Source organism: Phragmites australis, chromosome 23 (assembly GCF_958298935.1).
Source record: "Phragmites australis chromosome 23, lpPhrAust1.1, whole genome shotgun sequence".
Lineage (NCBI taxonomy): Eukaryota > Viridiplantae > Streptophyta > Magnoliopsida > Poales > Poaceae > Phragmites > Phragmites australis.
Window position 1 is genome coordinate 853,261 of NC_084943.1, and position 69,801 is coordinate 923,061.

General features: G+C 42.5%; 6 protein-coding genes across 10 annotated transcripts; 4 read left to right on the forward strand and 2 right to left on the reverse strand.

Moving 5' to 3' along the window:
- The first annotated feature begins 1,245 nt into the window (after positions 1–1,245).
- LOC133906508 (DDT domain-containing protein PTM-like) lies at positions 1,246–10,072 on the forward strand. Its single transcript, XM_062348430.1, has 10 exons — positions 1,246–2,981; positions 3,090–3,761; positions 3,882–5,172; positions 6,551–6,839; positions 6,920–7,044; positions 7,117–7,577; positions 7,680–7,708; positions 7,833–8,492; positions 8,584–9,623; positions 9,713–10,072. Exons 1-9 carry the CDS (start codon positions 1,621–1,623, stop codon positions 9,555–9,557), a joined length of 5,862 nt encoding a protein of 1,953 aa, XP_062204414.1. The 5' UTR covers positions 1,246–1,620; the 3' UTR covers positions 9,558–9,623; positions 9,713–10,072.
- Positions 10,073–11,373: 1,301 nt separating this feature from the next.
- LOC133906784 (uncharacterized) lies at positions 11,374–17,508 on the forward strand. The gene is made up of 3 exons (XM_062348794.1): positions 11,374–11,788; positions 14,850–15,036; positions 16,753–17,508. Exons 1-2 carry the CDS (start codon positions 11,414–11,416, stop codon positions 15,018–15,020), a joined length of 546 nt encoding a protein of 181 aa, XP_062204778.1. The 5' UTR covers positions 11,374–11,413; the 3' UTR covers positions 15,021–15,036; positions 16,753–17,508.
- A 337-nt stretch (positions 17,509–17,845) lies between these two features.
- LOC133906783 (leucine-rich repeat receptor-like protein kinase PXC1) lies at positions 17,846–20,885 on the forward strand. Its single transcript, XM_062348793.1, has 2 exons — positions 17,846–19,791; positions 19,893–20,885. The coding sequence occupies exons 1-2, from the start codon at positions 18,216–18,218 to the stop codon at positions 20,591–20,593; spliced, it is 2,277 nt and encodes a 758-aa protein (XP_062204777.1). The 5' UTR covers positions 17,846–18,215; the 3' UTR covers positions 20,594–20,885.
- Positions 20,886–37,827: 16,942 nt separating this feature from the next.
- LOC133905856 (pyruvate kinase 1, cytosolic-like) lies at positions 37,828–43,084 on the forward strand. The gene is made up of 16 exons (XM_062347636.1): positions 37,828–38,100; positions 38,216–38,312; positions 38,407–38,504; positions 38,636–38,791; positions 38,995–39,072; positions 39,194–39,325; positions 39,522–39,602; positions 39,728–39,799; positions 39,879–39,968; positions 40,436–40,580; positions 40,667–40,755; positions 40,894–40,989; positions 41,098–41,165; positions 41,246–41,345; positions 41,878–41,937; positions 42,654–43,084. Exons 1-16 carry the CDS (start codon positions 38,032–38,034, stop codon positions 42,804–42,806), a joined length of 1,584 nt encoding a protein of 527 aa, XP_062203620.1. The 5' UTR covers positions 37,828–38,031; the 3' UTR covers positions 42,807–43,084.
- A 597-nt stretch (positions 43,085–43,681) lies between these two features.
- On the reverse strand, positions 43,682–47,768 carry LOC133905855 (uncharacterized). Of its 4 annotated transcripts, none has more exons than XM_062347634.1 (8): positions 47,070–47,768; positions 46,051–46,320; positions 45,842–45,970; positions 45,687–45,746; positions 45,384–45,545; positions 44,710–44,920; positions 44,265–44,624; positions 43,682–44,161 (listed from the first exon to the last, which is right to left on the reverse strand). In XM_062347634.1, the coding sequence occupies exons 1-8, from the start codon at positions 47,643–47,645 to the stop codon at positions 44,010–44,012; spliced, it is 1,920 nt and encodes a 639-aa protein (XP_062203618.1). In that variant the 5' UTR covers positions 47,646–47,768; the 3' UTR covers positions 43,682–44,009. The 4 variants fall into 4 exon arrangements, with proteins under 4 accessions (XP_062203618.1, XP_062203619.1, XP_062203615.1 ...); XM_062347635.1 differs by having other exon boundaries at positions 44,265–44,600; positions 45,687–45,755; XM_062347631.1 differs by having other exon boundaries at positions 45,687–45,755.
- A 675-nt stretch (positions 47,769–48,443) lies between these two features.
- LOC133906469 (peptidyl-prolyl cis-trans isomerase FKBP42-like) lies at positions 48,444–52,714 on the reverse strand. Of its 2 annotated transcripts, XM_062348384.1 has the most exons (8): positions 52,491–52,714; positions 52,165–52,399; positions 51,551–51,730; positions 50,777–50,866; positions 50,193–50,377; positions 49,813–49,935; positions 49,578–49,730; positions 48,444–48,988 (listed from the first exon to the last, which is right to left on the reverse strand). In XM_062348384.1, exons 2-8 carry the CDS (start codon positions 52,220–52,222, stop codon positions 48,662–48,664), a joined length of 1,116 nt encoding a protein of 371 aa, XP_062204368.1. In that variant the 5' UTR covers positions 52,223–52,399; positions 52,491–52,714; the 3' UTR covers positions 48,444–48,661. The 2 variants fall into 2 exon arrangements, with proteins under 2 accessions (XP_062204368.1, XP_062204369.1); XM_062348385.1 differs by lacking the exons at positions 52,165–52,399; positions 52,491–52,714 and adding an exon at positions 51,857–52,133.
- Positions 52,715–69,801: the final 17,087 nt, after the last annotated feature.

Below are 69,801 nucleotides of genomic sequence, written 5' to 3' on the forward strand. Positions count from 1 at the left end.
TACTAATTACTAAAAGTCTGCGTGGCAATAAAATCACTTAAATTTTTGTTGAGAAAATCTTTTCAAAGAATAGTAGAGTTTCCCCTGCGATTATAAATGAATGTATTTGAAGAACAAAACAAAAGAATGTATTTTAGGAAAAGGAAAAGGCAGAATTATGAAAAAGACTCTAGCCAATCAATGATTTGGGGAGAATACTTGACTTTCACCTGATGGATAACTGAGGGCTACACTTGGTTGAATATCAAGTCATTTTCTAATTGTCAAAATGCTCTCGCTCTTGTTGAGAAACAATTGCCTAAGACCCAAATAGATCCGTAGTTACCCAATATTGAACCGGAGGCCTGGTGATCCGGAGTAGACGTGATTGCCCAATCGATCGAGCTTCCTAAGATGCAACATAGCACTCCCCGGGCTTTACAACTTGGCATAAAAGTTCCATATCAGATACCATTACAATGCTCAATTGTACACTCCCAACTATGTAGCCAGTTAGCTCAAAGAAAACCATGTGGACAAGCAGAGATGGAGCCATCCGAGTTACAACCTTTGCCTAGTTCATTTATGCGTATGCATGGTGACGTTCATGACGATAGTTGCGGTGCAGCTCATATGCAAAGACATGGAGGTAGAAGAAGCATCAAGGGGTGCACAAGTGCAGGCACACACCACACCACACCACACCGCAGAGTTGTGTGGCTGCGCCTAGTCCACCCAAGGCACCGCGTGCAAGAGCAAGGGGAAGCGAGGCACAGCACAGCACAGGTCGGGCACTTGGCGCGAGCGACCGTTGCCTTACCCTACTGCGGTACTGCCTGACCTGAGCAAGCAACCTGCTGTGCTGACTCCCTCCACCGTTTTGAATTTGAAAAAAGGTGCAGCGCCCCGCTCCCTCCCTCCCTCCATCTTGCGCCGTCGACCGGCAGCCGTCGTACGTGTCGTGCCGTGCTGGACTGGACTGGTGGTACGCGCGCCCGGTTCAGCCACCTCATGCGGACACGAACACGAACACGATGAGAGCTGTCGGGTCGGACCGCGCCTCGCGCCCGCATCCGCCCAGGAACTCTCCAGAAGAGACGGGAACCAACCACCCGCACGGGTCCCGCCTGGCGGCCTGATCCGCCCCCCTGCGCGTGTGGGTCGGGCCCGACCCGGAATGTGTGCCCGAACCCAGACTCCGAAAAGGAGACGCGAACCAGGCTAGGCTAGGCTGGTGCGAGTCGGAGTGTGGCTCGGTCCTTGCCTTTTCCCCTTGCCCTCCTCCTCCCACCATCTCCACCTCTTCGCATCCCCTCTCCATCGCACCGCTGCCGCCGCCGCCGCCGCCATAGGGTTGCAAGCCCTGCCGCCGCTCTAACCCCACCACCCCATCCCAGTCGCCTACTTTGTCCTTGACCCGGCGCTGGTGCCGCAAGAGGGCGAGATCGGCGCATCGGCGGCCTCCTCCCCAAACTCTCAGATTCGTGCCCCACCGCACCCGTCCCTTGCATCTGCGTCGGCGCTGTCTCGCTCCGCTTCCGCTTCACCAATACCGTCGGAATCTAGGCTGTCGGATCGCGATTTCGCGGTGCGGATGGTTTTGTAGGGCGCGCACTCGCTAGGGTTTTCGCGTCGGATACTATGGACGCCGTGGAGCCCGGGGAGGGTTCGGATCGGAGAGCTGACGCCTCCCCTGCCTCAGCCCCACCGCCGTCTGCTGATGAGGCGAAGATGGAGACCGTCGATGCTAGCGCGGCGGTGGAAGTACCTGCTGCGGTGCGCGGAGCCAAGGAGGCGGGTGAGGGCATCGCTGCGGACCCCGATCATGCCGTGGGGCCCTCGGTCAGCGAGATGAAGATGGAGGTGGATGAGGGCAGCGCCGTGGGCGAGGAACACTCTGCGGTGAGCAGGGTGAATGAGGGCAGCATTCCTGGGGAAGTGCGAGATTTGGCTCCTGTGGTCTCTGAAGCGAAGATGGTGGTGGATGAGGGTGGCGCTGCTTGCGAAGAGCACTCTGTGGCGGCACTTGCGGTGAGCGAGGTAAACAAGGGAATCGTTCAGGGGAAAGTGCAAGATGTGGCCCCTGAGGTGTCTGAAGTGAAGATGGAGGTGGATGAGGGTGACGTCGCGAGCAAAGAGCACTCTGCAGCACTTGCGGCGAGCGAGGTAAATGAGGGAAGCATTTTGGAGCAGGGGCGCACTGTGGCGGCTGTGGCAAGCGAGGTTAAGATGGAGGAAGGTGAGGGCAGAGCGGTGAATCAAGAGCCTACCACACCTGCTGGCAGCCTTCAGGTGAAAAAGGAAGTAGGAGAATGCTTGGTGGGGCACTACATTGGCCGGAGCGCTCCAGGGTATGGAAGGATTCTTATTGGGAAGGTTGCATCTTATGATAGCGCTACTGGGATGTATGGTGTGCTGTTTGAGGATGGACATGGTGAAGATTTGGGGCTTCCTCAGCTCCGGGAATTACTCATGGCTGAGGAGAATGGTTCATCTGGCATGAAGTTGAGCTGCAGGAAGAGGAAGCTGGACTTGCTGGTTTCATCAGGGAGTGCCTCCGAGGTGAAAGGGCCAGCAAGTACTAGGCAAAGAGTTGATGTCTGTGAGATTTCTGCCAGGCCTGATGCGCCGCAGCAGAGTGGGTCTGGCTCAGATATGTCTGAGGATGTTGAATCTTCGAGCAATTCGTCAGATTTCACTAAAGAAGAACCATCTGAGCCATGCCCGCCAGTACAGGCTGTGGAGTTGCCTCCATCATCAGGAGACATTGCTGTGCCAGAGGAGTCCATAAGCTATCTCTTTTCTGTTTATAACTTCTTGCGATCGTTCAGTGTGCAGCTGTTTCTGGGTCCATTTGGGCTGGATGATTTTGTTGCAGCCATTAGTTGCACTGTGCAGAATAATTTGTTGGATGCTGTACATGTCTCGCTACTGCGGGCACTGAGGCGGCATCTTGAAACTAAATCCTCTGAAGGGTCACAACTTGCTTCAAATTGCTTGAAGTACATAGCCTATCAACCCCCTCTTAACTAGGGTAACTAATTTCGTAAATGTTGTGTATTGTTACTTAAAATGCTGATAATTTTTCACTTTCGTTAAACTGTGCGCAGGTATCTAGATTGGGCATTACTGGACACATTGACTTGGCCAACTTTCTTACTAGAGTACCTGTATGTGATGGGTTGCATTAAGAATCTAGGGGGCCGAAGTTTTGGTAGGAGCCTCCTAGCCATTGAATACTATAAACTTCCTGTTGCCATGAAGCTGAGGGTGCTGCAAATACTCTGTGATCATGTCATTGATTCAGAAGAACTCAAAACTGAACTAGAGGATCGAGAAGGCTACAACGAGGAGATGGAATATGAGACAGATTCTAGTGTGTTTTTGGAGGCTGGTTCAAGAGCAGTCTCGACTAGAGCCACAAAGGCTTCTGCTTACAAAAGGATTAATGATTTACAGAACCTGGAAACTGCTCTGAATGCAACAAATCCAGAAGCTGTTGTAGCAAACGCTTCTCAGGATGGCAACAGTGATGATTGCCGAATATGTGGAATGGATGGGACTTTGGTATGCTGTGATGGCTGTCCATGGGCATATCATTCGAGATGTATTGGTCTCAACAAAGCCTTCCTTCCCCAGGGAGAATGGTTTTGTCCAGAATGTGTGGTTAACAAGCTTGGACCAACTTCGTCAAGAATTGAGCGCGGTGCAAGAGGAGCTCAAATGTTTGGCATCGATATGTGCAGGAGGCTCTTCTTAGGATCCTGCAACTATTTACTGGTGTAAGTTCTTGCAAATTAATCGCACAATAACTCGGGTTTACTAATGTTCGTTTTGCATCACCATTCTCCTATTTTTTTGTTCTATACTTCCTTTAATGTTAATTCTATCAAATACTGCAGGATTGGAACATCTTCAAATGCAGAATCTTATGCAAGATATTACAATCATTATGATGTTGTCAAGGTCCTCCAAATACTTGCTCACTCAGATGCATATATGGATATATGCAGGAGAATAAAGGAGTACTGGAAGCATTTACTTGATATATTCCAGAGCGAGAGATCAAAAATAGGTAAAGAAGTTAGTACAAACCAAACTCCGCAATCCAATATGTTGAGTTTTACTCCAATGAAGGCAGGAGATGGAAGTGTTAGGAGAACTTTAAAAGATGGTGGGGACAGTATGACAGTAGCACTTCCTCAAACAAATGCACGGCAGGACTTTGTGGCTAATCAATATACAATATGCTCAGCTGAACACCTGAAGGAACAAAAATGCATGACTAGCTTAGGTGCTGTCACTGAGAAGAATAATGAAGTTTGCAGGCAAACTCTGTCAGCTCAGAACAACATATATAATGCACCCAGAAATGGAGCTTTCGCATCCTCTGTGGTATCCTCAATTTCTCATCATAATGGGTCCATTGTAACAGGTGTGCCTAACATAGCACAAGCACAGCCAGCACAGAACTTATTTTGTCCAGACTTATCCACCTGCGTTTCAGGAATTAATGGCATGCCTAAGCAAGGTACCGTGAGCACCATTTCTGCAAAGGCAGAATCATTTTATCCATCTTATCAAGGTAAAGACCACCTTCAGCTGATTGCTGAAAGATTTGGAAACATTAGTGGCGGCAAGCCAGCAAAATTGTCGTCTTTCAAACCACAGGCTTACATGAATCTGTACAATCACGGTTACATTGCAGCATGTGCTGCTGCCAATCTAGCAGTTATTGCATCTGATGAAGGTAAGGTTTCAGCATCCCAACTGGCCACAAATCCAAGGAAGAAAATGGCTGCGGACAACGCTCTACAAATGAAAGCATTTTCCTCAGCAGCCGCACAATTTGTTTGGCCGAGTACCGAGAAGAAGCTTATGGAAGTCCCAAGAGATAGATGTGGTTGGTGCCTTGCATGTAGAAGTTCAGCAATTGGAAATAAAAAGGCTTGTTTTCTTAACATGGCCACGACAAATGCTGCTAAAGGATCTGCTCGATTTCTTAGTGTCATGCGTTTAATAAAAAATTCTGATAGCCATTTCCCCAGCATTGTTGCTTATTTAGCCAACATGGAGGAAAGTTTGTGTGGCCTTTTAGTTGGTTCGCTACAAGACACGCAGCAGAAACAACGGTGGCATAAGCAACTACAAGAAGCTTCCAACTGCAGAACTGTAGTGCCTCTTTTGCTTGAAGTGAGTTATATGATCCAGTTCATGTTTTTTCTGCATTCTTTGATACTTATCAATATGCTACATGATATATATAGTTACCATCCTCAATACTACAACTAATTCATGATATATTTACTCTGAAGTGTGTCATTGTGTTTTACATAATCTAATGCATAACTATGACCACCAGTACTTTTAAGAACAGGAAGTGGCGGTTCAGCACATTATTAGTATTTATAGTGACATGAAGGCTATTTAGTGTATGTATATATATATAGTGAGGAGTGTAGTACTAAAAGCATGCAGTCATTTAGGGGCATATTAATGAGCAAACTTATTTTGGATTCTTCACGATTTGCAAAAGCATGTTTTCGGATTTCTTATGCAGCCTGAGCTAGATACACTTACACTTATTTATTGCAATAAAGGAAATTAAATCAAAATACAAGCAAACATAACCTGGTCCGACAAACCTTTGAGATTATTCAGCAGGAAAAAACACACTTAGCAAACCCCTATCACTTGTTTGAGATGGCAAAAATTGCATAGATGGATGGGCAGATTGTAATAATTAAATGAAGATGAGGGGCTTGTGCTATTTAGTGTTTCAGGCCAGAAACAAGGGTTAAGATTTTGGACAGGAGTTTATTGGGCTACAGTTCTGCACGACATGCATGTTGGGTTAGGGCCTAGGTTGGCTAATTCATTAAGGGCAAGTTAGTCCAAAATTCCTTATGATTAGGAGAACCAGTTTCTAATCTAGACCGAGCAACTAGCTGCTGCTGGAACCTGTAAAAGTGGAGCCTGTTTGAGCTGCCAGCCCACTGTTAGGTCTAGTTTATTATGGAATGGTTTCCACAGTTCCAGCACATGGAGGGGATATATACAGGGGCCACATAATGAAGCATATTTCAAGAAATAAACTAACAAAGGCTGCTGCTGCTGCTGTTGTTGTAGTAGTAGTAGTTGTATAAGAGCCAATGTGAAAAAAAGACCTAGATAATGTTAGATTGTGTAATCTAGTCTAGGGTTCTTTGCATATTGTCATCTGTACATGTGTATATATACTGGCCCATGGCCTTAGGGAATACAAGTTGCTATTCCCAACAGATAATACCAAAACACAAAAGTTGTGTGGTACTGTCCTCTAGTGCTTTGCAGGCGCAACTCTTGGATAATCAAATGGATTAGACAAGGAAGTCTTAAGGCAGAAGAAAAGAATATGAAATATATTAGCATATTTACTACAATATATTGCGTGCTAATTGCTCTGGAGAATCAAGTTGGATATGCAATAAATTGTACTAAAGAAAGAAGTCTCTGTAGAATAAGTTATTGCTCAAAAGGGCAGTGTAAAACAAATACATTGTTATCTTATAAAAATTGTTGCATGTTGCAGTTGGAAAGTAACATTCGTGGATTAGCATTTTCTGCAAGCTGGTCAAAGCTAATAGATGATTGGCCTGTGGAATCTCCTGGTGTATCTATTGGAGCATCCCGTCCTGCAGCATACCAAAAACGTGGGACTGGTGGAAAGCGGGGCAGAAAACGTTCGTTGGCTTCTGAATCTGCTACAGCTACTGATGATGACAACAGCTGGACTTGGTGGAGCAGAGGAAATATTTCAAAACGTATCTTGCAGAGGGGGGCTCTTCTAAGTTCGACCATAAGAAAAGCTGCTCGTGAAGGTACTGCACATTCTACTACTATTTCATCTTCTATGAGTCTCAAGGATGTGAATAAGTTGACGTGTTTTGTCATACACTAGGCGGTAAAAAGAGGATTGCAGGTTTATCTTACCATGAAGGTTCCAATCTCCCTAGACGAACTCGGCAATTTGCTTGGAGAGCATGTGTTGGATTGAGCCAGAATTCATCTCAACTTGCTCTGCAGGTTAGCACCTTCTGTCCTGATGTTTACATCAACCTATGGAATAGCAATGGTCCTAATATCCATTTCTCTCAGGTTAGATATCTTGATGCCCACATAAGATGGAAGGAATTCATCCCCCCAGATCAAATTCCTTCAGATGGAAAAAGTTCAGATGGGGACTTTTCTGCTCTCAGAAATGCAGTAGTCTGTGGTAAAAAAATAGTTGACAATAAGATAAGATACGCACTTAAGTTTCCCAACCAGAAGCATCTTCCTGTTCGTGTAACAAAAAATATTTTGGAAGCAGAAGATACTCAGGATAAACATAGCAAAATGTGGTTTTCTGAAAACCATGTGCCACTGTACATGGTGCGAGAATTTGAGCAGGAAGCTGGGGTTAGCTCCTTGCCTACTCCAGGAATGTTAGATGCTAACTGTTTCACCAACTTCTACCCAAGGCGAGTGAAAGCATTTACCAGGGATATCTTTTCTTATCTCTTTCACAAGGGAGATGTATATCCCTGCACCTCATGCAAGAAGGATGTTCCCTTCAGGTTTTTCTACTTCTCTTTATTGTGTTCATACATTTATTCTTCTTTAAGATACTGACTTTATCTCCACTTCTTGTATTTGTATTTTGGATGAATCACATGCAGGGATGTCGTTAAATGCAGCTCTTGTCAAGGTCTGGATTACTGGCATGCTCTTTAAGTTTGTTTTTTCCCTCTTAATATTCAAGTAGATAATTGATCGATTTCTGAGCTTTTGAGTACTAACTCACAATGTTGCGAACTAAAAATAACTTTCAGGTAATTGTCATAAAGAGTGCACAACAAGATCTGTTGGTAGTAAAGGAGGCAATACTACTTCCAATTTGATATGCAAGTTATGCCTCCAGAAGCGGAATCTTATGCTTACAAGTTACAATACAAATGCAAGTTATATCCGGCCTCAACAGAAGAGTAATGGCCAACAGCCAGTGACTGCTCCCAAAATAATCTTTAAGGTTGGTTCTTCCCATTCTGCTGAACCTGCTATGAAAGTTAAAGCCCAACCAGTCGCAAAGGTTGAAGCACAGCCATTTGTGAAGGTGGAACCCCAGCCAATTGCGAATGTGGAAGCCCAGCCACTTGCGAAGGTGGAAGCCCAGCCACTTGCAAAGGTGGATGCCTTGCCAATTACAAATTTGGTAACTCAGAATATGACTAGTGTGCAGGCTCAGCCAAAGACTAAATCTAAAAAGTCAAAGCCAGAAAAACCGAGAAAACCTAAAAAAGTTCAAGCCATCACATATTTTGGTCTTGTGTGGAAGAAAAATAAGAACGACAGTGATGGAAGTGATTTTAGGGCGAATGATGTAATCCTAAAAAGCAAGGATGGTATGGGCTCGTCGATAAAACCGGTTTGTTGTCTCTGCAACAAAACTTATTCTCCAGATTTCCTGTATGTCCGCTGTGAGAGGTGCAGAAGTAAGTTCTTTTATCATTATTGTAGCTTAGAGCTACATCCTTTTGTGTTATCTTTCAGTTTTTTTAACTTATTGATATTCCCCATATACAGATTGGTTTCATGGCGATGCCTTGCAAATTGAGGAAGAAAAGATATTTGAATTGGTTGCATACCGATGCTGTAGGTGCCGAAGGCGAGCCATACCACAGTGTCCTCATTCAGATGATTATATGAACCCTGAACCAGAAATCAGTGAACAAACAGTTGCTACGTTATCGCAGGCAACTATGCCCTCTAGTGAGGAGACTTTTGCTTTAGCAGATCAAGACCCACTGCTTGCCTCATATGGAATAGTTGAACCAATTGGGGAAGAAACGGCGGATGCTGATATATCAATGAGCATGGCAAGCTTTACCCCAGGAATTAACCAGAAGCTGTCCATAAGAAGAGCGCAAGTTAAAAACTGTGAAGACCTTGATCAAGTTGGCAGACCTGTGAATGAGTATTATATCCAGAATCAACCTCCAGGGAATGCTAGCATCAGTTTCAGTCATATGAATGAATTCTCCTTGTCGGAGGCTGACAGTGTGGATGCTTCAGAGCTATTGGGGTGGGATTTTTCCCAAGGAACTGCATATGCTGCCCCTCCTGATTTAACTGCTAATTATGAGTCAAATGACACTAGCTGTGGTAGCTTTGCGATGGAGGAATTTGAACCTCAGACTTATTTCTCGTTCACAGAGCTGCTTGAAGCTGATGAAACGCAGCTTGATAATGCATTTGGAATTTCTACTGGTCTGCAAGGTGATGGTAACTGCTCAGGAAGCTTTGATCAACAAGGAGTTAGTTTTGATGAAATGGCTTTCATGGTAGAAGACGAATCTTCAAATATGAACCTCCCAACAAATGATCCCTCGTCTGATGAGGTAGCATGTAACAAGTGCAAGAACCCTCAGCCGCCACCTGATCTCAAATGTGCAGTCTGTGGCCTGCACATACACCGGCATTGCTCACCTTGGGAGGAGAGTGCACAGCCTGCTGAGAGTGCCAATTGGAGTTGTGGTGCTTGCCGGGAGTGGCGATGAATTTCTGAACTTTCACAGCATTTGTTACGGGAGTAGCAGAGTAGCAGCTGCTAATTGTTATGGCAGGTAAACACAATTATATTCCATTTATATGCCCACCAGATCTCTGTGAACAAGACTTTGGTTTATAGTTCCTGATCACGCTTTCTGTTTAGGTGGAAGATATATCGTGAAGCGCACTGAGGAATCTGTTTGATTGTTTTCATCAAGCTGTTGGTATGCAGTGCTACCGATCGTTCGGAAGTAGGGGTCGATTACGTGACATAATTTTAACCATCATACGGTTAGACTAGCAATGACTGCTACGGAGTTTACAGTGTACATACTAAAGGATGGGTCGGCGAAGACCATTTTCCATTCTTTAGGCGGGTATTTTTTGGGAGTTTTAGAGCTAGGGTGCAGTTAGCAACATGGTATATGGGTCTGAAAAACCATATGCATGTAATCGTATTACCTTGCATTCTTTCTGCTCGTCGTTTCAAATAGAAGTGCCTCTTGCTCAGAGTGTCGATTGCTATGCTTGATATAAAACCTCCATTCTTTTTTCAGCCTGCAAAAAAAGATTATTCTACTTGGTGCCACTCGGCGCTTGCCGGTGCGAATGGGCGATAGATGTGTAGTCGAAGATAGCATTTGTAGTGCGCCTTTTATTTTGATAATGTTTCTCGAAAGTTCCAGCAAGGGTTGGTTATTGTAAAGTCGGAGTTAGAAAAAGAAAAGTTTAGGAACAACAAAAGAAAAAAAGACTGTACGGAAAGGTTCAAACAAAATTGAGAAAATTGAATTATAGTGATGCTGAGAACGCATGCATAACACTTCAGTTAAGCTTTCTAGGGTTGCATAATACCATGTTTTTAAAAAAAGAGGTCCTGAGTGGAGTTTTTAAAACTCCAAAGATGCTACATTTTTAGCAATACTATCTTTTAAAACTACAAGATCTCTAACATTTTAAAACTCCAAAAAGACTATTTTTAGCAATACTATGGTTTAGAAAAAAGAGGTCCTGAGTGGAGTTTTTAAAACTCCAAAAAGGCTACATTTTAAGCAATACTATCATTAAAACTACAAGGTCTGTTATATCCAAATAACTTCAAGTTTTTAAAAACCAAAGTATTTTGCAAAACCGTAGTATTTTTCCAAAACTTTTTTAAAAAAAACTTAGCATCCAAACAGGGCCTTTAACATGGCCACATGTGATTCTACTGTACTTGGGCCAACTCGTCCGAACCGGCCCGGTCTGCCTTTTGCTCAGATCAAATCGCCTATTCCTGCAGGGCCCTCTTCAATTAGGGCTCTTTCATCTGACGCGGGCCGGGCTTTAACTCGGGAAAGGCAGCAAGAGGGTCCTCTTCTCTTGAGTTTATTTTATATTACGAAAATAAAAAAAATGTAAAATAGACATCTATTTTAAAAAATTATAAAATAAAACTACTGTCGTATTTTCAATAAATGATATTTTTTTAAATAAATTATTATCGTCCGTGGAAGGATGATAAGTTTTAAAAAATAAACTTATCGTTCTTAGATGACAGGTTAAAAAAATAAAAATTTAATACACTTAAATTTTTAAATACTACCTAAATAGTTATAGTTTTTTTAAAAATATAATGTAGAAGATGATATAACCTTACTCTAAAAAATTTCAACTCATTCTAGGAGCAACGGGAGTCTAATTATATATATATATATATATATATATATATATATATATATATATATATATATATATATTTCAAATGAACATCTTTTTTTATTTTTTTATTTTCGAAATATAAAATATAAAAAATACTCTCCTCTTTACTTGCTCCACTCCGCCAGCCTCGGCCACCGCGATCTGTCCTCCGTTTGTGGCAGCAATGGTGCGCTCCTCCTCCCGACCGCACCGCCTCATGTGCCCTCTCCTCCGCGGCTTCCACGCCTCAGCACAGGCCCTGGTGAGGCCTAAGCTGCACGAGTTCTCGAGGCCGAGCGGCTACCCGGGGAGCTGGGAGCCCGCGGGCGAGCCCCTGGAGGTGTGGGTGCAACTGGAGCGGCTGCGCAAGGGCTACGCGCGCGACGTGCGGGACCTGTGGCGGCAGTACACCTACGAGGTGCAGCTGATGGAGGCTGAGCGGCAGCGCAAGGCGGAGGCCCGCGTCGCCAACGAGGAGCGCAAGGCCACCAAGGCCGCCGCTGCGAAGACGCGCGCGGCCGAGCGGCGCGCGTTCGAGCAGGGCTTCCGCCAGGCCCTCGTAGGTTTCGCTTCCCCTTCCCTCTCCTGATCATCGTTCTCTTAGTTCTTGCTGTTCTCCATTGCACATAACTTGTTTGAGGAATTGCCTCGTTCGTCCGGACTTCATGGAATGCGAGTCTTACCATTACGTAAGTTGCTATATTAATTTCGGATTAAGTGGGCATCTCAGTTGTCAAATCCCTAAATTTATCCCCCCCTCTCTCTCTTCCTCTCTCCTCCATCCCCTCCCCGTGACCCGTCTGCCGCGCCGCGCCACACCGCGCTGTCGCATTGCTGACCGGCAGTCCTCGCGCCCCGCGCCTCGTCTTGCGCCCCGTGCAGCCTCCTCGCGCCCCGTGCGCCCGCTCCGTTGCCACCCCTATAAAAGGCGGTGAACAGTGCCTTCACCCACCTCACTCCTACTCTCTCTCTCCCCCCGAGCCCCTCCGAGCACCTCGCCACCTCACTCCGAGAACCCCGCCGCCGGTGAGCTCCCCAGCCCCCTTCTCCCCTTCCCTCTCCCTCCTTTAGCGTACTTGGGTCCCTCCTACCGCCGGCCGCCGCCGCTTTGTCGTCGGTGCTCCGTCGCCGCTTCTTCGCGCCGGCCGAAGCCGTTCCTCGGTCCGCCGCCTCCCTCCGGCCGCCGTCGCCCCCGGCTGGTGCTCTGCCGCCGCCCTCCGCCTGCGAGGCCCTCCGCTGCCCTCAGCCGCCGCCGCCGCGCCGCCGCCGCCGCCGCCGCCGCCGCCGCCGCCGCCGCCGCCGCCGCCGCCGCCGCCGCCGCCGCCGCCGCCGCCGCCGCGCCCCTTCCTCTCTCTCCCTCCCGTTCTCTCTCTGCTCTCCCTCTCTCTTTTATCTCTCTCTCCTCTGTGTAGCTGACAGGTGGGCCCCGTTTCTTTTAGCCGAGCCGAGCCGCCGAGCCCACCAACAACCGAGCCACTAAGCCGAGCCATGAAATCGAGCCGAGCCGTGAGCCGATCCCAGAGCCGAGCTGTGAGCCGTGAGCTGTAAGCCGAGAGCCGAGTCATGAGCCGTAAACCCGAGCCGACTCAGTAGAATATTCCGAGAATATTCTCCTCTTTTCTTTTTCTGAATTTCTCTCCCGGCAAAACTTCCGAAGCCCGTTTCTCCTCCGTCCTAACTCCGTTTTCATCGATTCTTCCACCGATATTCATCTAAATTCGAGATCTACCCAATCATGTCAATTTCATAATTTTTGTAAATTATTTGGTCATTGTTCTAATTGTTTGATTGATTGTGCCTATGTCGTTGTTGCGATTATTAGAGGAAGGAGCATTCGAGGAAGACCCCGAGGACTCGGAGTTTGAAGAAGGAGCAGACGAGGACTTCAACGAAGGCAAGTCCTACAACCGTTGATCATGTTGATCCTACGTTTTTAAATACAACCCGTAGAGCCGTTGTTTCAAACAATAGGAGTATGCATGATTAGATTAATAGTTGTGATTCTTTTTAAAAAATGCTAGAATAGTTATGATCCAGTTTGTTTATCCCATGCCTTGTCATTGTTACCTTTATTTCATTGAAACCCTAGAAGGTTCCCAACATCAACTATAATGATTGTTCGGATGAATGCTTGTTTACTAGTATGCTTAGGATTACCTTGCTCAAATGAAAGAACTAGATTATTTACATGTGATAATCATGCTTTACAATGTGGAGTGATGTGTGCTTGGTGCTTGTGCGTGTAAAACTTGTGTTCTTGAGAAAACTCTAGAGTAGTGTTGACGAGGGTGAGTAAGGTGCCCCACAAAGGTGGAAGCTACCTTGGAGCAAGGTTCGCCTTTGTGGTGTTCTTGCTGGGAGACTCTTGCCTCGGTCATATAAGGACCGGTTCGCTGTGATATTTCACCTAGTATCCACTCGTACAACCACATGGCTTGTATGGGCAGGATTTGACCTAACCCCTCTGACTTAGTGCGGTACCCACCCGGAGGCCGGTAGTGACAATGGGGACCAGGAGAAGACTTGGGTAGTGTGTCGCCCAAGGTCCGGCTGGTGATATTGTTGAGGCTCTGTCAAAGCCTTGGGATTGCTAAGTGGTCCTTCCCGTGAATCTTCTAAAGCCCCTGGTATCTTAGTGCCTCATGGGTGGATATTGTGGCTTCGTTGTGAGGTCGTTGCGTCTCGTTATGACAGCTTCACCAGTTGCTAAGGTGGGAGCCTGTGCATATCTTGTGGGTAAAGTGTACAATCTCTGCAAAGTGTTAAACCTATCCGGATAGCTGTGTCCTCGGTCAAGGACATGCTATGGTTTGATCACAATGATTAGCTTTTCGGCGTGAGTATCTCCTTGGTATGTGAGTGGGCTGTGTGCCCGTGTTTTCGAAAAGAAGGGTTTTGGCTTTGTGCTCTAAGCCTCCTGGACTGTGTGTCCGCTGGTAAAAGACTTGTGGGAACTGGCAGGACGGATGTATCTCCCCCAGGGCTGTCAACCCCCCTCCCCCCATGAGCTCAACTTATATATTCTCTTCGGAAGTGTTTTTATTAAAGTTAGTCCTTACAAAATGAACCCTGCATCAATGAAACTAGCTTTCCGTAAAACCTAAAAGACTCTACAGCCTTATCCTTGATTTACCTTTAAGCATCTAATTTTCCCATTTGAGGTAGGACTTGCTGAGTACCTTATGTACTCACACTTGCTAATTGTAGATCCAGATGATGACTTCGTCGAAAGAGAAGATGAAGATTAGAGAAGTCGGTTTCGTCTGCACTCAAGCTGTCTGTAGGGCTTGGATCGCTTTTATGTGTTTCCGCTGTGTTTTGAGGGTTTGTTAATTTATGTCTTCGGGCTTCTGTTGTAATGAACTCTGTGTTGTACTCTATTATCGTATTTATTCGATGTATGTCTGTGATGTCTACTTCTGTTGGAATTCGTGCGTACCAGCTACTGATCCAATGACTGGTATGAGCTACACGAGGTGACTCCAACGGAGGGGTCCGACATCAGTAGTGATTCATATAATTGCCTGTTTCAGCCATGTTAGTTTCAGTTCAGAAGCATGCGAAATGCTTTTTTTTTTTTTTCTGTAAACAACATTTAATTGAAATGAGATAACGTGCAGATGAAAGAAAGAGCTGAGAAGCTGGAGAGCTGGAGGAAGAAGGCGAAGCTCAAGGAGCAGAAGAAGGCGGACCACAAGGACCTCTTGCGCAAGAAGAGCGGTATGTGGGTTGCTGAATATAAACTTGAAGAGAAAATCCTGGATGCTTTCACCCAAACTACACCTCTTTGAGGCTGCATGCTGTGAGGTCAGTTGGATTCTTGTTGATCTGGTATTTCAACTCATTATAAAATAGTCAACTATCACAAACACTAAATTTATTACAACAAAAGAGAAAATTTGTTCAGTAACATTGAGGATGTGTAAATTGAAATATAACATCCAATGCAAGGATGACATGTGGATCCTGGGGCCACATGGCAATGACATGCTGGATGTTTTTTTTCCAACTTGCACACCTGCCCCAATGTTACTGAGCGATTGGTTTCATTACAAAGCAGTGTCTTTGTTGTAAGTTTAAATTATGTGTTAGGAACCGGAAAGTGTACAGCCTATTAGTTATGAGATTGTAGTATATTTAACAATCTACTGCGTTTGTGCCTTGGGGGTGTCAGAAGATGTATTCAAATAGGCAACTTAAATAGATGATGTGCTTACATATGTATGTAGAGTTATTTAGACTGTTTTTAATGAAAGGCTAAAATATTGTTCCTAGCCATTCAGAGAGACCATATAACTGATCAAAACATGCACTATTTTCTTGGAGCCCAATGATTCCAAATCCCAAATAGTTGTACTGTAACTTTAGATACTGTGCATTACCGAACAGCTGCTCCACAGTAAAGGCGCAACTTGCTGTAAAATGCTGCAATGACTTTTGGAGTTCAGAAGATCAAGCTTCACAAGCTTGAATTTTTAGCTACCACCATCATCTATACATAGGCCAGTAAAATGTCAATGAACATATCTGGATAAGCCTTCTATATGCAATCTTTGTACCAGGCCCTGGACACTAGATTCCTGAAGTAAATGGCTGAACTAGCGAGGTCTAGTAGACACACCAATTAGATAACAGTACGAGTCCTGCTGAAATCACAGATAAAACCTTATTCTGTCATCGGTAAGGAAATAACTGATCAGGCGTAAGTGGAGGGTTTGCAATGGCCAATAGCCTCTTGATTGAATGCCCAGGAAAGAAGGTTTAAGTGAACAATCAAAAAGACCACGTTGTGTCAGAAAATATAGCAACTTATGTAAGATTTTTTTTTTGAGCTTTCAGAGAGTAGGATTACAACTTGCAGCTGAAAGGCATGCAATATAGGTTGCATTTCAGAGTTCAGGCTGTTCGGTATGCCCAGGAAGAAAAGGGAGTAGTTTTGTGTGTCCCAAGTATTTTAAGGCATTAAGTATAACCCTGAAGCATATAGACTGTTGTCCGGAATATATTTTGAACCCCCTAGAAAGAATGACACTAATACACTACACTACGTGGATTGTATAGACCTTTTTTTTTTGGTAATACTTGCACTGCTTGGGCATTGCACCCTTTCAGTTTGTGGTTATCACCTTAGTAACACACTTTTGGTTCAGTAAACCTCACTCGTATCATCAATTTGTCCGATAAATTTTAACTTGTCAAGGGCACAATCACAATTCTATGATGTCCTATCTTACTTTTGTGTTAAATTGAATGTTTGAGTTACAAAATAATGTATGAAAAGTAAATGTGAGCCATCTACGTTTTTGGCTTCTGGTCAAGCCATTCCTTTTTCTTCATCCCCCTCGGGACTCCCCCAACTGCAGTCAGTAATTAATTCGATAGTATGCAAGCTGTGTTTTGCATATGAGCGTTTCTTCTTTGTTGATTTTTTGCTGCCCAAGATGCTCTTGATGTTTGATTTGAACTCAACCATGACCACTTTCTTTCATATACTAATAGACATCAGTGTTTTCTTTGTTGCAGGAACTTGCTAATGGTATTAAGAGAACTGATGGGTTGACGTCTCAAATCTTCGAAGTTATTCCCCGAGAACTAGCTTATACTCCAGTCATCAATAAGAACAAACTTTGGAAATCAGCTGTTGTGTATAAATCAGTTAGTCTGGATTGGCATCAGTCTTTTGGGTTTTGGGATTGACCTTGTTAAATGAGGGATAACTCTCCTAAACTTTAAAATTATATTCAGATGAATTTATATTAGCAACCAATACTTGATGTATGTGTCCAAACTCCAGAACTGCTTGTCTAACGTGACATTTGATAACGTCTTTCGTTGATAAACGAGGCGCAGCAAGAAACTACTCATGAATCCTGAGTGAACATTGCATTTACCTTTTTTCCCTTGGAGAAAGAAATGCATTTACGTTGTCATGTGAACTTTTCGGACATAGGCCTTTCTCTTGTACAGTAATACCGGTCTTGTTTCATTACTGACTGGTTCACATTGAGACACTACTCTGCTGTATTTTGTCCAATTTGTGCCACTGTAGTTAACTGCGGAAGAAGGGGATGGGATTAGTACTCAGAGAAGGCGAGCGTGAAAAGAAGAGGCGAAGGAAAGCAAAAGCGGCACTTCAACCGGGCCTTTCTTCACGCATGACCAAAGGGATAATGATTGGACCCTCCTGTGCTCATTAGGTAAGATCACTGCTAGGAGTACTTCGTTTCGTTTTACCGGTAGTAGGACTGCTTGAGTAGGAGTGTTGCATAGTCACAACCACCATCAGCCAAATAACTAAGAACTGCAGCATGGGTACTTCTATGTCTCACTAATCTTGCACCCTTAACTACATGGATTCAACCTTCGTTACTGGACTTAAAATCAAATTTATGTTGTGGGAAACTACTCCTTCCGTTTAAGAATGTAAGACATATTTTGTTTTAAAAAATCATCAAAAGTAAATTTTGACTGTTAATTTTTTTATAATATGTTATCAACTTTTATAAAATCTACATCATATTAAAAATATTTTAAAATACAAATATATTGAAACAAAATTTATATACTAAATATGGATACAATTTAACTAATTATCAGATAAAACTTATAAAGTTTGACTTTTTCAAAACATAAGAAAGGAGTAATTTTTACTGAAAAAGCTTTGCGTTGATATCTGAGCTCTATACGAGAGTGTGAAGGTCCCTGCGACCCTGCCGGGTCTGTGTATACCAGGGGGCCATATGGGCTGACAAAAACAGAGCAAAAGCGAAAAGTGGAAGCATCCAGTACTGACGACCTATGGCCTATGGACTACCGAAACAAAACAATAGAGTGGAGAGGTCCCAGTTCAAAAGTTGCACGGGAGAGAAAGCACGGTGGTTCTCTTGTCCCAATGCAGATTGATGGAGCAGCCAAGATCATGGCTTTGATTTGAGTGATTCCTCCCTTTCCTCCATGCCGATCTTCTACTAGCACCAACAACAACAATGGCTGTGCAGTTCTTGCTGCATTTCATGGGGTTCTTGGTGATCTTGACGTGCTTGAGCTTGACAATGCCGGCGACAGCAGCGTCGGTGCGGCAGCCGGAGCCGGAGTTGAAGCCGAGCGACACGGACGCGCTCACCATCTTCCGCCACGGCGCCGACGCCCACGGCATCCTGGCTGCCAACTGGAGCACCGGCGACGCCTGCGCCGGCCGCTGGACCGGCGTGGGCTGCTCCGCCGACTGCCGCCGCGTCACCTCGCTCTCCCTCCCGTCGCTTGACCTGCGGGGTCCGCTCGACCCGCTCTCCCACCTCGGCGAGCTCCGCGCGCTCGACCTCCGCGGCAACCGCCTCAACGGCACGCTCGACACGCTCCTCGTCGGCGTCCCCAACCTCGTGCTGCTCTACCTCTCCCACAACGATCTCTCCGGCGCCATCCCGGACACTATCGCGCGGCTCTCTCGCATCATCCGCGTCGATCTCGCTGATAACAGCCTGCGCGGGCCCATCCCGGCGGCGGCGCTCGCCAATCTCACCGGCCTCCTCACGCTCAAGCTCCAGGACAACCTCCTTACTGGCCTCCTCCCCGACATCTCCACCGCGCTCCCCCGCCTCGCCGAGTTCAACGCCTCCAACAACCAGCTCTCCGGCCGGGTGCCCGACGCCATGCGCGCCAAGTTCACCCTTGCCTCCTTCGCTGGCAATGCCGGCCTCTGCGGGCCTGCGCCGCCGCTGCGGCCCTGTTCTTTCCTGCCGCGCGAGCCCGCCCCGACTTCGCCTTCTTCCGTGCCTTCGCAGTCCGTGGTGCCATCCAACCCGGCGGCGTCGTCCTCGTCTTCCGTTGCTTCGTCTTCACCGGCATTGGCCACACCGGAGTCTCTCAATGGGTCTGGCAAGGGGGGTTTGAGCCCCGGCGCAATTGCCGGAATCGCTGCCGGCAATGCCCTGTTCTTCTTGGTTCTGTTATCACTGCTTGTAGCGTGTTGCTGCTGTCAAGGCAGCAGCAGCGAGCCGGCCAAGAAGAGGAAGAGACGCGGCCGCGTTGGCTTGGAGGACGGAGACGGCGGGCTGTTCGGCCACCTCAAGGGTGAGCAACCGGCTCGCCCGGGCAGTGCAGGCAGATGCAGCGACGGCGGCGACACCGACGGGGCGCGCAGCAAGCTGGTGTTTTTCGGGGTGGACGGCGAGGGCGGCGAAGGTGACGATGACGACGACGGCGACAGCGATGGCAGCGCCAGGAGGAGGGCGAGGGGCGGCTTGACGTCGACGTCGCTTCAGCAGGGGCGGAGGAGCAGGTTCAAGCTGGAGGAGCTGCTGCGTGCGTCGGCCGAGATGGTCGGCAGAGGCAGCCTGGGGACCGTGTACCGCGCGGCGCTCGGGGACGGGCGCCTGATCGCCGTGAAGCGGCTCCGTGATGCTAACCCCTGCGCGCGCGAGGAGTTCCACCGGTACATGGACCTCATCGGCCGCCTCCGCCACCCAAACCTCGTCCCCTTCAGGGCCTTCTACTACGCCAAGCAGGAGAAGCTCCTCATTTACGACTACCTCCCCAATGGCAACCTACACGATCGCCTCCACGGTACCATCTCCTGCGATCTTGCAGTCACATAACATTATCGTTGCGTGATCGACATGAACCTGACACGGACGTTATTGCAATTGTCTGCTTGACTGATTCAGGACACCGGATGTCGGGAGAGTCGCCATTGGACTGGACGACGAGGGTGAGGCTGTTGCTCGGCGCGGCGCGCGGGCTGGCATACATCCACCGGGAGTACCGCATGTCCAGCATACCGCACGGCAACATCAAGTCCTCCAACGTCCTTCTCGACAAGGACGGCGGCGCCCGCGTCGCGGATTTCGGCCTCGCGCTACTGCTCAGCCCCGCGCACGCCATCGCCCGTCTCGGAGGTTACATGGCTCCCGAGCAGTCAGACAACAAGCGGTTGTCCCAGGAGGCCGACGTCTACAGCTTCGGCGTGCTTGTCCTGGAGGCGCTGACCGGCAAGGTGCCGGCGCAGCACCTGCAGCCGTCGCCCGGTGCCGACGTGCATAGGAGAGACAAAAAGAGCGCGACGGCGGTGAGCCTCCCGGAGTGGGTGCGGTCCGTGGTGCGGGAGGAGTGGACGGCGGAGGTGTTCGACGTGGAGCTGCTCCGGTACAGGAACATCGAGGAGGAGATGGTGGCGATGCTGCACGTCGCGCTGGCGTGCGTCGCGCAGCAGCCGGAGCAGAGGCCCTCCATGGCCGACGTGGTGAGGATGATCGAGAGTGTACCGGTGGATCAGTCGCCGCTGCCAGATGAGGACAGGGATGTTTCGGTGACGTCGCCGTCCATCGGCATTACCACGGACGATGGAGATGATCGTCTCCGCTACTAGTTCAGCCTCTGCTTGCCCTCGTTCTTGGCTGCGATGTTCTTCAACCTAGTGCTGTAACTTCGGTATACAATATGCTTGAAACCGAGGGCTGTTCGTTTGCCTGACCTAAGTAATCGCTGTGTTCGCATGTCAAAGTCTGCGAATACTCTCGACCTGCTGAACGTCTGAATGATGCTTCACTTGTGCATTCAGAAGTTGCTATCGCAGCTGGCAGCGTAGGGAGCTGCTTGCTGCTGCAGTTTCTCTGCTTAAAAGATGTTGGTATATGTGTCTCTTATGGTTAGGGATCTAATTTACGCTTGAGATTTAGTGGTAACACTCTCGGTTGACACACTGTTTCTAGTTCTTGGTTGATATGCACTTTTCTAAAAAATTTCCGAAGTGATTGCATTTGTGTTTTATTTCCCTTTTTCTTTCGAGAATGCAGAATTGCCTCGTGCGTCTGAAGAGAAGGTCGATCAGCTTACAAATGGATGTTTGCCGTACAACTCCCAGGTTGATGTATTATATGGCGAATTCTATCAAATGATATTCCTGTTAAGACAAACATTCATTGAGAGAATAGTTATGTGTTGTCGGCTTCTAGTGAGAGATGAGACTATAGATTGACAAGATTTATGGCGTGATTATAGAATGGGAAGATTTATTGCATGATTGGGTGTCCGCACTAGAGTAACTTGGCCTGATGGATGCAAGCTTTTGCATCTGCTCATATAGGCAAGCTCACTTATCAGTGTCACAAAGTTATTTTTATGCGAGCAATCAATTACTGTTTCAACTCTTGTATCCGCTCATACGATCTCAGATTCGATCAATCAAATAGAATCTCAGCTCAGTCTGTCCAGACATATACAACTAACCAAATACTCTTCTTTTCAACAAATATGATTCTGCTCAGCCTGCATATACGGTTCATATAGGCAACCAATCAGACCCTTAGAATATTAAGTGAAACATAAGAGAATGGAAATAGGAACTAGATTCAATCACATGACTTCTATAAATATGACCATAGGGAAAATTTCTGACCGAATCTAACTCTATCTCATAGCTGATTCTCCTTTGCGCTCTATTCGTCGACCGCCGCTTCTTCTTTGCGCTCTCGCCGTCGTTCATCACCTCTTTAGGATATCATCGAGCATCGTTTTAGTTCCTTGGTGCTCGACGATCTTTGATGGTGCCAACTACCAGGACTTCATGTAGCATATGTGCGTCCGCATGCGTGGCCTTCGTCTTTTGGGTGTTCTCTATGGCTATATTCCTTGTGTGCCTTCTCTTGAGTTTTCGATGGAGCCCATGCAGCCGACTATTGACACATGAGATAAAAACAGATATTGACATTACCACAACTGCTTATGAGAAGGTTGTCTCCTCCTATTATGAAGCTTTGGAACAATACCATGATCGGTTGACTAACTGTGCTCAGTGGATGAATGATGATGCTCATGCAGCGTCTATTCTGATTACTAGTTTGGAGCACATGTTTTCTTCTAAGATTGTTGGTTTCTCTACTGCCTTTCAGATATAGACTCATCTTCGTCAGACCTATGAGCCATCTAGAGATGCTCTCTATCTGTTTATTGTTTGTCAGGAGCAGTCTCTTCACCAGTGTGATGCCACAATTGATGTGTTCTATGCTCAGATGTCGGATGTGTGGCGTCAGTTGGACTCTCTTTCTATTGCTAGTTGCCACTTTTGTCAGTGTTGCTTGGATCCACATGCTGACCATGACTTTCAATGCCTCTACGAGTTCCTAACTTCCTCGTCCAGAGTTAGAGCAACGTCGGGCTTAGCTGCATGCCCAACATCCTCGTGTCATGTTTGTGGAGGCTCTTACGTAGCTGCGCTCAGAGGAAACTCGTCTGCATGATTCTGGACTGCTGCCACTTCCTTCAGTGTTGGCTGCTTGTTCACCTGCTGCGTCTACATCTTCGACTACACCATCCTCCGCTCCTCGTGTGACTCCTTTACTACCTGTAGCCTCTTCAGGTGGTGATCACCCTCGTTGCACCTGCTGCAGCAAGGAGGACCATGTTGAGGCGAACTACTACCAGAAGAAGAAGAAGCATCTTCAATGTTCCTCTGGTGCTTTTACCTTAGCTACCTCCTCGACTACCTCTCCGACTGATACTCAACAGGAGTTTGTGATGCTGCTTTGTTGCCTAGTTGCAACCTCTGGCTTTATACTGATAGATTTGGTTGGTTCTACTACTCCCTCTTTTGTCAATGAAAGACCACCTTCTACACAGTCAGGTACATATCATTGGATTCTTGACTCAGGAACACCTTTTCATATGACTTCTGATTCTTCTAGTCTGTCTTCATTTTATCATCTTGCTTCTTCTATTCATGTCGTTACCGTTGATGATACTTCCCTTTCTGTTGTTGGTTGAGGCACCCTTAGAACTTCTTCTTTTAGCATCCCTTCTATTGTTCATGTTCCCCAACTCACCATGTAGCTCATGTCAATTGGTCAGCTCACTGACCATAGTTGTCGTGTTATCCTAGATTCTAACTCTTGCTGTGTTTAGGATTATCTCACGGGTGCTTTGATTGGTACTGGCCTCCGACACCATGATTCTCTGCATCTTTGGGAGCTTGACTAGCTTCATCTTCCTTCTGCTACCGCCGTCGATCTCTTTGCTTCCTCAACTATTGGCTCCTTCCAACAGTGGCGCCATCTTGGTCATGTTTGTGGGTCACGTCTGTTTTCTTTAATTCGTCGTGGTCTTTTAGGGTCTATTTCAGGAGATGTGTCCTTAGATTGTCAGGGTTGTAAGCTTGGTAAATAGATTCAACTTTCTTATCCTCATGGTGAGTCAGTGTCTCACCATCCTTTTGATATTGTTCACTCAGATGTATGGGGTCTGACTCCTTTCGTTTTAAAAGGGGGTCATTGATACTATATTGCATTTATAGATGATTTCTCTCACCACATTTGGATTTATTTTATGTCTTCTCGTAGCGATATGTGTGTGTGTGTATATATATATATAAGCGCTTTGCCACTATGATTCACACTCAGTTTGATACTCCTATTTGTGTTTTTCATGCTGACTCTGCTGGCGAATTCCTTTCTTACTGCACAGGGTATATTGTCTCAGTTCTCCTGTCTTAAAGCTCATGCTCAAAATGGTGTTACTGAGCGCAAGCATCGTCATCTCCTTGAGGCCGCTCACACACTTACGATTGCCTCTTCTGTTCCACATCATTTTTGGACTAAGGCAATCTCCAATGCCACTTACTTAGTCAATATTCAACCCTCTTCTGCTCTCAAGGGTGGGATTCCTTTTGAGCATCTATGTGGACGCCTTCTTGACTACTACTCTCTTCGTCTTTTAGTGTATTTGTTACGTTATTCTCGCCCCCCCTAAACGTACCAAACTGACCGCTCGATATGTTGAGTGTGTCTTTCTTGGTTACAGTACTAAGCATCAGGGTTATAGGTATTGGGATCCTGTTACTCGCCGGATGCATATTTCTTAAGATGTTACTTTTGATGAGTCTCATCCCTTCTATCCTCGTACCACACCCTCTACTTCTTCAGCATACTTAGTCGACCTTTGTCATTTCTCACTTTTCCTACCACACATATTTCTGTTTCTTTTTCTCTTCCCCAGGCACCGTTGGCGCCTTCTTTTGTTGTGCCTGCTTTGGTACCTTCCATGCATTTGGTCTTCTCGTCTCATGCTCCTCCTCTTTCTGTCTAGTTGAGCATTTTTCATTCCACTACACTCGTCATTCCCATGTTGTCTCACATCCTGCTAAGTTGCTTTCGGATGAGCCATCTCCTTCCGGTGATTCGGTTTCTTCTTATAGGGATCAATGACGTCCTAAGAAGGGGGAGGGGGTGAATTAGAACACTTAAAAACCTAAATGGCTCTAAATGCTTCACAAGATAAACATATATCAATTTCTATCTAAATGTGCTCTAGGTTTATTTAGTATGTCTACTTTACCGCTCAAAAGAGATTGCAACCTATCTCATAAGGTAAATTGCAAGTATGTAAATGCGGAAACGTAAATAGGGCGAGAGAGCAAACTCAGCACAATGGATTTTTATCCCGCGGTATCGATGATATAAATGTCACACCTAGTCCACGTTGAAGCTCCACTAAAGATATACTCTCGATCGCTAAGATTCTTCCGGTCATGGCTCTTGAGCCACCAAGCCACAAAGGTAAGGCACATATCAATCCTCTCTTCCGGTCACTTACCGTCGTCTTCACTTCAGAGCTTGAGCCACCAAGGCAAGAGTCTCCTTGTCCCTGTACAAGCTTCTTGCCACTGCTCCACACCAAGTCAGAGAGTCAACAAGATTGAGCCACCAATAGCTCAAGGTGCCGATGAATTACTAAGACTCTAAGATGTTGGCGTACCATTTGGTACAATATAGGATCACTCCTTGATTCACTTTCTAGGCAGCAACACCTAACAATAACACTCTCTAGGCCTATTAGCACTAGTCACTTTCTAATCATGTGCTTAAATATCTTGGTGATCACTTTTAGCACTTTGGTGGCTTGGATATCTTCACTATTATATATGAGCTTCCTCTGGACTCCAACCCCTTCAAATGACCAAGTAGAGGGGTATTTATAGCCTCAACATCACGAACTTGTCGTTGCCCTAATAGCCCAACTTTACTGTATACACTGGATGATTAAGTGTAAACAACATTGTACTCACTGGACCATTCAGCATGTACATCCTTCAAAAACTAGCCGTTGGATCCTTACTCAAATCTTCTATGAATACTGGATGTTTCGTCGTGTCCACTAGCTCCATCGCTGGATCATCCGGCGTGTACACTTGAACTAGACTGAGCTACTTCTTCTCTGTTCAAAATACTCCGGCATGTTGACTTTAGGGCGCCGGACCATCCGACGTGTTGATCTTCACTCTTCAACACTTGCAACCTTCTCTGCTAGAAATACTCTGGTGTATTCAACTTCATATCGCCAGACCTTCTGGCATGTTTTTCGGTTTTCTTCCCTTTGACAGAAATAGTCTGACGTTGCTAACTTCAAGCGTCGGATCATTCAGCATGTACAACACTTCTATCACCGGACCATCTGGTATGCATATTTTTCCTGTGACTTCTCCAATTCAACTAATCATTGTCTCGATTTTAGTGCCTTCTTCATGTATTGCATCCATGAGACCTACTAAAGCATATACTTGACAAACATATTAGTCACATTGACTATATTGTTATTAATCACTAAAATCACATACATGTCCTAAGAGGGTCATGTTCGCTACAATCTCCCCCTTTTTAGTGATTGATGACAACACAACCAAAACAAGTGGAAAATAATAAATGATATCAATTTTAAATTGCACAAAGTCTTACCACTTTGCTCGGATGCATGTTCTTACCACTTAGTCCCGTTTTGGTGTGGCTCTCCCTTTCTTCATCGTCACTATCTCCCTTGATCGACCCATGCAAGAGTTCTTCTTTGTCAACCTTAGCATTCCTAGGCATCTTAGTTCTTTTCTTGTTCTCCTCTAGATATGTCACCTTGCATCTTGCTTTGGTCATCAAAATTATTCCCCCTTGTCAACAAGCTTCGAAAAAGCTACAAAACATATATTGAACTCAAGGAAAAATGTTAGAGCACATGGATGAGAGCTTTATGAACCATGATCTAATAAAATGATATCAATTAAAGAATTTAATTCAAGAATATGATACCAATTGAAATGAAAACGCATGGATCATAATTCATTAAACTCACATAATATGATATAAACTCTACATATATGTGTACATACATATGATAAGATGCGCAACTAGACAACTTGTCAAGATAGTAAGCTTAAGCCATACTATATATGGAGGTAGATTAAATGAACAAATGAATTGACAATGATATAAATTGACAAATAAGTATTGCATACCTCTGTGGACATGTAGATTTCTCCATAATACTACAAAAGATATCACTTGCAATATATGTTAGTCTCAAAATCACAACATATAGGATATACTCCTCTAAATACGTGCATACAAGTGTTAAATTCTTGTGAGAGATATGCACTTGTTCTTATGAGAGATTTTTATCCCATGATATCGATGGCATAAACGTTACCCTTAGTCCATGTTGGAACTCCACCAAAGATATTTTTCCGGTTGCTAAGACTCTTTCGGTCACGACTCTTGAGTCACCAAGCCACAAAGTCAAGGCTCACACCAATCCTCTCTTGCGGTCACTTGCCATTGTTTTCACTTTGGAGCTTGAGCCACCAAGACAAGGGTCTCTATATCCCTGTACAAGCTTCTTACCGCCGCTCCACACCAAGTTGGAGGGTCAACAAACTTGAGCCACCAATGGCTCGAGGTGTTGGGGAGTCACCAAGACTCCAAGGTTGTAAGGAATGGTAATGTCCTAAGAGATGAGTGAATTATGACACTTAAAATCAAATGACTCTAAAAACTTCACAAGGTAAACCTATATCAATTTCTATCTAAATATGCTCTAGGTTAATCTAGTATTTCTACTCTACCACTCAAAAGTATTACAACCTACTCTAGCAAGTTAAATTGCAAGTATGTAAATGCGAAAATGTAAATGAGATAGAGAGACAAACTTGGTAGAAGAGATTTTTATCCCATGGTATCAGTGGCACACAAGCTACCCCTAATCCACGTTGGAGCTCTACAAAGGATATACTCTCGGTCGCCAAGTCTCTTTCGGTCACAACTCTTGAGCTACCAAGTCACAACGAAAAGGCCTCAAGCACGATGAGCCACCAAGGTAAGGTATCACCACTAACTTCTCTTCCGGTCATTTGTGCGCCATCTTCACTTCAGAGCTTTAGTCACAAAGATAAGGACCTCCGTGTCCCCGTACAAACTTCCTGCCACCACTCCACACCAAGTCAGAGGGTCAACAAGTTACCAGCGAGTCACCAAGACTCTAAGGCATTGACGTACCTCTCGGTACACTGTTGGATCACTCCTTGATTCACTCTCTAGGTTGCAGCACCTAGCAACATTTCTCTCTAGGCCTATCACTCTCTAATGGTGTGTTTAATCGCCTTGAATGGACACTTTAAGCACTTTGATGGCTTAGATGTCTTATCAAGTGTATAAGGGCTTCTTTGCACTCCAGCACTCCAAATGAATGGGTGGAAGGGTATATATAGCCTCAACACCGTGGACTAGCCGTTATCCCAATGGCTCAACTTTACTGTGAACACTAGATGGTCCGATGACATCAGTAGTACAAGCACCGGACCATCCAGTGTATACATATGAGGAAACTAGCTGTTGGAACTCCACTTACACTTCTTCTGATCACCGAATTATCCAGTGTATACTACATCTCCATCACCGGACTATCTGATGTGTATATCTTAGCCTGACCGAGCCATCTTCTTTACTGTTCATTTTTTCGGTGTTTGATCTTCTTCTGATCACCGGATCTTCCTATGTTTAGAACTTTGTCTTCTCTAGATTTTTCACACACTCTGTTAAATACTCCGGTGTGAGCCTCTGGTGCACAAAATATTGATCACCGGACCATCAGGTGTATATCGGTTCATCTTCTCTGAGTTTTGGAAAACACTCTGGTGTGCACTGTCTTTTCATCACTGAACCTTCCGGTGTATTGATCTTCAGTCTTGGACAGTTACAGACCTTCTGTTAAATACTCCGGTGTACACTGATTCTGATTACTGGACCTTCCGGTGAGTACAATATCATTTTAGCTCAGTCTTGCATCCTTCTGGAAAATGCTTTGGTGTGTACACTTATGGCATCACCGGACTATCCGGTATAGTCATTTTCCTTGGGACTTCTATAATTCAATCAAATTTTGTCCCAGCTTCGATGACTTCTTCATGTATTGCATCTATGAGACATACTAACATATATTCTTGAAAAACATATTAGTTTCATTGGCTATGTTGTCATTAATCACCAAAATCACAATCATAGCCTCATAGGGTAATTTTCGCTACAATCTCCCTATTTTTGGTGATTGATGATAACACAACCAAAACAAGTGACAAATAATGAATGATACTAATTGTAGAGAGCACAAAGTCTTACTACATTGCTTGGATGCAAGTTCTTACCACTTAGTCCTCTTTTATTGTGGCTCCCTATTTCTTTATTACCACTATCTCCCTTGATGCACCCATGCAAGAGCTTCTCCATTGCATGCTTTTGATGCAAAATGTAGATGAGTTTCCCTTTATCAACCTTTGCATCTTGCTTGTTCTCCACTAGACATGTCTCTTGTTTTGGTCTTTAAACTTCTCCTATTTTGTCAACAATATCAAAAAAGGCTATAAACACATATGTAACTAGAGGAAGAGCGTTAGAACACATGCGAGAGAGTTTCATAAATTATGATCCAATGAAATGATACCAATTGAATAGATACCACTTGTAGGGATAATATTTCAAGAATATGGTACCAATTAAAATGAAAGCGTATGGATCATAATTCATAAAACTCACATAATATGATTTAAACTCCTCATATATGTATGCATACATATGATAAGAGAGCGACATATGTATAACTAGACAATATGTCAAAATGGAAGTTTAAGACATATTATGCATGGAGGTAACTTAAATGAACAAATATACCAATTAAAGTCTTTAAGCATTGGATACCTTTAGTGATATGTTGATCACTCTATGAGACTATAAAAAATATTACTTGAAATACATGTTAGTCTCAAAATCATAACCCATATGATATACTCCTCCTAAATATGCCCATACAAGTATTGAATACTTATGAGATATATGCACTTGTTATTGATAACAAAGAGGAGGATACCCTATAGATTGGATCATGACACATAAAAGATATTAATTGAAAAACTAGTGTTATGTAAGGAACCTATAATTAATAAACTATGTAGATTGCTCATAACAAAGAGAGAGACACAAGCAACCTACCATATAAAAAAATTTACACTAGGCATTGCAATAAATTGAATTGAGAGCATGTAATTCTAGACAAGGCAAGTGAATTCATCAATTTAAAGGATTCAACATCTAGTACCTTTGCCTTGTTTATATTTAGATGAGAATTTGGGTATATGATGATCATTATCTTCATCAATACACTCAATCTTATACACTTGGCTTCTTTACTCGAACCTTTACTTTATCTTTGAGCTAAGTTTCCAAATCCCTGAGCCAACTTGTGGACTTCAAGTTTTTTTGAAACCCAAACCGATTGTGGCTCTTTCATGTTAGTGATTATTCCAACATCTCCACTTTACTGTGAACATCGGATGGTCCGGTGACAACAGTAGCATAAGCTCCAGACCATCTGGTGTGTACATCTGAGGAAACTAGCCGTTGGAACTCCACTTACACTTCTTCTGACCACCAGATTGTCCTGTGTATACTCCATCTTCATCACCGGACTATTCAGTGTGTATACCTTATCCTGACCGAGCCATCTTCTTTATGGTTCAATTGTCCGGTGCTTTGATCTTCTTCTGATCACCGGATCTTCCTATGTGTAGAACTTCATCTTCTCTAGATTTTTTACACACTATGTTAAATACTCCGGTGTGAGCCTCCTTTGCACACAGCATTGATCATCGGATCATCCGGTGTATATAGCTTCATCTTTTCTGAGTTCTGAAAAACCCTTCGGTGTGTACTGTCTTTTCATCACCAAACCTTCCGACTTATTGATCTTTAGTCTTCGACAGTTGCAGAGCTTCTATTAAATGCTCATGTGTACACTGATTCTAATCACCGGACCTTCTGGTGAGTACAATCTTATTTTAGCTCAATTTTCCATCCTTCCAAAAGATGCTCCGGTGTGTGGACTTGTGGCATCACTAGAGTATATGGTGTAGTCATTTTTCGTGGGACTTCTTCAATTCAATCAAATTTTGTCTCGACTTCTGTGGCTTCTTCATGTATTATATCCATGAGACCTACTAACATATATTGTTGACAAACATGTTAGTCTCATTAACTATGTTGTCATTAATCACCAAAATTATAATCATGGCCTTATAGCGCTATTTTCGCTACAATGGTACCGACATACTACTTAGTATAATGTAGGATCACTTCTTAATCCACTCTCTAGGCAACAACATCTAGAAATAACACTCCTAGGTCTATTATCACTAATCACTTCCTAATTATGTGCTTAAATACTATGAATGGTCACTTTTAGTACTTTGGTGGCTTGAATGTTTTCACTATTGTATATGAACTTTCTCTAGACTCCAGCCCCTTCAAATGACTGAGTGAAGGGGTATTTATAGTCTCAACTCTACGGACTAACCGTTACCCCAACAGCTTAACTTTACGTATACACCAGATGATCCGTTGTAAACATCATTGTACCCACCGGATCATCCGACGTATACATCATTCAAAAACTAGCCATTGGATCCTCACTCAAACCTTCTATAAACACCAGATGTTTCGGATTGTTCACCAGCTACATCGTCGGATCATCCGACGTGTACACTTGAGCTAGACCGAGCTACTGCTTCCCTGTTCAAAATACTCTAGCGTGTTGATCTTTAGGGCATCGGACCATCCGGCATGTTGATCTTCACTCTTCAAACCTTGTAGCCTTCTCTACAAGAAAACTCTAGCATATTCAACTTCATATCGTGGGACCTTCTGCCATGTTCTTCAATTTTGTTCCCTCTGATAGAAATACTCCATCGTTGCCAACTTCAAGCGCCGGACCATCCGACGTGTACAAATGACATGAGCTGAAAAGCTCTAGCGTGCACAACACTTCTATCGCCAGACCATCTGGCTTGCACATTTTTTTTCTAGGACTTTTCCAATTCAACCAATCTTTATCCCTACTTCGATGACTTCTTCATGTATTGCATCCATGAGACATAGTAAAGTATATACTTGACAAATATGTTAGTCCTATTGACTATATTGTCATTAATCACCAAAATCACATACATGCCCTAAGAGAGTCATGTTCGCTACACTTCTTCTCCTCGTTGTTCTCTTTGTAATCATCATTTGATTTGACCTCCTGATCATTTTAGCTTTGCTGACGTTGTTCCTACTGAGCCATCTTCTTATCGTGATGCTGTTGTTCATCAGGAATGGCATCATGCAGTGGCTGAGGAGCTTGCTGTTTCTGAGTGCACCGACATATGGGATCTTCTTCCTCTTCCACCACATATTCACTCTATCACATGCAAGTGGATCTATAAGGTTAAGACCCACTCTAATAGTTCTCTTGAGCGCTATAAGGCTCATCTTGTCGCCTGTGGTTTCCGGCAGGAGTATGGTTGCGACTATGATGAGACTTTTGCTCTGGTAGCCCACATGACCATAGTGCATACTCTTCTTGTCGTTGCTTCTGTGCGTCAGTGGTCTATCTCTTAGCTTAATGTCAAGAATACCTTTCTTAATAGTGAGTTGTGTGAGGAGGTCTACGTGCACCCACCGCCAGAGTATTATGTTCTTGAGGGCATGGTTTGTCATCTTCGTCGCTCTCTCTATGGCCTTAAGCAAGCCCCTTGAGTCTGGTTTGAGTGTTTTTTTTCTGTGATCATTGCTGCTAGTTTTTCTGCTAGTGCTCATGATCCTGCGCTCTTTGTTCACACTTCCTCTCGTGGTCGGACTCTTCTTCTATTATATGTTGATGACATGATCATTACATGAGATGATTCTGAGTATATTGCCTTTGTGAAGGCTCATCTCAATATGCAATTTCTTATGTCCGATCTTGGTCCTCTTTGCTATTTTCTTGGGATTGAGATTTCTTCTATCTCTGAGGGCTTCTTTCTGTCTTAAGAAAAGTATGTTTAGGATTTTCTTCATCGCGCTTCTCTCACTGATGAGCTCATTGTTGAGACTCCCATGGAACTTAATCTTCAGCTTTGGTCCACTAATAGTGAGCCTATTGCTGATCCCACTCGCTATCGTCCTCTAGTTGGGAGTCTTGTTTATCTTGGTGTCACTCGTCCTGACATTTCTCATGCAATGCACATCCTCAGTCAGTTTGTTTCTGCTCCCACTTAGCTCCACTATAGTCACCTCCTACGTGTTTTGTGCTATCTTTGTGGGACTATCTCTCGTCGTCACTTTTTTTCACGCTCTAGCTCTTTACAGCTTCGTGTTTATTCTGATGTAACTTGGGCTAGTGATCTTTTTGATCACCGGTCTATTTTTGCCTACCGTATTTTTCTTAGTGGTTCTCTCGTTGCTTTGAAGACTAAAATGCAGACCACGATTTCTCGTTGTAGTGCAAAGGCTGAATTACGAGCCATGTCATTGTTGACAGTGGAGCTCAGTTGGTTATGATGGTTACTTGAGGATTTTGATGTTTCTTCTGCTGCACCTACTCATCTTTACTCATACAGTATATGTGCTATCAGTTTGCTCGGGATCCAATGAAGCATAAGCTCACTAAGTATATTGGTATTGATGTTTCTTACATACGGACACAAGTACATGATGTGGTAATTGCTTTTCAGTATGTTCCTTTCGAGTTAGCTAATTTCTTCACGAAGACATAGAGTATCGCTTAGTATATATTCTCTCTCTAAACTTAGTGTGTTTGATCCATATGAGTTTGAGAAGATGTTAGATATATATTTCTCTGTATAATATACTCATACCATAAATAATTTCTTACATATTATCACATGTACTTACGTATATATATTGACCAGGACCTTTAGAGAATACAAAGTTGTAACGATGGGGTGTCATGTTCTTTGTGGAATCAGCTACAAGTAGAACGTTATTGTTTTTTTTACAGACAAGCTGATTGCGTTATAACACAAACATACTCGTGGAATTCCTGAAGCATGGCGTGCTCGTCAAAGTTGACCAGGATTCTTGTAATCCTTCTCTGGACCACGAATTTGATCTAGAAGAGGGAACAGAACAATCGGGTGAAGTTGATCGACCAACCTACGTTGAACTGGAGAAAAGTGCTAGTGCTGGACGAATGCAAACCGACAGCCACGTTGACATTGCTAGCTCTATTTGAATGGAGAAAATGTCATCTTTTCTTTTTTGTTCGTAGAAAGAAGGGGAAAGCGACAGGCAATGCCAAGCATGGTCCATAAGATTAAAATTTTGTCAAAATTTTGATGAAATTTTATGAATTTTGAAAATTTTGGAGGAGAACAAAATATCTAATTCTAGAAAAAAATTTCACTAACATATAGAACCCACAAAAACAATGAACAAAATTTTAACGAAGTTTTGCTAATTTCGATCTTTTTGCCGGGGGAAAAATTATAAAACAAAATTGAAATCCCTTTGTCCATGAAACAGCAGGATCTGAAGAAAAAGTGAAGAATCAAGGTGGTGACTCGAATTGACCGAGGCATGGAAGTCCAACTATGGAACATGGTTCGAAAATTTGTTGAAAACCGCTTGGTATTCGCGATATTCGGCCAATGCGCTGTGGTCCACATTCATAAGTCAAATGTTATTTGAATTTGAATTAAAAAAAATTCAAATTGGATTTGAAAAAAATAAAAAATTCTATAAAAAAACTAGAGACAATTTTAAGAATATTTGTGATTTTGTTTTTTTAAAAAATGTTTTTTGCATTAGGAAATATGCGGTCAAACATTGAAAGTTTGAAAAAAGATCGAAAATATAGAAAAGGCTGAAACATGCCAAATGCACAGTGCATACAACCCGTTTTCAGCCCAGCTTAATGGGATAAGGGTAGGAGGCCATTATCCTCTTCCCTCTGTCCCCTCGAGTTGGCCAACAACAAAAATCGCGTGAACTCCGTGAGCCTCGCCAGATCTGCGGAGTTGAAGAAATCCAGTGGAGAAAGCGAAGAAGTCGGTCGGTACGAGGCGGTTACCGACCACATTGACGCGGATTTCACGATTTGCGGAGGGAGTCACGAGCGCCTGACGACTGAGCGAATATCGATGCAAGTCAAGCGGTAAGCGCCTAAAATTGAGCGATTTTTTTTGCGTAATGCAGTCGATTCGATGGAGCCGAACGATTTAGTGCTCGATGCGGTTGGTTTCCGTTCTGATGCGGTTGGTTTTAGCTCTTGTGAGCTCGGTTAGCAACATGACAACACATGTTTATCATTTTAACATGTATGAACATAATTAATTTAGCTTGAAGGTTCTTTTAAAATAGATCGATATATTTCATTCACAAAGTATATTAAGTAGGATAGCATTGAGCTTTCTTCTTTCAACAGAGGCACCACAAACTGGTTAGTGTCGGTTAGGGTCCGTTTTTAGGTTGTTAGGGTTGGGTTAGTGTCTGATAGCATTGGTTAGCGCCTTGTACCTGGTTTTGTTCAATGTTTACTCACTGTTGAAATTTGTAGAGTGCTAATAGGATGATATATATTGTTTTGCAGTAATCGATGGCGAGTAGAGATGTGGTGTGGCAGCACGGGGACAACTTGTGTTTGGGGTTTAGGTGCAATTACTGCCACAAGGAAAAAAAATGTGGTGGTACCACAAGGTTGAAAGAATATTTGGCAGGGTGTGGATCGAATGTTATAAGATAGGGTGCCTCTAGATGTGCGTGATTACTTCAAACATGAGCTTGATAGGACAAGAGAGAAGAGGAAGGGAAGGTCTAAGGAGAAGCTTTGGAGGCAAGATCCCACGTAGATTTGACAAGCGATAATGAGGAGGCGGAAGAGGAACAGGTGCAACGTGTCAATACTCAATTTAGCGAGGAGGAAGAGTTCCGGAGGAGGGCAAGTGATTCCTATGAGCATGGAGGTGGTAATGGAAGTGCCAGAAGAGGCAATGGTTCGAAGAGGATGCTTAGGAGGACATCTTCAATTAGGAAGGCACTAAATGTCAAGGATTACAATATTGCTGCAGCAAAAACCCCTGTGCAGCAGAGGATTGACACCAGGCCATGGAGTGTGAAGGGAAAGAATGCAAATGTAGCTATTGGTTTGGCATGGTCCAAAAATTTTCACAATTCAGGTATTCCTGGTAGAAGGATGGACGACACATTCTTTGTTGCTGTAGTGAGGGAAACACATAAATGAGGTGAGTGATAAAGTTTGTAATGAATTTTATTGTTGTCATATTTCTTTCTTTCTTTACTTATGATCATCTATTCTATAACAGGAGAGGGTGTTCCATCTTTAACTGGATGGGATATAGATGGTAATTACCTAGACGATAACGAGAGAGATTTAAAGAAGATATTTGATAAGTGGAAGATAGAATGACTAGAGTATGACGTGACCATCATATGTGATTCTTGGATTGGACCGACGCATATAAGTATTATTAATTTCCTTTTACATTGCAATGGCTGTATGCTTTTTCATAAGTTCGTAGATGCGACTGGCTACAACCAAGATGCCAAGTATTTGAACAAGGTATATTGTTTTGCTGAGTTGGTAACTTAGTATTGCAATTGTTGTATATTTATTTGATTGATTCGTTTATGCAGGAGATAAGATCAACAGTGAATGATGTGGGGGCATAAAATATTGTGCAGATCGTGACCGATAACGTGTCTTACTAGAAAGTCTATTAGATTCTCAAAAGGGAGTATCCCGCTATTGTGTGACGCATATGATAAATTTAATGTTGAAAGCAATTAGTGAATTTAGAGACTACGACATTGTCATGAAAAGTGTAAGGTCTATATCGCGATGACTTTACAATAATTCAAAACTCCATGAAATGATGAAGATCGCGGTTGGTAGAGAGTTAGTGAAGTGGAATGCAACAAGGTTTGGCACAAACTATCTATTTTTTGAAAGTTTTCTACGTCAAAGGGATATGTTCATGCAATGGATGTCATTTAGTGAGCTGCAGTAGTCTTACTATATTGTTTCTGACATTGTAAGATATGCACATTCTTGCCTATCCAGTTTAACATGGTGGGATAGGTTCATACAATGGAAGACATCTGGTGAGTTGAAGCAGTCTTGCTACATTATTTCTGACATTGGGAGATATACATATTTTTGCCTATCTGGCTTAACATATGCACATCCTCTGTCGTTATTCCTATGCAATTCACTGCTGAGAGTCAACTTACGCATGCCATACATGACCTGGACCACGGTGCCTCATCCTCACAAAGACATATCATACAGGGTGGCCATGATAGACCATAAGATAGTGCGAGCTCTTGCAGCAACTATGACATGGAGAGTAATTCTGAATCGTATCTGTACCCCTATCTTGTCCCTGATGCTCAGACAGAGCCTCCTATTTAGTGGATCTATAAGTGGCAATATCTTGAGTTTTATGCCATATTGCAAGGATAATGGTCAAATATTTCTGTATGGACAGAGCAAAGTTGGGTAGAGTTTAAGACAGAGATACTATCTACACGACGAATAATCCTCATATCCACCGAGAAATACAATACAACCGAATTTAATCAACCCATTAGAAGCTGATGGTACTGAAGGTGATGTTTGCTATCTTTAATAATTATTTAATTTTCTATACATAACAAAATATCTAACTAATTTTTTTTCATCTTGTAGGTTGCATATGGTGTTGATGCAGTGAAAACTAGGAATCACCACTTTTGGTAAGTGTGGATGGCAATATGCTAGTATAAAGTGAGCTTATATGGAATGCAATTGTGTTTCTAGATTTTGTACGGATAATTTGATATATTTATTAACTTAATGTACTACTTATGTAATGTTTGAATATATTCAATGATATAATTATATGGTCATGTTTGTATTGCTATTAATATCTATTTGTATGATATATGTATGGTGTAGAGAGTATGATTTAACAAAATATAGTAAATCTCATGCCATATTTGTTTTTTTTTTCTGATTTTTAATGACTTTTTTTATTTTTTATTTTTCTTAAACTTCACTAAAATTCGAACAATGCGCTCGGTAAATTGGTCAATTTGACTGATTTTTGACAAAATCGTTCAAAATGCGACTAATTTGGTCAATGCGGTCAATTCCAGAAAAGGTAAATTCATTCGATTTTCGAACAAATTTGATTGTTTTCGGTTTAAATCTAGTGGTTACTAAATGTCGATTCGGCCGTATTTTTTCACCAAATTATAGGTTTGATCGAGTAAATTTTGAGTGAAATTTTCGATATTCGGCGAAATTCAGAAATTTGCTGGGTAACTAACTCCGACGATGGATCGAATTTTCGCTATGGAACACGAGAAGAAGAAATGCTGCTGCCGCTGGAGCAGCTTCTTCTCTCGGGAGTCGGGACCCTTCGGCACAACACAACATCATGTCAAAATCCGCGTGTCAGCATCCACCGTTTCGCACCCATTGGATTGGAAACCTGCAAGCATATGCCGTTCAAGTACCACGTCCACCTACAAGCACTCGCCATTCGCATCCACCGGGCTCTGATTTTTCCTTGGAGGAGGTGCAGGAGAAGGAGAAGGAGAGGGTAAATCGGCCCCGTCCCCAGTTCTCCACTACCCGCCGCCTCCGTCCCTCCCGATCTGATCCGAAGCGCGAGCAGTCAGGATGCATTCGACGAATCTGCTGCTCGAGGAGCCCATCCGGATGGCCTCCATCCTCGAGCCATCCAAGACCGTGAGCATCCCTTCCTCCTTTCCTTCTTCCGCCTTGTTCAGATTCGTTGTCTATTTGGGCGGGATCGACGAACCCCAGCTTAACTTGTGATGGATCCTGTGGGGAAAAAAAACAGAGCTTTTTCCCGGCGATGACCAAGATCGTGGGGACGCTGGGGCCCAAGTCGCGCTCCGTCGACACCATCTCCGCCTGCCTCAAGGCCGGCATGTCCGGTAATCACCACGGTGTTAATGGCGTTACAGCCTCTTGCTTGTGTCTGGACCTAAAGCTGAACTTTTTTCTGTTCCAATTGTGGCGCTCGTGCAGTTGCGCGGTTTGATTTCTCGTGGGGGAACGCGGCGTACCACCAGGAGACACTCGAGAACCTCAAGCTCGCCATCAAGTCCACCAAGAAGCTATGCGCCGTAATTGACTCTCTTCATTACATCATTCTTAATTAGTTGGTGGCATAACTGTGAACGAATCTAATGCTAGTATGCTACCGTTGTGATTTTTCTTGTGCCACTAGCTTGACAGTTGGATCCTTCTTGTGCAGGTCATGCTTGATACCGTCGGACCAGAGTTGCAGGTGGTGAACAAGAATGAAACCTCAATCTCCCTTGAAGAGAATGGGACTGTTGTTCTGACACCTCATCAGGGGCAAGAAGCCTCCTCCAGCTTGCTGCCCATCAACTTCTCTGGACTCGCCAAGGTAACAAATTTGATGCTCGTTCTGTCAGTTCTTAATATCTTACGGTGTATTTACTTGTATGTGTGCAGCTGCAACTGCAAGTAGATCACTCCCTGGCTAACGGCAATATAATTTTTTTATTTTTGCCACTATGTCATCGTAGTTCAAATTTTAGTCATATGTTTCCACATAGAGGTGAAAAAAAAACCCTTTGTTTCTTGCAGGCTGTGAAACCGGGTGCCACAATATTTGTTGGGCAATACTTGTTCACTGGTAGCGAGACTACTTCAGTTTGGTTGGAGGTAAAAGTGTTTAGCATGCTGCGTTCTTCTTCTGCATTTCTGATATTTCATTTGTCTGCTAGTAGGGTTTAGGCTGCTGTCTACATTTTTTGATAGCAGAACTCTTATCTGCCTGTTGTAGGTTTCTGAAGTTGAAGGAGACGATGTGGTTTGTGTGATCAAGAACACAGCTACCTTGGCTGGGTCACTGTTTACATTGCATTGCTCCCAGATTCATATTGACTTACCCACGCTGTCTGATGAGGATAAGGATGTAAGGAACTACTCTCAAAAATCAAAATAGTGATTTGTATATCCTTGTGTGACTGTTGTTTTGATGTCTTTCCCTTCCTTTCATAATTTCACTTTTTAACAGTATGAAAATTTATGGGTTGGAACTAGAATTGTTGTATAGTTGTAGCCCTGTCCTCTAGCCCATCCTAAGACTTACTGGCATGCACTGCTTTCAGGTTATCAGAAAATGGGGTGCTCCTAACAAGATTGACTTCCTCTCTCTGTCTTACACAAGACATGCAGAAGATGTGCGGCAGGTAAACAACTAATTACATTATGGATACATTTTGAGTTATTTTATTCATTCTCTTTAGTTGTTGTGCTTCTAAGTAACACCTATGTTTCTTCACTGACAAGATTGCATTGCTATAATTAAAAACAGGCACGTGAGTTCCTATTGAAGTTAGGTGATCTTAGCCAAACTCAGATTTTTGCCAAAATCGAGAATGTTGAGGTATTTTCGAGATACTCTTTTCATATTCTTAGCCAGGTTTCATTATTTAACCATCTATCCACTCCTTATTGCTTTGCAGGGCTTGAACCATTTTGATGAAATACTGGAAGAGGCAGATGGTATCATTCTGTCAAGAGGAAACCTTGGAATTGATCTTCCACCTGAGAAGGTTGTCTGCGTAAACTAACTAGTTTAGCTGTTCAGAAGGCCTCACTTAATTTAGACATATGTTAGTCTTGCATGAAGATTAGTATTGAGTTTCATGCACTTAACCAATTTACCCAAAAGCGTGGTGGTCATACACTTCAAAGCTCCCCCGCACGTCTATGCTCCACCAGGCCTACCTACCATAGTATGTGGACTTTGAAGTGGGCCACAATTACTTTTTTCTTTTCTTGAAATTGCGTTAGCGAGGTCTTGAAGACATTTGATTCGTTACCAGATTAAACCACATGCATCTACTAGTTCAACCAAATCCTAAACTGTTGTGGGAAGAGAGACAATATACATAAACTCTTAGCAAGAGAGGCTTAAATGTTTTAGCTCATAATCGCTTTGTTTCATTTTTAAGATTTGATAATTGTCCCTGTTTTACTAGTTTATCTGGTTTTTGATCTTTACCTCTCCATATTGCAGGTCTTTTTATTTCAAAAGTCTGCTCTGCACAAGTGCAACATGGCTGGAAAGCCTGCTGTTGTCACTCGTGTTGTGGACAGTATGACTGACAACCTCAGGCCTACTCGTGCGGAGGCAACTGATGTGGCAAACGCAGTACTCGATGGTAAGTTGTTGACACTTGTAATTGCTTTTTTGAAGATCTAGGGTAATTGCTTTTTCAATCATGAATCACAATTGTTTTTATTTCAGGGAGTGATGCCATTCTCCTTGGTGCTGAGACTCTCCGTGGTTTATATCCAGTTGAGACTATTTCAACAGTCGGCAGAATTTGTGCTGAGGTGAAATTTCTATCGAGCTTTATATTTTCTTGATAAAGGGTTGTGTTTTCAACAAGTTATCTTTACTTTAATGCAAATCACTCTGTGTCTAACTTGCCATCATGGATTAGTTATGTATGTTCGTCTATTGCTTCACAGGCTGAGAAGGTCTTCAACCAAGATTTATACTTCAAACGAACTGTGAAATATGTGGGAGAACCCATGACCCACTTGGAGTCTATTGCTTCCTCAGCGGTAATTTCTTTCTTCCATCTCAGATTCCAACCTTTGTTTACTGTCTTCGATTAATGTAGTATCACAAAGTCTTCATGAATCTGAAATAGTTCTGTAACTATTTTCTAGGTACGAGCTGCTATCAAAGTTAAGGCTTCTGTCATCATTTGCTTCACCTCTTCTGGACGGGCTGCAAGGTAGATTGAAATGAATATTGCTTGTATAGGGTCGTAGCTTATGGAAATTAATCTCCATGCATTATCTGTATGTTTTGCAGGTTAATTGCCAAGTACAGGCCTAGCATTCCTGTTCTATCTGTTGTCATTCCTCGTCTAAAGACGAACCAATTGAGGTGGAGTTTTACCGGTGCTTTTGAGGTACATTAGCAACCATTTTCTTTTATGTTTGTCATCTTTCTCAGTACATCTGTACATGTTTCCTATTTACGCAATGTGGGCAATGTCTAATATTAGTACACTGATTTTTTAAAAGGGAACATTAGGCTTGTGAAGTTTGCTTACTCTCATCCTACATTTAACCATACAACATTGTGCAACTCAGTATAGAGGAGCAATATGTCAGTATATGCCATGTAATACTAGGAGGAGGCAGTTTACTTGTCCAGGAACCTTATGATCTGCCACGAGACAATATTTCGTGCTACCTCTTGCAGAGAGTTGTTCTGAATTCTGATAGATATTGGTTCTTTATTCCCCCTGGTACCTAGTTCCTATGTTATTCTAGTGGATTTTTGCTCAATACAGCATCTGTGGTATCTTCCTTTTCTTCATTGGCTCATTGCGTTTTTTTCTATTGGAAACAATAGGTATTTGATGCCTTGACTCTTTTTTTTGGCTTGGGAAAAAGGTTTGTGCTGATGTTTGGTACTATTGTTACTCATATTTGCAGGCAAGACAATCACTCATAGTTAGAGGGCTCTTTCCAATGCTTGCTGATCCACGGCATCCAGTAAGTTAACATTTCCTTTGTTAGTCTGGGAACTGAAAGTATATATGTATGCAACACATACTAGTTGGATTTGCTCACTTGCAAAACACATGAACCCCTATGATTGGGAGGGATGGATTTGTACAGATTTCTGATGTGTAGCATATATGTGAGATCAGCATCTTTGTATTCTTCAAGTAGTAGCACCGTTTCAATTCTTCTATGGTAATACGATGTCTTATAAAAAAATGCTTTTTCAGAAAGTAGTATTAGGCTACTAGTGTTCTGTGCTTTTTTCCTCCCATCAAGCTCCAAATTGCAATATTTTGTATGGTAAACGGTTTGAAGGCAAGAGCACTAGAATGCAATCACTAGTTCAGTTCCAAACAGTTTCCATGGTCTTATAAGCATAGTTAACAAAAACATATTTTCGAAGACTTCGTTGGTAGGCTGGTTTATTGAGCCTATATAATAGCTATACGGAGAAGGCTATGGTAAACCGATAAGGCCCTTAGTTGAACTTTATGTGAGTTAAGTGGTAATCCTACACAGCTTGTGCTTAGCAGCTTAGGCATTGATTGTGTCTTGCCTCCTGAGCAGATACTAGGGTTTTGTTTGTCTTGAATGCTTTTTTTGGTATTTCCATTGAGAATAGATTGATTGCTTCTGACATTAGAAATGAATGTTTCTCGGATTATTTGATCACGTTATTAATCCGACTTCGTTTTATCTTTCAGGCTGAATCTACCAGTGCTACAAATGAGTCAGTTTTGAAGGTTGCTCTTGACCACGGCAAAGCCTCCGGTGTGATCAAGTCCCATGATCGTGTTGTTGTTTGCCAGAAGGTGGGAGATTCCTCGGTTGTGAAGATCATTGAGCTGGACGACTAGACAAGTAGCCTGTGCTTGTCTGATACTGTGGCATGTTTTGCCAGATTTTTGCCTAGGCCGAAACTTGTTGGCTATGTATAATCCTATAGCTTGCAAAATGAGCAGTTTTTCCTATGACGTGATCATAGGATTTGCTTCGCAATTCCAAACTACGCTGCAGTTTGGAAGTTTGATCAGATTTTAATGCAGTGTACCACCTAAATGGGCCGATAGAATAATGGAATAGATGACCTAAGCCTGTTTTCCATTCGTCTGTTAGTTATGCTGCTCGCCATGTCTGCTCTTGATCAATTTAATTGGGAGAAATGTTATAAATTTTTTGATATGTATACTTACAAAGATCTAGGATCCTATGTTTCTATTGTATCATCCGTCCTCAATCCTCAATCGTACGTAGAATTTTATCAGATAGTAACGTATAATCCTGTTCAGCATCTGAGTACCTCTATCTGAACATTGGCCATTGCGAATCAACGTTGATGTGAGCTGGTATAGACTGACAGGATGGAGCCGTTTGAATTAGTGAATCGGATTTTTTGCCCCCGGCTGGAATCAGGCTAGAAGCTGTCCCAAAAGGGGGCAATGTGCAATTGAAGTGATCCACAACCATGACGCATAGTTGAGAAATACCTGATTTAGCATAAGACAATTTACTGTAAATCCGAGAACACCAAACTTAGCAAAAAGTTGACACAGCTTCCACGCTCTACATTCTAATTTCCAAAGTTGATAATCTACAAATTTGTACCATCACAGGGTTTGTGCTGCTTGTGCACTTTTTTTTCTTTTCGCGATTACAAGGACGACAGCACATGCAAAGACACCATGACACACGCACATGTAGATGCGTCTCCTATCACACCTACTACAAATAATATCGCTAGAAGCACTTGTTTGCACTTAAACGTGCTGCATCACACTTCAGTCTGAGCACAACGTTATACATGGCAATTCGAAACTCGACGCGACCTATCCTTTTATTGCTATACTAGTGCCATTATCAGGCACTACAGAAAGAATGGTGTAAAGTACGACTTGTACAAAAGAATGACCAGTGAAGGAACATAGTTACCGTGGATCGATCCTCCAAAAGCAGCCCCGTGGTCGGCACGGTGATTTCTCAGTTTCTTTCTATACAAGCCCCAGGACAACTTGTTGAACAGGTTTTACTAAAAAATCTTCTGATTCTTCCGTCGGAATACGTTATTCAACATGATGGGTAAGTGGTGTTGCGTTGTTCATTGAAGAGACAGGAGTGCGTGACAGCTGGGGAGAATCAGAAGATATCCGATTTGCCCACAAATTCGCAACTTTTACAAAATAGTGGTCACCGTTCCACGTGATCACCTTCATTCCTACATGAATGTGACGAGACTAATTAGTTCATTTCTAGAAAGAAGAATCTAACACCTGAAAATTTTCTTTGTAGGATGAGTGTAACCGTAGCACAAGTTTTACCTGGTACAAGACTCGTTGGCAGGAGGGTTAGTCTACACAACATCTCGTCACTGGGAAGAAAATTTCGAAGAATGCACACCTCAAGTTCATTGATATTCTTGATGGACTCCATGAGAGCTTTAGCAACAGGTGCATCTACACAATTGCTGTCAGCAACCATTTGAAGAGCCGTTTCCAAACCACTAGTCCAAGCATTACTACAGCTGTCCAAACACGACAACATTTTACTCAACATTCCAGGATCTGCAAGAACCCAAGGCTTGAAACACTGCAAGGAGAAATACAGGATCTGTGCAACTCTATATATCTCCCCAAGCGCAATAAAGCTATGTGCACCTGTAAAAACCAACATAATTGCCACTTTATATTGGACTTTCTATTTGCGAACATAAATGACCACCGAAAAAAATGACAGATATACACTCACTGGTCAAAATATTTGTACCTTCGGAAATCACTCGGTTGCAGACATTTGCTTGGCAAGATTGTTGCCAAAGCGCTACACCATGGTGCAATTCTTGAGCACAGGACAGAAGCATATTGTACCATGCACCGACATAATCACACTGCTCCTCTTTGGATGCTAGTCCCAAGGTATGTAGGGTGGACACACTGTGCTTGTAAAGTTCAAGTGCCACATTCGTGTCTTCCATTGCCTGTAATTATCAGACAGCTAATGTTCAGTCAATATATTATTTATTTTCCCTGGTCGAAACACATCATGTGTACATCAATCATGTGAGCAAGAAGAGAAGGTAATTTGCAAGATTGACTGCACATGCTGCATACTGTAAACAAGAAAAATCACTCTTGAGGAAATTCTCAACAATTACTTTACCAGAAGGGATTATTGACGATAAAAAATAACAGTGACATCAAGATAAAATCATGATGCCAAACAAAGCAGAAAAAAAAGGTGATTCAGCAAGAAAACAAGTGTATTGATCTTGAGTAAATTGTGAATATAAAAACAAAATTTGCAAGACTCAGCAATTTAACAAGAAATGACAAAGGAAAATGTTATGTACCATTTTTTGGATTGCCAACAGTAGGGAAAGTTCCTACTACTACGTACTGATCACGAGCAGAAAATTATGTAACATAGAAAATGGTACGTACCCGTGCTATCTTTTCTACTAAACGATATTCTTGCTCAAAATCCTTTAGATGTTCGTCTTTGATACTGTTAACCAGTTCTGTGGTACATACATCCCTCAAAGGACACTCCTCTGTGCAAAAGCCTTCAGGCAGTGAATAATTTTTTAGTTTATCATAAATTTCCTGCAGATTGTGGAAAATGAACTAAAAATAATGATTCGGTGTACTTGGGTTGATGCAAACAAACAAACAAGTTAGGTCAAGACATCTTTAATATATTCACAAGATAAATCTCATTTATAGCCAAATATAATCAGAACACACCTGAATCTCCCTTCCAATTTCTGTTGCTTTGCTGTTTTCATCAAAGAGCATAGAACTCTTCTGTGTTTCCTGAATGCATATCCTTAATTACTGAATTATGAAGCAACAAAACATATCAACAATGTCCTTAATAAATGTAATGAGTAATCACTGACCTTAAGATCCTTCATATGCCGGGATATTACCGTCAAGGACTCTTCTCTCAGCCTATGGTAAAATTCAATCAAACTGCTATCACTTGTTGATCTAATCGAATGGTTTTCATCTGTTTCAAATGAAGAGTTCTGATCACTGATCATTAGTGTACATCGAAAGAAAAAATAAAATGTTGTCCACGGATAACTTAAATACAATGAATGCTCACCATTTCATTGTTAGAAAACAAATCAGATGAACTCTGCACACTTTCTGCAGAGCTTTGCGCAATGTGATTAGCATCAGCCAGTTCGCTTTCTTTGTACAGGTTGAGTATGGCTGCATTACTAGCTGGAGAGCACCTGGAGGCCTTCACACATTCTTCTGTGGACTCATGAGTCCCAATAAGATCTGTAGTTTGAACATGGTTCGATTTTTCATCGACACTGGTAAACGATGACCAGTCTTCGTGGTCGCTGCCCAATGATCTTGTTATATCCTGGAAGATAAGAAAACAACGAGATCAACCAATGGAGAAGGAAAAATAGCCAGATTAAAAGAAAGAACAAAGTCTAGAAACATCTGCCGATGGGGTTGCAATGCTGTAGTTCTATAGAATTTTCTTCTGTAAAAGAGTATATGATCGTTCATTGCAAGCATGAATGTAATCCTTTTCTAGTACAAACTGTCATTGACACTGAATTGCTATCAAATACGCAGTGACATTTGTCTGAATGGTGTTTCAGTCAGAGCTTCGCACTCCAACATTCACCTTTGCTGTATGTACAAACGGGCAAAACAATACCCTGCAAAGTAGTTCTACTTGTTATCTTGAATATGACAATAATGTGATTTACTTTTCCGTTATCTGAGAGGTCCTAATGTTGCAATACCAGCTTTGGCTGCCTAGCTTAAAATTTGTCAGAACCAAAGAAACAACCCACACATCTCCTACACCAGCAACCAGATCCTTGTTCAAATTTTCATTCTGTTAACTTTCACGTTTTATTATCATCAATACATCATGCTGGACACTGAAATAATCCTGGGAGCTTGAAACCATCATATTTTATCTGGTTTGTGAGCGCAACATCGTATTGTGGCAAATCATATGTTCTTTTCGGTTTCGGATAGTGTTGATGCCACTATACAGTCCTCCTAACTCCCAACATCTCATGAAATTTTGAGAAAAACAGCTAAAGGAATCAAGGCGGTGATAAAAAAAATGCATCAGTGCGACACGCTCACCTCCATTTTTTCAATTCCATCCCCATGCGCTCGTCCGCCTCCATCCTGTCCGGCAGGTGAGGCCGTCGCCGCCTTGAATTCCCAACCGTCATCTCCGAACCCGTCGTCATCCTCCGCCCCCTCCCGTGCACCCGCATCCACAGCGCCGGCAGCGGAGGGCGGCTGAGATCCGTAGAGGCCGGCGATGAGGTCCTTCAGATCCGCGGGCCTCGACCCGTCGGCGGAGGATGGGGCGCGCTGGTGCGCCGTGGTCGTCGTCGGCGGCCCTGCCGGTCCTTCCTCCTCCCGCCCATCCTCCACGTGGTCATCGGCGCCGAACAGAGAGAGAGGGAGCGGGCCCCGCGGCCTCTCCCAGGAGGAAGCGGTGGACGTGGGCTGCGCGGACGCGTCCTGGTTGGATCCGATCGGGCTCGCCACGAAGTCGCCCCAGTCGTCATCGAAAGCGGCGAAGGTGGCGGGTCGGGGATCGGCGAGGGGCTGCTGGGGCGCTGGTTTGGTGGCGAAGGTGAAATCGCCGAAATCGACGTCGTCGTCGCGGAAAGGCGCCGGGGGCGGAGGGAACGCGACGGCGTCCATCGGGAGAGGAGCAGCGCGGTGGCGTCGGCGTTGATCAGCGGCCGCGAAAGGAGGGAGGAAAGCCGAAAGCGCCCACGGAATGATGAGCCGTTGATGCTGGCTTGCACAGCTCGTCTCTGTCGTGACAGCATCAACAGTATCATAAAAGGATCTATTTGGCGCAGCACCTATATCAGCCCTAAGAACACTCTCAACGGCTTCCCTTCGGGGATAAAATTTTTATCGTAAAAAGATTTTTGTTCCCTAAAATATTCTAATAGTTTCTCTTCACGATTTTTATTATGAAGGGATTTTCAAAATCATTCTCTCTAGGACGAGATTTTCTCTTTTTTCCTTTCACGATTCTTCTCGAAAAAAAACTGTTAGAGATGACAGGAAATAAAGGGAATGAAAATAGGGAAGAAAATTAGAAAGAGAACAAAATAAAAGAAATATGGTTAAAAATAGTCTAAAAATGAAATTAGTGAAAGCTTTTCTAAACCATAAAGTAATTTTCTAAAATAAACTAGATCCTAAGAGTTAAAAAAATTAATTTTTCTTATCACTTTCTCTGTAAAAAAAAAGATTTCTCTATATAATTTACTTTAAAATTATTTTCATTAAAGAATCACTTAGAGGTCTATCAAATAAGCCTAAACATTCCAGAGGTTCACTTGTTCATCACAGGCGTCATCCACACCATTAAAAAAACATTTCTTCAATAAACATTACAAAATCACATTCACCGACGAAACTCACTCTCAGCAGTGAAATTTTGAAAACTGTAACATAATCACATTCACCGATTCACGCGCAAAATGCTCTTCCAAAACTTCAGGTGGAAGTTACTTCTGTACTTACGAACAATGCCTCCTATACAAGGTTCACAAAAGTAAATCAATGTAAAGAGTTTCTAACAACGATATTTGACCCCGACGGCATCGAATTCAAGATCAAATGATCGACAGCTGATGAGAAACTTCTGCCGTGTAGTACAAGGTGAGCATCAATTCCACACAATTTTCCGGTAAACTATCCTATTCATTCTTGCGTTTGAACAGTCTGACCAGATAGTGAATCAATGACACCAGCCACTGCCAGAAAACAGCAAGGTAGTTTGCCTTCTTTGGTTTCGCTTCAGGCCTGGGCCCGAAGAGACCTTTGTATAGCTCCCTCTGCTTTTGATACAAAGCTTTATCTTGTTCAGCCAGCAACCGAAGCTCCCGAAGGATCTCCTTGTCTTCTGGGGAGTACTTCTTGGCTTTCAGGAAGTCCTCCCTTGCTGATTCTGTCTGGCCAAGTTCGGATTTAGCTTTTCCTCGTCTGAACAATGCTTTCACGTTATTTTCGTCCTCCGACAACACCTGAAGAATAGGATTATGCAAGTGATCAATCATCAAATCAGTAATTTCTGTTCTTTTTTCACAGAAAGCAGGGCAAATTTGCAGTTGGAACATGGGATTGTTCAATTGACCAATAATCATGAGATTAGTAATTTTTTATATAAAAAATTGAGCTGAAAAAAGGTGCAGCGTCAACTGTGTGTGATCCTTTATTTTCTTGAACGTGCAGGAGAACTGCGTGTTATTGTATTAAAGTAAGAATTAAGTCAGCCATGTTACAAACAAGGAAAAGACAAGGTAACGAAGCAAAGAAAATAAGAAGGCCCTGGCTCTAGTAAAGACTATGTGCCACAGAAAATTAGAGCTATATGTGATTCTTGTAATGCAGAATCTTGTATGTTAATATTTGAACTCATTGTGGCCATCTGAGCTTGGTTATCACAGGTCTTTACCGTTATTTAAAAAAAAGACAAAAATCTTCAACATCGGAATATAAAACAATGTTTAATTTTTGTGAATCTCTATGCAACCATAATAATCTACTCAATTACTCATGAATGTAAATAGTGAGTTGAAGACTGAATTTCATGAAAGTAGTAGAATAACATACGATGCTACACTGCGCGATAGCTTCATCGAATCTCTTCAGTTTGATCAGGCATGCAGCCATGTTGAGATGGCAGGGATTTTTCACAGCCAAGGCCATGTCTCTGTACTTCCCAAACAATTGAAACATGAAATCATCTCCCATGTACGCAATTGCCTGTAAAAGGGAAGATGTAGAGGACTGAAATTAGAGTATCACAATAACTATAAGTGTGCAGAAAGTAAAGCACACCACTAACCATTTCATATTGCTGCATGGCCTCCTCAAGCTTCTTTTCTTTGAAGTATTCATTACCTTCAATCTTTCTCCTGTCTGCAGTTGCAATCCTCTCCTCGACTGTCATGTCACTTCGGGCTTTCCCCTGATTTGCACAGTTTATCATGATTTGTGCTAAGGGTATAATAGTCAAGGGTATTAGAGTCATCTCCTAGTCCTAGGGTTTCCCCCATCCACCTCTATATACGCCTCAATGTAACCATCCATCATTTGTGCACATTTGAATATTTTCAACTTGAGAAAAGTAGGAAAAATGATAATACTAATGATTTCAGCCTATTATTCTAAATAAATGATCAAATCATAATGCAGGGTGGAGGCGGGAGACTTGCGTTTGCCTACCTCTTTGACATCATCAAATCCAATAAGTTCAACTTCATAAACAAGGTCTGCCATTGGAGGGACATTTGGGAATGAAAAGCTTCCTTCTTTGCCATAGCCTAGTTCCCAACCAACATGCAACAGCGCACGCTCCCCGCTTCTCATGTTACTAACACCAATGCCTAAACCAGCCATTTCCTTCTTCTCTGTTGATGAAAAAAAAAAGCTTTAGAAAGTTACTCCATAGGCAATTGTCATTGATAAACTCCTGCTATATTCTTGAGAGTGCCCATACGATTCTCATGGATTAGTTGCCCTGTACCTGTAGGCTTACTGAGCAAAGCAAGATAAAAGGTGCAAACCAAACTGAGTGATGTAAATTTCACTCTTTCGTCTCACAACATATAAGAACATTAATAGCAGGCATGACAAGTTACTGGCAGAAAAACTCATTAAAACCCTCATTAGAACTATTGTCATGGAGTAGAAAACTAGAATAGCATGCAATTGCAAAGTAATCTATTCGTAGTTATGGAATTTATGGATGACATGCATACAGCTAAGCAAAACTGAGGATAAAGTAAGCGAAGCGACTTTTGCTGCACCTTTTCCAAGTACTAGTTCAATCGGATGCTGTTCTTGCCAAGTATCCTCGAATTTATGCAATGATCCTTGAACCCATGCTCTATAGTGCACTGCAATACCAAGTTTAGAAACAAATGTTAATTCACAGCTTTCTCCTTCAAACCACTTGTAATTGTGTGCTAAATCAAAATACATGCGCATGCTTTCTCCCCATATCAAAAGGATGAATAAATTGATGTTCGTATACAGATGATGGAATCAGGCCACTTTGGATAAATATGATTATATCTGAAGTTTGAAAATTTTAACGTAAACAATAGACCAACAAATTGAATAGGCAGGGGCAATAGATATTGGTACTCAATGAACGGAAAAGAGTAACAGGAAGGTGCAATTAGTATTAAGTATCACGCACTATAAACCTCCACAAGTTTGCTACGAATACATGCCATGGTAGTTAGTGTGTTTGTGGTGTGAAAGCAGCCTATGTCTAGATCTAAAGAGAATTTGTTTACATATGCCCATGTCAGTCATAAACTGTTATTTGTATTGAAAGCGGTCAGGACCAATAGCATCTAATGATCATGACCTTTTCATGCAAGATAAGCTGATGAACATGTAGAGTTATAAATATTCTCCCAACCAGTGTGAGGGGGACAAATAGTAGGAACAAACAGCAACAACGCAGGATATGATAATAGAACAAAACATAAGGCAGGTACAACATATTAGCCTCATTCTAAAAATCAACATCCTAAGCATATGAAATGAACTTGTCATACACTCGCACTTACCAAAGCATGTCGCAAACTTTAAGGGTCTCTTGCCATGGCCTTCTTTGATGACTTGTTTCTTAATTTTATCATGAAGAACTTCCATGTCAGAGGTAACCACGGGTGGGGCAGTGCCATCCTGGGGAGGTTCATTATGCACAAAAGAAGCTTCTTCCACTGTTATCTCATTATCACTAGAGCCTGAAAACGGAAGACAAGAACTAAGGTAAAGAAGAGATATCAGGAACTACTCTCTGTCTTGATACAAATTCCCAATTTTATTATGCAGCCACAATTATAATTCGTTTCACTATTTTACAAAGTTACTGTTGAGTGTAGCGTTTGATTTGAGCCTTGAAGGTTCCTTGGGTTGCAGAAAATGATCTAAAATTGTGTCATTACAAGAGATCAAAATCTATCCTCAAGCCCAAACTAGTGCCCAACCGCTCTAGTCTTCCATATCCCAACGACAAGCACACTACGATAGTGCAATTATATACAACGAAACTCAAACCACCATTTCCAACTGAACTGAGACACTAATACAAGCTAGAGGAAAAAGAGCTCCACTAAGCATCACCCACGCGTTGGGGCGGGAACAGGAGAGAGGGCCGGCGAGCCAGGAGGGGTCTCACCAGAGGTCGGATCGGAAGCGGCGGCGGTTGGCGCCGCATCTTCTTCGATGAGAGCCATCGCTGCTGGTGGCCGCCGCGTAGGTGGGTGCCGGCTGCCTAGGACTAGGAGGCGGACGGCCCAAAGATCGTCACTTGGTAAGAGCAGCCAGGTTGTCTCGGCTAGTCAATTTACCGGCGGTACAGCAGGAGTGTACAAAGCTTCATGAATCCATCCATGGATCCAATTCGGTGAATCCTGTCCAGTAAAAAAAAATTACGAGACGAGACAAGGAAGTGAGGAACCGCGCCAGGGTGGAAACCGAGATGGATAGAAGATGGATAGTGACCTTAACGTGTTTATATATTCTCAAAGAGGAATTTGCCGGCGGCGGCGAGCGGAGAGGCAGTGGGACCGCGGGATCTGAGGGCGGATAGCCGGAGAGGCGGCGGCCGGCGGGACCTGAAGGTGGAGAGGCGGAGAGAAGAGGCGACGAACCGGCGGGCGGCGACAGAGAGGTAGGGCGGCGGGTGTCTGGGGCGACAGGGCGTGTCTTGGGGCGACGGGTGGGGGCGGGGGTTTGCATTCGCTTTTTTTTCACTTCGGAGTGATGATTACTCATTTGCCACTCTATTTCATATGCATAAATTTAAATAATTTGTTTGTCATTTTCAATAGTAATTGTTATTTTTTTAAAGTGATAACTGAGTAATTATCTTCAGTGAGAAGGATAATAGACAAACCCTAAACCTTGAGTCATCGAGGAAGCGATGTGCTAGGCTGGGCTGGCCCGGCTAGTTTTGTCACCAAGCTAGGAAGAAAGCTCACGCTCACCTTGTTTGGCCACCGAGCCAAGTTGAGTCTAGTCGAGCTTAAGCTGGCTTATGACCTTCGAGTTTTATTTTCAGTCCTAGAACTGGCATCAGCAGAGCAGAGAAGACACGAGACGGCTTTCGGTAGGGAAAATGAATGTTTTTTCTATATTTTTTTTCATTTTTTAATTTGCAGAACTAGGTGGCCCTTTCAAAAACTTATAACCTAGCACTTGTCAAATAACAGTTGGGCGAACGACTGGTTATTTTTTTATTCTAGTATTTCTAAGGTGAGAAAAAAATACAAGAAAAATAAAAATAAAAATAAAAAAATATTTGTGAATACACTACTATAAATCAAATTACTTTAGAAATGATATTTGCTTTTACCATTTTACTACACATTTTATGGTTTAGAAATAAATACAAATTTACTGTTGGATATAGGAAATATACATTATTGGACAACTATTATATAGTTATTATTTTTAATTAATATAGTATCTAGATTTATAATTGATACATTATGAAGAATATATTAGATATATCATAACTACGTAAAAAAAATTGAACAGTTGATGAGATCTAATGTTTTATCAAACTAATTGACTAATACATCTAATGATTAAATAATTAAGATTTCTTCATATGTTCTATTTTATCAAACTAGTTATTAGTGATGTGTCAATACTTGATGTTCATTAGATGCCATTAAATGTCACAGTAGAGTTCCGATTGGTGGTATTGTGGTTACGTGGGATGAGATGAGATTGTTCGATTGTGTTCTATGTTAAGATAATCATATTAACATGTTGTATATGGTTATGTTATTATGGTTAGGCTATGTTGAGATAATCATATTCACATGTTGTATATGGTTAGTTCTTATGGTTAGGCTAGGATAGTCCAAGAGTTAGGATATGTAGTTGCTCGCATATTTAAGTTGTTAATTCAATTGCCTTTTGCATAATTCAATTTAATTTTGTGGTATATTTCTTGCTAATTCATCCAAATGCATTATTTTTGGAGTCAGGATATATATATATCGCATATTATTATATAGGGAGTATCTCGTGTGATAAATGGTATGTACATGGAGCATGTGAGTATATAAGATCATCCAAGTGGTATGTACAGTTTTTAGTTGGTTTTCACATATTTTTTTGAGTGTATTACATTTTATGTACAAATACAAAGGTATTATCAAAATCTAATAAAATTGATGGACAAAGGATGATAAATGGTATGTACATTGGAGTATCTTAGAATGAGTATATAAGTATACTCATAGTGACAAAGGAGTATATCCAGTTTATTTATGTGGTATATCATAGTAGGGAGTATATACTCCGGAAGGAAAGACTAGTTTTCATATGTGTAAGTCTTGCGAGTAACTTCGTACTCACCGTGCTTTGTTGATTATTTTGCAGGTGAAGTTAGGTACCGGCTACTTGTACCCCACCGAGAGCAGTGTGGTGATGAGTAGTCACTATACTAATACTAACCCGGTCGGTTGCCTTGTGGAAAAATGGCTTCACTAGTCTTTGTTTCCTTTTAGATGTTTATTCCGCAGCGATTTATGTATATTTACACTAGATAATACCTTGTCATTTGTTTAATTTATCAACTTGTAATCATTTGAACCCTTGTTTAATCGCGATGTTGTGATGTACATGTTGGTAGAGATATGTGTGGATAATAGCTCTTCTGAAAATTATCAAAACACACATATCGAGACTACTGAGATTGGATTTGGGTTAATCATTGGTGGTTACAATTATTGTGATAAGATGTGGGTTAGCACATGGTGCATCGAGAGACGAACGTGTGCTAGCTCTCATCTTATTAAATGACCGCCCTCATGATTAATTCAAATACAATTTGGGCAGTCTCTCACAGGAAGCTCGAGCTCGGCTCATTTGGCCATCGAACCGAGCCGAGATGAGCCGAGTCTAGTCGAGCTTGAGCTAGCTTACGAGCTTCGAGATTTATTTCAGTCCTAACAAAGTAGAGAGGTCACAGGACAACTTTTGGTAGGGAAAAGGAATATTTTTTCTATATTTTTTCTTTTTTTAATTTGTAGAACTAGGCAGCCCTTTCAAAAATTTACAAACTTAGGCACCTGTCAAACAATGGTTGGGCGACGACTGATAATTTTTTTATCACCCAGCTAGTGGGCAACAAGATGAGGTGTCACCACGGCGGTCTAGGTGCAAAGGCACCGACGGTCTTGTCACTCGGCATTTGGGCGACAAGAACTCATCGTTCGTCATTTGGGAGACAAGAACCAACTGCCCAACATTTGGGTAAAAAGATCATGTCACATCGCAGTAAATAAGAAAATACAATCGCCTAGAACTCAGGCAAGTAGGACCTGTTGCCCGACATTTGGGAGACACGATCCTATCACCCAACCTTAGGGTGACATGCCTAATTTTTTATTTTTGAAAGTGGGTGATATTTTTTCAGTTGTTGTAGTTGTGAAACTGGAGGAAGTAGTTCACACTTAATGAATATGATATAAAAATAGTTGAAATCATGATATATAACAAAGCCACATGATATAAAGGTGTTCTTCGGCATTAACATTAATATGTTGGGGAAATACATCACTTTTAGGGTTCAAGATGTTTAGGGTTAATACAAAGACTGCGCATGAGGTGCTAGATAAACTGATAAACACATAAAACACGTCATAACCTCACCTAAACACAAACAGCACACACAATTTTTGTGGCATGTAAATTAGGCAAGGTTAAGTATCATAGTAGATACACAAAACTTGCACCGGACTTGACGCTTTTTTCTCACTTGATAGGGCTCATGCTTCTTCCTCCCGCCTTTGGTAAAAGCTCGTCCAGGTCCCATTTCATCCTTTGTTCGACCCATTATTGGTCCTTGGAGAGATTAAGTCATCGATCCATAGGTGGAAACCACATACCCTGTTGGGTGTCTGAGTGCGATTTGGTGCCTATGGAAGACGATTGTTAGTACACTAATCGAATAGAAAACTAAGTTTTGTCAAAGGGATTACCTGAGAAGTTTGGCTCTACTTCAAAAGCACATCTATGTTTGGACAACAAAAGAACCTCCTCCTGAAAGTATCCAACTGGAAGGACCTCTTGACCATGTATTTTTCTCCACATTGGCGCTCGGGCTTTGACATACCTTTTAGGACAAGGCTAGTGCTGAACAAGTCCCTACTGGGATCATTGGGTGGAGGTCCTTCAAACTTTCGTACGACCCTTGCCCATGTGCCTCTCGCGGCCATGCTTGGTGTTGGCTATAATTGCAATGGCACACCTAGCAGAGGGATGGCTTAAATAGCAACCAAGCAGGCCTTGTCTAATCGGTTGCAATGCCTACATCTGAAAAGTGTATATGTATGAGTTGTAACATCGATCTAAAAAGGCTACACCATAAGGGAACAAATTGTGAGGATAAAAGTGATAAAGATGCAATCAAATAAAGTGCTCGGATACCATTACCTCCTCTAAGATACTGCCCAGTACTTCATAGCATCCATAATAGCATCTTGTTTGGGTACAAGATTCCCTGCGTCACCTCATTTTGGTGGTACTCCCACGGCAAACTATTACCTTCACTGACAACCAAATTAGAGAAATTTGTATTGTTCCACTCTGCAGGGACAATGCTGCTTTGTAACACATCCTTGTTATATGTGATTGTTCACCCAACATCACTTTGAAGAACGTGTAACACAAAATTCCTAGAATGACCCTAGGTTTAAATATTGATCCCTCACATATGCAGGTTGTCTACCAAGCTTGCACTATGATATAACCCTACAATCACTTAATACTTTGATTGTAATGTAGGGAAGATTTAATATTTGTAAATAGAAAATCCTAAATAATAAATCTACTATTAAATGTGAAAAATAAATAATGCTAAAATTAACAAGGATGACAACAATGATTAAAAGTAGGGTAGTGGACACGTCGGAACCATGTAACTAGTTGGTCATGCAGATCGTGAGATGATCTACATGTTAGAGAATAAATAAGATAAATATTAACTGTAGAAATTAAATATGATTATCATTTAGGTGGCACACCCTAATCTCCTCCTGTCCACCGGTTTCTTATATAGGCCATTGGACAAGAACGATCATCCTTCAATGCACACAACATCATTGTCATACACATATATTAAGAGACAGATCCTGAAATAATGCCTTACATGTCGTGGTTGTACCATTGATCCCTTGTGGAACTTCTTTGCTGCAGCCATGTATAGTCCTTGTCACGGAGCCCCGTTCTACAACTTGGTCATTTACACAATCATTGCCTCTCTCTGCATATCTGATCCTTGTATTTGTGGCTAAACAAACACAGGAAAGGCGACAGACAAACAACATGATTTACATAGAAAAAAAACTACATTAAGTTTACTCCTGATCTACACTAATGTTGCGCTACACGGCGCTTAAGCGCCCTCTATCCATAAGGGGACTACTTACTTGTCACAATGAAAATAAAACACATAATAATGGCAAGAAAGATCATCATCAAGATAAATGGAAACCCCTATTGAAGGCAAAGATGGATAACTTACTTGATTCGATGAATATTTACACAGAGAAATGATTGATGAGACATATTACAATGGATCTAATGGAGGGGAAATGGATGAACTATGGTGGGAATGGTAGTGACTAGGCCTCTTGGAGGCCTTTTCGTGTCTTGTGGTGATTTTGTGGGCGCTCCTTTGATGTGGATCAATGCCCTATTTAAATAATTGCTAGCATAAGGCCTTGTATCACCTCTCAAAGTCATTTGACGCCACCACTTTTACAAAAGTTATTGGGTTTGACGAGCTGGACCCTGGGGATAATTGGTACGGTCACCCTGGTGACCATACCACACTCCTCCAAACCTACTGGAAACTCCAATCGAAGTGCAACTAGTACAATTGGCTTTGTTTTCGCGAGATCTTCGCATCTATTTGCTTGGATTGTGCAAAATCTTCCTTTTTTTCCTACGGGTTTAACAAAAAGGAACATATCTCATACAAATTGCCGTTAATAAATGATTAACTAAGCAATAATTATCAAAGATATTCATAAAATCACTAAAAAATATGATACGTATTTTTGAAGGCATCAGACAACAACATCACTCTCTTCATCAGAGGATTCCTCGTCACAAACTTCCTGGTGCTCACGGTCCTCCCTCTCCATATGTTCTACTATTCCTTCAAACTGCTCCCCTTCCTTCACGACACCCATCGGTTCCATCAGTGCCATATTTCACCCAACAACCTCTTCATTTCCCCTTAGGTATCACACTTGTCGAGGGTTGATCCCTGACAATATATTCGGAGTATGCCGAATGATGGGTGCGTGATCAACGTTTCTGATGGTTATTGGTGGGTGTGTATGTCTATACGGAACTCAAGAATACCAGGGTTTATCCAGGTTCAGGCCTTCTTGGGATAATAGCCCTACGTATTGTGTATTTTCTTATGAGTTGGATGAACTTATCTAGAGTATCCCCTCTTACAAGCTCGGTCCTCTCCCCTTTACATAGTAGGAGGCGAGATGTACAATGTGCATAAAAGCATACCATGCCAAATACGGTGGCTGCCCTATACTTGACGAAAACAGCTACTCTTAGGTCATCATTACAGAGGGTGGGCACGCCCGACCCGCCCTGGTCGTTCTGCACGCCCTGTCCCATCCACCAAACATCGTCACTCCCGCTGCAAGCCTGTCACGCTCGCCTGCCAGGCCAGGGACGGGCCACACCGTCTCTGCGTCGACCCACAACTTCTTCCACCTAAAGGGTGCTTGGGGAAGGAAAACGCATGAGTGGATGTCATGAAATACAATTAGACTAGTTAAATGAGTACCTGTCTCACAATCAGCAAGGGCTAGTCGCGGAGTTTCTATCTATGACCAAGGGACTGGTCACGCGAGTCCCGCCTAATCGCGTGGTTGCTATAATTTTGAAAATATCAATTACTAGCTGGTATTTGCCGATGTGAGTCTCCTGACAGAGAACCCCTTATTCATCGACAATACTTTCTTCACTCACACGTGCTTTGTGATGGGACTCCCATTAACTTCAAAGATGGAGCCAGAGATGACCACATGGGCCACTCGGGCTGGCCCGACACGGGCCCAGCTCAGAACGGCCCAATAGGCCCGACTACTGTAACAGGTCGTGCCGCGCCCTCGGCCCACAACACGGCCCATCTTTCACCGTGTCGTGCCGGGCTGGCCCACGGCACAGTCGGCACGACGGGCTCGGCCGGCACAACAGGGCCGTCGGGCACGGTGGGCCGGCGGGCCCGGTAGCACTCCGAAAATAGAAAAATATAATATAATAACTACAAAATTCCAAAACAATCAAAAAATTATAGAAAGTAAATAAAAAAGCACTTTATTGATGGTTGCTTCGTTAAAAACCTTTCTACTAGAAGGAAAAAAGAGTACAACATATGGCTATACTCCGAAAATTACATGGTTTCATTAGAAACCCTAGAATTTTGCTTGCAATATTTAATATGCTCCCTCAAGTGTCCCGTTCTATTTGGAGATCTGGCACCTAATTCATGGCTGCATATATTACACTTAGTAAATCTTACATGTTCCCCGTTAATTTCTCTAAAAATCTTTTCAAAATGTTGCCATACCCATGACCATACACGTGAGTTCTCGGCGTCTTGATCCATGAATGAAAATATGGAATTGATCTCTTGAAGTGGGCAAATGGCTACTGGCTAGCAAGTAGAAAAAGAGATATGAGTGATCGATGGGATCACAGGGAGTTTGAGATGGTATTTATATGCCAAGACGAGAGGTGGGTGGCGGGTCATTTTCGAAAAAAATAAAGAAAAATCATTAATAAAATAAAAACTTAGAAATAATAGGGACATATAATTAATTCTAAAAATAAGCTTTATTGATAGGTTGCCTTATTAAAAATCTTTCTAACAAAGGAAAAAAATACAACCTAGCTCAGAAAATTAAAAATTACACGTTCTCATCAACATCTAGATACAGATTTTGGAATGAATCTTCAAGCTCAATGTTCTCTACAGTGTGTTGCATTCGTGCTTTAGCTTGTTCCCAATCTTTTACTATGGTGAGTATTTCAACTATCTCACTTGACAGATTTGTTCTTCTCTATTTGATTATCCTTCTAGTAAGACTGAATACAGCCTCAGAAGAAACTGTAGATACGGGAACCGTTAACAAATCTCGTGCTAACAGTGAAAGCACTAGATAATTCGTTTTGTGCTCATGCCACCATTGCAGTATATTGAAATTTTCTTATTCATAGCTGATAACGTTGCTGTCAATAAAGGTAGTTAGCTCCCCTCCGGATCTTGGAATTTCAGCACTCGTAGTCGTAGACGATCGTGACGAAGATTATGAACTTCTTGATGAAGAATCTCCACCAAATATTTTTTCCACATGTTGTTGTCTTGTTACTGGTTGTGGGTGCTAGTGGAGGTCGTTGTAAGCGAACTCCGGCATACTTTGTTTCATATTTACTATAAACATTAAATAACTTAGAACGAATATTAGTATAGTAAGTAGAATAATTATGGCCAAGAGCATCATCTAGAATTGTGAGAACTCTACAAAAACCTACGATTTTAGCTCTACGATCTAAAATAAAGGTAAATGCATACAATAAAGGAATTTCTTTCTAATATTTTAAAAAATTATATTTCATAGGAACTACACAATCTCTTAGAAGATTGTCATTTTCATACATGTTTAAATGAGCAGCAATTTCAATAATATTATGCACTACTAAACAAGATGTTGGATAAACTCTCGATAAACTTACAATTGAATCATAAAAAAATTTGAAGAAACTCTAGTATCCTTTTGGCAACATACCAATGTGCTTCCGTGAGTAAAGTTTAACCCTATGCTGATGATAGTGTGTATAAATAAATATACCAAATGTGCTCTTATATGGCACAATATTTTTTAACATCATGAAAGTAGAGTTCCATCTTACCGGCATGTCCACAGCAAACTTACGTGGACACACACCCATTGCAACACAACATTGCTTATATGTTACAATTTGTTGGTTAGAGAAGTTTACAAAAGATATTGCAGTACAAAAATCATCTAGGTATTATGACAACCTCTTCAAACCAGATTTTACTATAAGATTGATAATATGACAAGCACATTGTTGATGTAACAAGAAAGATTCAGCATATGTACTAAACATCGGAGTAAGAATATCCATGGCTCTAGAGTTTGCACCGGCATTATCTAAAGTGATAGAAAATATTTTATTTGTCAGACCAAAGTCTTCAACTACTTGAGATATTTTTTCAACAATATTTTCACGGGTATACGCGTTGTCAATCAAGTTGAAACCTATTATTCTCTTTTCTAATTCCCAATCATTATTAACAAAATGAGAAACAACACTAAGATAATCCTCTCTAGCCCTACCTGCCCATATATCCGAGGTCAAAGCAACTGAAAATGTACATATTTGCAACATTTTTTTAAGCTTGCTACGACACGTATTGTAGTATTTTACCATATCCCTACTAGTTGTCTATCTTGAAACATATGTGGACCTAGGATTATGAACTTGCTTAATGTAATCTTCAAATGCAGGAGACTCACCGATGTTGAGTGGTAGATCCGCTCTTGCAATTAAGCGGCATAACTCTTTTCGAGCATTGGCAGAGTCATACTCCCAATGATGAAAAGAGCCATCGGGGTTGTACTACAGCACCATCTGCTTCATGGCTACTCCACTCTTTCGCTTGCAAGTTGTGGCATGCCTTTTCAAATGTCTCGTTCCACCTGAGGGCTTTGCAGATAATTCATATTTGCAAATATAACACCTAGCATACCTGACACTTACCCCATCTTCCTCTCTGTATAACCTTTCAAAGTCTTGCCAAACTTTGGAAGTACCAGCTTTTGATCTTCTAGAGCCGGTGCTTGCTGATACGTGTGCACTTGTAGAGCCTGATGATGGAGGTATTGCTGCATCACCTGCATGTGAACAACCGAAGATTTACCGTCGGGTCCATCATCACCTGCAGCACTGGTATCAAATGGGTCGTAATTCTCTATGAGTCCTTAGAGAGAAAAAATCATGATCATGGATGTATTATGATCATGATCACCGGCATTCATGATCAATGTCGAATGATATTTAAAAAATGTAAATATTCAGAGGTAGAAATAATCAATTAATAAAACTAATAGTAAAACACGAATGAACAACGATGCAAAAAAATCACTAATATTTCTTCAATATCAAGACAGCAGGATGACAGTTTTGGAATTGTTCAGATTTTTTACAACAATTCAAACAAATTTTGCCAAATTATCGCTAATTATCAAGAACTTTGAGACAAGAATGAGAAGAGGAAACAAGAGAACAAATGGTGTTGCTAGTGTGCATTGGAAGTGCAAGGTGATCCTCTATTTATAGGTGAAAAATAGTAATTTTTGCAAAAAAAATTTAATTTTTTTGAGCTCAAACGGTCACAAAACGGCTATAAAATTCAAAAATACCGGGTTAACGGGTTAAACGGGCCGTTCCAGGCCCATTTAACCCGTTAAACCCGCATGCCCCCGTGTGCCTCCGCGTGCCGGGCCCATACACAACGGCTATAGCCGGTCCAGGCGTGACCGCGGGGCGTGCCGCCTGGGCCGGCTGTAGCCGTGCCGGGCCGACCGAACCGGTTGTGCCGCCTGGGCCGCCGTGTGTTGTACCGGGCCGACCGTGCCTCTTGGGCCGCCACGTGCCCGGGCCGGTTCGGGTCGTGCTCGTGCCTGCCTGGGCTAGGCCATGCCCGTACCGGCCCGAAAAATACGGGTTGTGCCGTGCCGACCCGTCGTGCCATGCGCTCGACCCAGGCACAGTCCGGGACCTCGTGCCGTGCTTAGGACATACCTACAGTGTCGTGTTTCGGATCGACTCAGTAGATACGAGCCATTTAGACATCTTTAGATGGAGCTCTTGTTTACAACAGCAGTAAAGAGCATATAAAGTAGAGATTCGTATTGGTTCCTTCGAATTGAATCACCAACGAATACTACTCTTTTGTTTCGTAGCTCCTCCAGCCTACTTTTAGCATCAAAATTAACAAATAAAAAAAGAACCAAATTAGTATAAGGATACTACCAATTATGCTGGAGCGGAAATGTGGATCGTCCATATTGTTCCTCAACCCAAATTACAAGCATCAGATAGACACGATTTACTTGACTACGAAACATTACGAACTACTTTCAGTTTCAATACAAGCCACTATTTTTCAGCTGCACCCATAAAGGTTCATGATTTATCTGTCCAACAGTAACACACAAATGTGCTAAGCATAGGGAACTATTTGATGCAGCCATAGCTGCAACTTTCATCAATACATTACATATGATCATGCACCAACTGCACCAGCCCTCTAAAGTCGACAAATCCTAAATATGTATAATTCTACTAAATACCACCAGCAGTAGTTCTAATTTAAGGCATGCCCAATTAATGGTAGCAGATAGCAGTGTTGGTACTGGACTGACTTACCGTGAACTGCTCAACTGTTTGCGCTAACAACTGGACAAGATGCCATTGTTTTTCTCCTCACGTCACGTGATCTATGCAGAGGGATGGATGAAAGATTCAAAGCTCGCGAGTTAGCTCTTAGTTTGGTTCGGATTGCCTCATTGTATTTTAACGAACCGAGCTAGTATTTTAACGAGTTAAGCTTGAGCTAGCTCATGAGCCTGACGAGCCAGGCTCAACTTAACTAGCCCACGGTGACCAAGGCCTCAGGGATCCCTCGAGGACTGAGGCCTACCTACTCCATGCAATCATACATCCACTTTGCATTGAGAGGTTATTTCCCTTAGCCGTCGTCGCCTCCAGCACCGATCCTTTGCGCTGTCTCTAGAGCCCTCTTCTCTTACAATTTGTAATCATCTGATCAAACAATTTCGATGTTTCAATTCATTCACCATGTTTGTTTGGCATTGGAACCTAACAAGATTTACGATCACTCTTGCAGAAATATAGGCTACACACGTGCATCATCGGATGACAGCGACCAACATGTGGCGAGCATGTTGTCTGGCTCGCAGGCTTAACGAGTTGGATCGAGTTGAGCCTGTCTTTTACCTTAGTTCCAAAACAAGCTAAGCCGAGCCAGCTCATTAACATAATAAGCTCGATCGAGCCAAGCCGAGCCAAGCTGGCTCGATATCCACCCCTATCTATGTATGTACCACTGTCAGTATTAGCCTAGATAGTAACCAACAGCTGTAGACCCGAAAAGTACTCTCTCAAGACCAAAATAAGTGTCAGATTTAGGTTACGTACAACTATCTGTTTTGAACTTTAGCTATAAATTATTTTTTATGTATTGAGTTTAGATACTTAAAAATAACACGAGTAGATTTGTCTTAAAAAGTATTTTTATAATAGTATATTTTTTCTATATTTTATCAATATATTATAAAAATAATAGTCAAAATTGTATTTTAGGAATCATGTCGATATCCAAAACAACACTTATTTCGAATTAACTTTAGATATGTCTCTTACCAAGTTGCTCTTTTTATGTATTAAGTTTGAATACTTAAAAATAACACGAGTAGATTTATCTTAAAAAGTACTTTTATAATAATATATTTTTACTATGTTTTACCAATATATTAAATAATAATAATAAAAGTTATATTTTAAAATAATATCGATATCTAAAACAACACTTACTCCAAATTAACTTTAGATGTGCCTCTTGCCAAGTTGCTCTTGCCTTTTTATGCATGAATTTTGGTTCAGACAAGCTGATAAAACTTCGTGTAAGAAAAGGACCACATCAGTATGACCCGCCATAGATGGGAGCAAGCAAGCAGTCTTCATCAGTTTGATTCCTTTGCAGTGTACCTGTACCACTAGTTAAACACCACGAACACAATCGGGAGAACCTAAAGAAAATTCAGAACGGCACTGAATCACATGGCTAGATTCTCTCTGCAGTCCAGAAGTCGTGCAAAAAAATCGCAAATTGTGGCTCGCGGTTTATCCAATGCTGTGGGCGCCCGTTGGTTTGTGTATAAGAAATACTAGTACTTTGACCTGTTTGTTCAGTACAGGTCTGATTAACCAAATGCTCACTCTAGAAGCTTCTTGTAAAAGTACAGCATTGAGACGATGAAAGAGGAAAAACTTGAAATGGACTTCTCAAACTTTAGAAACTAGTATATTTTTCCAATGGAAGAGAGATTCTGCTAAATGTTCATAGGCGTATTACTATCATGTAGAACAAGATGCTCAATGCAAGGCGGACCTCCAGCTAACCAAGCCGCCGAGCTCCCCATAACCATAGCATGTTGGGGATGCCACTTCATTTTGATCTCTCGTTCCTTCTGATTCCTGAATTCTAACGCTACTATTACCACCCATCAACCTCTTGGCATCCCTCATGATATTTGCATGCAACGACGACCTGCCCAGGCCATCGGAAGAGACGCCAAGAACTCGTGCCACGCAGTCTGATTTCATCACCGCCGGTCCACCGAAATACTGCAACAAGGAGAGGCCCTTGGGACAAGCACAGTTGAATAGGAGTAGCCGGCACGAGACCAAGACTTTGCCATTGTCATCACGGATGACTACTCCGGCTCCAGATCCACGGCCATGTAAGGGGAGAATGATCATTGCTGCTGTTTAAGGCCTATTTGATCTATAGTTGATTTTTTCTACATCCAAAAAGTGGTTTGTAACCTGTGGTGGGATTTACTTTTTGCACCTCCAACTTTTTCAGTGCCCTGGAAACTTAGTTAACAGCGAATTTGGAGCATGTCGACGTGTGGTTAGGGATTAGGGTTCGGGAGGTCTCTGGCTTTAGAGGGATAGCCTGAGCGATAGTTAGACCGGTGGTGGCGTGGAGGTACAGAGAGACGGTGCTAGCAGCATGGGTGGCAGAAGAGCGCTAGGTGAGGTTGGCGACGGGCATGGATCCGAAGATAAGGAGCTCATCGTTGTGGCCTGGGTTGAAGAGAGAGGGAGGGTTTCATTCACCAATCCAAGTTTGAATAAAGAAGATTCACATTGGATTCAAATCTAACGGTCACAGATCATCGACTGGTATGTCTTCACAAATCAGTCGCCTGAAGGTTAGCATCTCATTTTGTTCTTCTACTCGCGTCTTACGCATGAGCAACTAAAAAGATATGGCTAGATTTGTTTTTGGTAGCCAAAGTAAAGTGCTGATTTCGATAAATTGGCATCACTTGAAGTGATTTGATGGAGTGTACTTCCACCATTTACCTAGAGGAGCACTAAGTGATTTGATGGAGATGTTTTCTTTTGTTTAGGTTGCTTGTAAGTAAAATAGATGAAACAGCCTAATGGCCTTCAAAGAGAAGTGTCTGCCACCAATACTGAGCGCCACTTGTCGATGATTCGTCGCTCCTTGGTCACCCCAGGAATATTCTTAAGATTCCTTTTGTTTCGACAAATTAACAAGGTGTGCTTGATGTAACATGCATGCCACTTCATCTAGCTCCCCGTGTTTTGCTTTACTCCGTTTCTATTGTTTATATGATACTAATTAAGCAGCATACATCATGGCATACGTAAGCTCGTTTTTAAAAATATATATATAGTTCACTCACTAACAATCATATTGAATACTTGAGGTCAAAATAATGGAGTATATTTATTGTGCTTACGAGGTATGAACGTAGTCTGATAGCGATAGATAAAAGAAAAAACCCATCTAACCCCTCAAGTTTGATTGTGTGGCCATATAACATCCAAAAAAAGAAAAGGTCTATTCAACCTTTTTACCTTGTAAAATCAGGTCAATTAACCTTATATGGAGGTTTTGAAGGTGGTTTCATCACCATGGTAACTAACATGGATGTCATATAGCGATGATCGTTTAAAAATGTTTTAAATAGTGGAAAGTATATTTTTTTCGTTACCTCTTTTCTCTCCCCTCAATTTTTTTCCTTTAGTCGTTAACATAAAATAACTCCAACTATTTAAAATAAATAAAAAAGTGGCTGCCACATCATCACCCTGTGGCAGCACCTATTATAAAAAGATGTGAAATAAAGGAATAGGAGAAGAAAATGGTAGGTAAAAAAAAAATAAACTTCCCACTATTTAAATTTTTTTAATCACCGTGTGGCAGCCATGTCAGCTACCAAGGTGGAGAAACCACCTTCAAAACTATCAGATGGGGTGTATTGATCTGGCTTTGTAACGTTTGGGTATTAGATAGATATTTTGTTTCCTTAGGAGTTACATGGCCTCACCATTAAACTTTGGAGGTTAGTTTGGACTTTTTCCACAGATAAAAGAAGTAATGGAGATCGAGACAGTGAAATTCGTCTGTTCATCTTTAGTGTTTGTATATTTTTAACAAGAGTTAAAACTTCTCCAATACCAATGTAGTAATGTACCTAGAAGGGAAATTTGTAAGTACGCAATATTTATAGATACGAGATATATCTCATGGAAACAGTACCAAATTAGGATAATACAGCCTGCAGCTTTGCTTTCCTCTATGGCCGGAGTAATGAACGTAGTACCATGCCTTGTATTGATGTATAATTTTGTACATAAATTTAGCAATTCTTGCAAGTATATACTGTCTGAAGCAGGCCCTTTTTTCCCCTTAGTTCGCTCTGCTATCTGAAAGTTGTATGTGTTTATCTGTTTGCTCACAGAAAAAAAAAACTTTCTACCATATGCAACCATACATGGTGTTTTCTGAATTTATTGTTTCCACTGCACGGGGTAAGCTCTCATGCATGTCCACCAACAAACCAGATTGGTTCTCCGTAGTAATTTGATTCACTCTGGCTGCTGATTCATTGAAATAGACTTCTTTGATATGAACATATGTCATTATATGTCTTCGTGCAGTCCGGCACTTAGGGATACAAGTGGATATCTAATAGTAATCACCATTTAATTTATTTTTTCTTTAGCTTAGTTAGATGCAATTAGATTTTTAATTTCTTTTTTTAGTTTTGAATCGACTATTGACAAAAAAATATATAAAACTTGCATTCCTACCGGCACTGCTTAAGTTGTCCTGACAATAATTATGCTGACTCGAATGACAGATGAGTAGATGACTCGCCTCTGTCGTTGTGGGCACCTAACAGTGACTTGTTTGATTTATCCACGTGTTTTGTTCTTGAATTTATACCACCAGCGACGTCTCCAATACCCCTCACTTCAGGGGTGGAACCCGGTCCAGGCAGACTAGGTTTCAGCATGGGGATTCTGCCCAAATTTCTATTATATTTACTATGTAAATAGTATAGTTTTTTTAGCTCAGTCTAAATTTGAATGGGTCAGCTTGGGGCTTGGCGCATGGCTGGTTCCGCCCCCGCCTCACTTCTATGGTGTTGGATCTTGATTCCCTGCAATGATTATTATATTTATTCTTTCATTTTCTGTTTTTTTTTTTGAATCGATGACACCAGTTCTGCCGATTTTGTTATAGAAGAATAGAGTTATCTTAGCTTATAAGAGAAACTGGGCTCAAAAATCACACAACAACGTGGTTAATTAGAGGGAAAACTAAAAAAAACCTCAACGACAGGATAATGGATGTGACAACAAAGCACCACACCATATATTCAAAATCCTAAGAAAACTAGTTCGCCTTAGGTCATCATTACCAAGCTCACCTGGAGAGGTAGCAGCTCCGATTTCCATTGGCAAATCTCAACCACTGCATTGTCCTCGTCTCCGAAGAAGTAGCAAACTCAACGAATCCAGTGTGGTCCCGTCATCAATTTAGCCAAACAAGGCCAGCTAAGCTCAGCACCACCACTAAACTATCCACACGGAAGGACCTCTAAGACAATGCCTCTAAAGAAGACACGACATTGAGAATACCGCTGTCGCTCGTCCAGAATCCCAGATATGGGTTTTCACCCGAAAAATCCTCTAGGTAGGGGGGAAGCACCATGAAGATACTTCCAAGGAGGTTAGCGGTGCCCAAAAGCGGCACCGTCATTGGCATCGACAGCAAGCCAGGCTAAGATTTCGACTGTAGCTCCCAATCCCCACCCTCCACGTAAACAAACTCTGCCACCGACACCTCACAGATGCGCCGCCCACATGGCCATTGCCAGCTGCTAGGCTCCCCACGGGCACGATCTGGGGGAAGGAGACAAATCGACAAAGGGGAGGAGCACAGTGGAAATAGTAGGCTGTGATGAGCAACGTTGCGAGGCCGGGAGCGGCGACAGTGGAACGCAGCAAATGACAATGATGACGAGGGCCACTGGCATCCATCAGCCTTCGCACGACAACGTGGCACTTGGTGGTGGCGATGACCACGGTGAGCGGGAGCACTGTGGATAGGGAGGATGGGCCCACCCCCCGCAGCGCGACTGCCCTACGTCCACCACGGCCACACAAAAACAGTCACCGTTGTCACCAAACTTCACCATGGAGACGAATGATGACCACACCGCTGGGTTGTCCGGCCAGCCCCGCGGCTGGCCCCTCCCCGAGGCACCTGACTTCATCCACGGCGAGCCCAGCCTTGGTCGATGGTCTCCACCATCAAGACCGATCTGTCGGCCTACTTGGATGCCCAACTTCGCCCGGATCTAGTCCCTATCGCCCAAAAGAGGTTGTCTCCAAGCAGATCTACCCGGATCTGACTAACCTCGAGTGAATCTGGCTGGCCTGGCCACCGCCGTCGATGCTGCAACTCACCATCGCGACGGAAGGAGAAGCAGCCCCACCACCACCATCCTTGCAACTTCACAGGCTTCTGGCGGCATGCTCGGGTAGCAGCGAGAAGGAGAGGAGGGAAGAGGGCTAACGGCGGCTAGCTTGG

What these genes read in the sequence shown, in the direction of transcription:
- LOC133906508 (XM_062348430.1), top strand. Translation starts at nt 1,621, where the DNA reads ATGGACGCCGTGGAGCCCGGGGAGGGTTCGGATCGGAGAGCTGACGCC. An exon ending in AAGAAAAGCTGCTCGTGAAG is followed by an intron (nt 6,840 to 6,919) that starts GTACTGCACATT and finishes GTCATACACTAG; the next exon opens with GCGGTAAAAAGAGGATTGCA. An exon ending in AAGAAGGATGTTCCCTTCAG is followed by an intron (nt 7,578 to 7,679) that starts GTTTTTCTACTT and finishes AATCACATGCAG; the next exon opens with GGATGTCGTTAAATGCAGCT.
- LOC133906784 (XM_062348794.1), top strand. Translation starts at nt 11,414, where the DNA reads ATGGTGCGCTCCTCCTCCCGACCGCACCGCCTCATGTGCCCTCTCCTC. An exon ending in AGGGCTTCCGCCAGGCCCTC is followed by an intron (nt 11,789 to 14,849) that starts GTAGGTTTCGCT and finishes GATAACGTGCAG; the next exon opens with ATGAAAGAAAGAGCTGAGAA.
- LOC133906783 (XM_062348793.1), top strand. Translation starts at nt 18,216, where the DNA reads ATGGCTGTGCAGTTCTTGCTGCATTTCATGGGGTTCTTGGTGATCTTG. An exon ending in CCTACACGATCGCCTCCACG is followed by an intron (nt 19,792 to 19,892) that starts GTACCATCTCCT and finishes TGACTGATTCAG; the next exon opens with GACACCGGATGTCGGGAGAG.
- LOC133905856 (XM_062347636.1), top strand. Translation starts at nt 38,032, where the DNA reads ATGCATTCGACGAATCTGCTGCTCGAGGAGCCCATCCGGATGGCCTCC. An exon ending in ATGCAGAAGATGTGCGGCAG is followed by an intron (nt 39,603 to 39,727) that starts GTAAACAACTAA and finishes AATTAAAAACAG; the next exon opens with GCACGTGAGTTCCTATTGAA. An exon ending in AGTCTATTGCTTCCTCAGCG is followed by an intron (nt 40,990 to 41,097) that starts GTAATTTCTTTC and finishes ACTATTTTCTAG; the next exon opens with GTACGAGCTGCTATCAAAGT.
- LOC133905855 (XM_062347631.1), bottom strand. Translation starts at nt 47,645, where the DNA reads ATGGACGCCGTCGCGTTCCCTCCGCCCCCGGCGCCTTTCCGCGACGAC. An exon ending in TAGTAGAAAAGATAGCACGG is followed by an intron (nt 44,921 to 45,383) that starts GTACGTACCATT and finishes TGATAATTACAG; the next exon opens with GCAATGGAAGACACGAATGT. An exon ending in CAACCGAGTGATTTCCGAAG is followed by an intron (nt 44,625 to 44,709) that starts GTACAAATATTT and finishes TCCAATATAAAG; the next exon opens with TGGCAATTATGTTGGTTTTT.
- LOC133906469 (XM_062348384.1), bottom strand. Translation starts at nt 52,222, where the DNA reads ATGGCTCTCATCGAAGAAGATGCGGCGCCAACCGCCGCCGCTTCCGAT. An exon ending in AAAGTTTGCGACATGCTTTG is followed by an intron (nt 50,867 to 51,550) that starts GTAAGTGCGAGT and finishes TTGGTATTGCAG; the next exon opens with TGCACTATAGAGCATGGGTT. An exon ending in CCATGCAGCAATATGAAATG is followed by an intron (nt 49,731 to 49,812) that starts GTTAGTGGTGTG and finishes TCCCTTTTACAG; the next exon opens with GCAATTGCGTACATGGGAGA.